At 34.5% G+C, this 72,089-nt stretch overlaps 1 protein-coding gene and 2 pseudogenes across 1 annotated transcript; all 3 read right to left on the reverse strand.

The window, feature by feature from the left end:
* Nucleotides 1-23,324: 23,324 nt before the first annotated feature.
* LOC120175777 lies at nucleotides 23,325-25,440 on the reverse strand (annotated as a pseudogene).
* A 7,824-nt stretch (nucleotides 25,441-33,264) lies between these two features.
* On the reverse strand, nucleotides 33,265-36,660 carry LOC120175792 (protein PLANT CADMIUM RESISTANCE 10). Its single transcript, XM_039182351.1, has 3 exons — nucleotides 36,342-36,660; nucleotides 35,689-35,921; nucleotides 33,265-33,644 (listed from the first exon to the last, which is right to left on the reverse strand). Exons 1-3 carry the CDS (start codon nucleotides 36,517-36,519, stop codon nucleotides 33,492-33,494), a joined length of 564 nt encoding a protein of 187 aa, XP_039038282.1. The 5' UTR covers nucleotides 36,520-36,660; the 3' UTR covers nucleotides 33,265-33,491.
* A 9,682-nt stretch (nucleotides 36,661-46,342) lies between these two features.
* On the reverse strand, nucleotides 46,343-48,132 carry LOC120175726 (annotated as a pseudogene).
* Between the last annotated feature and the right edge of the window lie 23,957 nt (nucleotides 48,133-72,089).

The raw sequence follows: 72,089 nt of genomic DNA on the forward strand, positions 1-72,089 counted from the left end.
CTTAGGTTGCATGAAATGACCTTAAATGCCAAAAATGAGTAGGTGACTTGGGCTTGAAATAAACTTTTATGCAATTGTTGACTTTTGGTGTCAAATCCTTGATTAATGTGGTTGACCTGTGTAATAAAGCATGTTATACCTTTATTTCTTTTACATGTATGAAGTGGTTAAATAGTGTCCAAGCATGTTCCTATTCCATGATTACTTTTATGTTGGTGATTAGTTGACCAAATATGCATGTTCTTGATAAATATGCAGTTTTTCAGGAAAAATATTGATCCCTTAGGAGAAAGCATCGATCCCAAAGTTTCTGTTTTGCAAAGAATTGATCCCTGTTCAAAAGGATTGATCCCCTGTGAAAAAGGATCGATCCCTTCATTGTTTTACTCAATGAAAAAAGGCAAAATTTCATTCATTAAAGGTCTAAAGTATTCTTAAATTCTAATTTGACCCCTAAATGATTATATGAGTTCAATTTAACCCAGAAATTAATTTGTTTAATTACTTAAACTCTTAAATAGTAAATTTGCTAAGATTTGAGTGATCACTTCTCAAACAAACTTAGTTATATAATGGAACCCTCAATTGTATGTTACTGGTTGGTACATAAGTTTTACATATTTATATTTAGGTCCCTAATATTGTATGATCAATTGAGTGATTGTCTGATGTCCAATTGGTATGAAATTTTACGTATTGCTTCCTTATGCTATGTTTAACATTTGGTAACCTTAGTTGGGTGATTTTACTTGTTGATATATTATATGATATGAAATGATCAAAATACCCCTAAATGTTTAAATGTAATGTTTGCATGTTTAATTGATATTTAATTGCATGTTAGTTACATTGAACGTTGTGTGTGGTAAATGTTAAGAAATTTTAATTTTTTTACTTTCGTGAAATGTGCGTAATGTGGATCATGATCCGTACAAAATGATTGGAACATAATGTACTCTCAGGTATCCGGCTCGATCTCCTAGATCGGATATGGGGCATTACATAAAGGTTCATGAATACCTTTATGATGCACTAAATCCTAAACAATCATAAAGCATCAATTTCTAAATATTTGATTAGATATTTTAGTAATTAGATCTTTTCAATATTGACCTCGTTCTTGAAATCCAATCAATTTTCATAAGTTTCATGTTTTCCAATCATGATAACTACCAAGTGCCTCTATAGAATAACTGAATTCTATAGTGTGTTCCTTATGTGTTATGTGATTATTTTATCTATTCTGAAACATGAATGTTTTATCTAGTCGATATCCTGATTTCCTGATTTATTGGTCATACATTGTGTTACTCGATACATGTTCTCTGGTTATCGGTATTTACTAAAATATATAAATATTTTTTTATTTATGGATCCTGGAACTACTGTTTATTATTTGAGTTGTTTTATTGGGGTACTATTTGGGTAGGATTATAGACTTATGAAGGTTCAACTCTAATCAAGCTGGTAATTCCTTATGGGCTTAATGTAATCCTTGGGTAGGCTCTTAGGCCCCAAGGTACTACCTTAGGTTGGCTCTTACGCCCGATGGGCCTAGGGTAAGTTCTTATGGATGCATTTTTTAGGAGCTTCATATCGGTGTTTGAATGAAGGGTATTACTATGATTTTAAAAACTATTTTATTAAAATAAACTACTATTATTGTAAAATTATTTGTACATTGTTCTACAATACTATTGGAACACACTAGATTCCCCAATGTTTTCTTCAGAATATGTCTCTCTAAATGTTTATTCTAAATTGTAGGTTTCCTAACGGTTACTTAAGGATTTAATTAGTGAAATCTTTACTCATCACTAGGACATGTATATGCATCGATAACTAAGAAAATTCCATGTCTTACTATATAGCTACTTGTCCTTTAGTATAATCTGGTAGTTTTGTATTACTGAGCTTCTCAAAGCTCACTATGTTCAATCATATGCAGTTATCAACATAAGTAATGGGAGTTCCTTCGGTGTTGCTCATGAGTTCAGTACCCGTATAATTAGGGGGCATGTATGTCACATTTGATTTTATATTGAGTTTGAAACTTTTATGATAAGATGTTTGATAAAATTCAATTTTTGATATATGAATGATTTTTCGGTCTTGTATTTATTTATAATTGTTTTATAATTTTTAAATGATTTATCAAATTCAAATTTTTAAAGGATGTGATGATGTGTCAGTTAATAAAATTCCCTAATTATATATTTGGTCCTTAATATTTACACATTCTATTAATTTAGTCATTATTTTAATTCAATTAAATAAGTTTAACCCTCTAATCTGAAGAAGCCACGTGTCACTATATGATTGAAAGATTAATTTAATTAATTTTAATATTTAAAGTAATATGTTTCAATGAATATTTAATCATGTTAAATTGTGTGGTTTTAAAAATTGAAACAAAATTTTACAAATTTTCAAATGAGTAAATGTTTCATTAAGTGATGTAAAAGAAATCTAATAATTAAATTGTATTTCATATATATTTAAATTATAGTTAATGCAAGATTTAAAAATAAAAATGATTTAAATATTTGATTTAAATTATTTTTTACAATTACTTTTAAATAAGAATATAAATTATATTAAAAATTAAATTATATTAAAAGTTATTTAGAGAATCTAAATCACAAAATAAAAATAATTTAAATTAAAAATAAAAATATTAAACTTATTTTTTATTTTTAAATCTTGTATTAACTATATTTTAAATATATATGAAATATAATTTATTTATTATATTTTTTTTAATAATTTAATATATAAATGTATGTGTGAAATAATATCAAACTCAATATATAAAATATTGTGCCATTTGAAATCAAATGGATAGGTTGGCAATGAGCCCACCTGGTTCAAATCCTCTAGGCATCATCTTGTTTATTCTAATTGTTTTCCCTTTAATCATACAATGACACATGGCACCTCCAGATTGGAGGTTAAATTTATTTAATTGAATTAAAATAGTGACTAAATTAATAGAATGTATAAATATTAAGGACCAAATATCTAATTATGTCGATTTTATTAACTGACATGTCACCACCTCCATTAAGAATTAACGATTAGTGGCTTGATTGAAGCATTTAAATAGTTGGGTGGTTTGATTGATCAAATTGAAACGAAACGTCAGTGGTCAAAATGAAAATGGGCAATAGTTTAGTGGTTACCCATGTAGTTTACCCTTAAAAGAAATATAAACTACATGGGTGACCACTAAACCATTGTCTATTTTTAATTTGACTACTGATGTTTCAATTTTATCAATCATGTCATCTAACTCTTTAAATGATTCAATTAAACCAATGACCATTAACTTTTAACAGAGAGGTGACGTGACAAATAAAAAATTTGGTATAATTACTTATTTACTCCTTAATATTTATATATTTTATCTGATATAGTCTCATCTACACTCTTCAATGGAAGTGAATAGATAGTCTTATCGTTGTCCCGATCTAGGAATGACAAGTAGTAATGCCCTTGAATTATAAGTATGGATGTAACAAAGATAATAACGAGATGGAATTAGTAATGATATAAGAAAGGATAAGTAATATAAGTAATGGAATAAAAGATATGAAAAGAGTTGGTTGCAGAATTATAAATGAAGATGTTGGTGGTCTTGATGGAAGATGGTTGATGGTATTGATGTTGTATGGAAGATGGTGATGATGGTGTATCTCAAACATGTCAAAGAAGAAGCTATGCTAGAGAGTATAACCCCGGTCTTCACAAACTTGTTTGAGGGGTGGTAATGGTGTCTTCAACCCACTAGATATGAAATCTAGGAATTTAGGAATCAAGGTGAAGGAATGACGCCACAAGTATAAGAAATATACTTGCTTAATCGATAAAGTTCTCAAAGAACTTTGAAGAGAGATTTAACTCACAAAAGTTGTTTATATTATGAAATGAGATGAGTACAAATGAAAGCAAGCCTCTCAATTTATAAGAAATGAGAGGGCTTGGTCGAATAGTCACATAGTGATTCGGCAAGTACATGACTTTAATTGAAAATACATAATGCTTTAAATGAAAGGAAAAGTCCCTTGGCATGGTGATGGTTTGGCTATACCTTCAAATAAGACATGTTGGTTCGGCTAGGATAAAGATGCATCTCCCTTGGTCTAATGGTGATATGATTGTTCATCTTGGTGCCCAAGACATCTTCCTTGGCTGAATGGTTTTGTGATGGTTCATCTTGGCGCCCAAAATCTTCATGTGCAAGGCATGTGGGTGGTGGCCGAATAGGAATGGTGCTTGTCTCATGTTTCTTCATGATTTAGGCCTCCAATGGATGTAATCTCTTCACCAACGTGCACCTTGATGAAAGGGCATCTTCATGGGCAACATCATTCATGAAAGGTCACAATTGTTGGACGGTAACCTTTCATGTTTGAGCTAGTTCTAGGGTGAATGAGCTAGAGGTGAGCTAGTCATAGGTGATAGTAACATGATGAACATTATAACAGCTCCTTGTGGAAAGGTACCTCTTGAGTTGACAACTATTCGCGAAAAGGTACGATTTCACAAAAATTGACTTAGGACATATTTGAAGTGTCCTAAGTGGTGATGATGATGGTGCAGTTCCCTAGCTGAATTGAAGTCATCTTATACCTCAAATCTTCAGCTGAGCTCACGAGTCTCCGGACAACTTTTCACCAAATTATCCTTATGCTCTCCTAAACGTTCCCATGTAAGTTTCCTTGTTGTTGCTTTTACCATTTAGCTCCAAGATAGCTCCCAAGTTGTGGCCGAATGTACCTACATTCATAACATAAAGAATAAGTTAAGTACATGAACTATATTAACATTATAGTGTAGAAAGTTAGAAAGTTTCTCTCCTTGAAAGGCTGGAGATGCCCTTGAAAGGCTGGAGATGCAAAGTTAAACATGATGTTGAATTGGATCACATCACTATCAACTTGGTTATAATTTTAATTCAATTTAATATATGTAATCTCTTAATTAATAATGACATATGTCGTCACGTGATTAAAAATTATTTTTTAATTAGTTTTTTTTTTATTTTTTTATTGAATCAAATGATGACACAAGTACTTTAAACCTAGGATCGGGGATGCATAGCAAGCGCTTGAAACCACAAGGACCAGCACCCTTTTTGTTAATATTTTGAAACATTTTTTTACTAAATGTACTATAACTTATCCACTAAACCAAAACATTCAAAATTAACGTATCATACGCATATAATTAATAAATTGAATCTTTTATAATAAAAATGAGATTATTTTTTATATTTTTAAACTAGATTTATTCCTTTATTTTTATAATTTAATATATATATATAATTATTAAATTAATTTTTTTAATTAATTAATAATTTAAATTTTTATTTAAATAAAGTGTTAAAAATTAACAATTAATTACGTTAAAAATATTTTTATAAAAAATTATTTTAAATATTCATGACCACTTAACTATTTTTAATAAAAATTAAATGAACTCTTTTTAATTTAATAAATTTTTGAGTTCAAACACTTTATTTTAATAAAAATTAAAAATCATTTGGTTTAATAATTATATATAATTATAAAAATAAAGAAATAAATCTAGTTTAAAATATAAAAAAATAATATCATTTTTATTCAGTCTGATAATTATAATTATAGTTCAACCAAATGTTTGCTCTGCTTGTTTTGGGTTCGAAACCCCTCATTAGTATTTTAGTTCTCTTTTTTCGTTCCCATTAGTTAAAGTAGATTTTGTAGAAAATATTTCATGATATTACCAAGTAAAATGTTCGGCCAGTGGTCTTAAGCTCTTGAAATACGTTCTTCTACATGGGTTTAAACCCTTGTGTTTTATGCGGGGTTTTTTTTCATTAGTGCATTTCAAAAATTAATTTCAGATCTACGGTTCAGGGTGAACTCATCACCTTGACGTGATATATTCTATGAGGGATAATTTTTATATTTTGAGCCTAATATTTTAATATATTTATCATTGTCGTCTTTCGGTTGGGCCCGAAATTGGGTTTCGACTTAAATAATTGGGTTAGAGTCACCACCGATCATTTTAAAGAATATTTGGGTAGATCAGATACCTTATTTCTTACCTGATCTGCGTCTTACCAAATATATGTCGGATCCAGGAGTCGGTTACAGTCAAGGAAGGGTTAGCACCCTTGAACTGCCCTTTCGGTACTATGTAATTTCCAGTTGTCTTTAACTATGAAAATTGTAATTTAAATTAAAAGATAAAATAACGATCCACATTACATACCCTAGATTGATTTAAATTATACCCTTAAAAAATCAAGAAATGTTTAAAAAAGTGAAAATGAATAACACAAAGAATATAGAAATAAAGAAAATAGAAATAAAGCAAAAAATAAAAAAAGTAAATAAGATAAATAAAGTAAAATAAAGAAAAAAATAAAATAAATAAATAAATGAAAATAAATATGAACAAAAAAGACAGTAACAAAGAAAACGAATAACTATATATATGTATAATAATCAAATATAGTACTTAAATAAAAATAAATAAGAGAAAAATAAATAAGAGAAAAAAATAAAAAAAGAATTAAAATATTAGAGAAAGAAAAATAAGAAATAAAATAAAACATATATATAATAAAATACTAAAAAAATATAATAAGGAAAAAAATAAAAAATAAAAAATAATAATAATGCTAAAAAAAGAATTAAATAAAATGATAAAAAGAATAATAAAAATAATAAAAGAAACAAATATACATATATATATATATATTAATAATAAAAGGATGGAATTGAAATAAAAGCTAAATTCAAGGGTTAATTTCAAAGAAAATCAAAGAATAAGTGAGAATTTAGGGGCAAACTGAAGGCTTTAAAACGATGAGGGACCAAGTGAAGAATTCCCCCCATTTCTATCCAAAATATGCGGACCCTGAACAGGGTCAGGTCAAGGCGCAGGTCGCCCAGCAAGTTCACGGGTTTACTATTTAACTCAATAATTTTTTAAAACTTCATTTTGCTCTCTTCTCATCGAAAAAAACCCTCATTTGCTTCATTCTCTCAAGTGTTCTTGAGAGATGAAGAACACGGCTGTGGATTCTAAAATCCAGCCATCGCGCCACCTCGTCAGCCGTCATTCATCGACGACAAAATTTGATTTTTTTTCCAAAAGCTTATCCCTCTCCCAACTCAAAAACAACCTTGGATTTTTAAAAAACGCCTCGGGGAAGGCTAGATCTGAGAAAGATCATTCGACTCTTCCCCTTCTGATCATCGGCGGGTTTACCCTTTTTGGGTTTTTTAGTTGAAATCGAAGAACAATATAGCATGCTAGCAACCAAGTTAAGCGAAACCAAAGGTAAAAAATATACATCTTTCTTATTTCTCTTTCGAAATGTTTTACAAGTGCTCGAATATTGTATTTTCGTGTCTTTGTGTGCCTAAGTCGAAGGTATTTTGAGTATAATCTCTTACGTATTTTCGTGTGAAAATCCTTGTGATATTGTGTGTTTCGAATACATTAATTTATAGTGAAAATACAAGAATATTTTTAGTGTTTTAATCAGAGTAAAACACTGATGTTGGTTGTTGGTGATGGCCGAGATTCTTGCGCCGGACGGTTCGGGTGGTTGACCGAGAGCTTCGGCCTTTTGGGTTCGTGTTGTGTAGGGAGTCCTTGTTGAAGGGGAAAACGACATTGGAGTGAGGCGTGCAATTAGGGTTTCTATACAAACCCTAATTTGTAATGGGTCGTAGAGCCGATTCGGGTATGATTCGCGGGTCTTGGTTTCTGCTCGGGCTGCCCATTGGGTCACTGGGTCGCACGTGTTGGACTTGCAGTGGGCTGCTAATGTATTGGGCTACTGAATGCAATATTTTATTTGGGCCTGTACAAAAACATAGTAAATTGTAAATATATATATACACACACACACATATATATATATATATATTATATAACATAATTTATAATATTATATAAATTAATTAAGGCGGATGAAATTAGGTGTCTTCAGCTGCCCCTCTTTGCTCATTATCGTGTAACTACAATAGAGCAAAGATTAAAAGACACAAATTTCGTCTGGATCGAACGTCCTCTGTCATAGAGTTGAAATCCGATATTAAGACTGGTTTATAAATTTGCATTGAAATATGAAATGACTCCCTCGTTGTGAGGTCGAGTTGAACTGGAAATTTTTGAGCACGATATCATTCATCTTAAAGTTGAAATCAAACTCAAAGCTTTTGGCACGTGGCCCCTGGAATCGTCTTCTAGATCAAGATACTTCGTCGTGAAGCTAAAACTTGATCTGAAGACTTCGGTGTTGTTGTGTTACAGATGACTCATTCGTCGTGAAGTTGGGTCAATCTTTCGGGTACGATATCCTTCGTCGTGAAGTCGAAACCATAGATGGCTCCTTTGTCGTGAAGTTGAGCTTTTGAATTGGATATCCTTCGCCGTGAAGTTGAAATCCAATGGTTGCATTGCTTCTTGTGGGCACGATATCCTTCGTCGCGAAGTTGAAATCTTGGATGACTCATTCGTTGTGAAGTTGAGCTTTGAATTGGATATCCTTCGTCGTGAAGTTGAAATCCAAGGGTTGCATTGCTTTTTGTGGGCACGATATCCTTCGTCGTGAAGTTGAAATCGTGGATAGCTCATTCGTTGTGAAGTTGAGCTTTGAATTGGATATCCTTCGTCGTGAAGTTGAAATCCAAGGGTTGCATTGCTGCTTGTGGGCACGATATCCTTCGTCGTGAAGTTGAAATCGTGGATAGCTCATTCGTTGTGAAGTTGAGCTATGAATTGGATATCCTTCGTCGTGAAGTTGAAATCCAAAGGTTGCATTGATGCTTGTGGGCACGATATCCTTCGTCGTGAAGTTGAAATCGTGGATGACTCCTTCGTTGTTAAGTTGAGCTTTAAATTGGATATTCTTCGTTGTGAAGTTGAAATCCAATCTTGTGTTGTTTCGAGTCCAATATCCTTCGTTGTGAAGTTGAAATTGACTCTGAATGAAACTGGAAAGTTGTTTGTTTGCATACGCTCATTCACTGTGAAGTTGAGCTTTGAATTGGATATCCTTCGTTGTGAAGTTGAAATCCAATCTTGTGTTGTTTTGAGTCCAATATCCTTCGCCGTGAAGTTGAAATTGACTCTGAATGAAACTTGAAAGTTGTTTGTTGACAGACGCTTCTTCACTGTAAAGTTGAGCTTTTAATTGGATATATTTCGTTATGAAGTTGAAATCCAATCTTGTGTTGTTTCGAGTCTAATATCCTTCACAGTGAAGTTGAAATTGACTCTGAATGAAACTGGAAAGTTGTTTGCTGACAGACGCTCATTCGCTGTGAAGTTGAACAACCACCATCAATTTCTGAATGTGCTTTTGAATCAAGTATCTTTTGTCTTGAAGTTGAAACTTAACTCTAAAAGCTACAAAAAATTATGCATGCTAAAAATGATAAATGTGATGCTCTTAAGTATGTCTAAGATGTATGCAATATGAATTAGTCATGGATGGAGTCTCATTTTTGTCTGTTGGTCTTGTACTCAGAATCGACCATGCCCCACTTTCTTCTCGGGTTGTAATTTTTCATATTTGAGACTGTCTTGTTTGAAAATGTTTTTCCTTTTATTTTATTTTAAAAGGGAAAAAAGATATAAGAATTCTGTAAAACATTGCTCCCTAATTCAGGCTTGCAATTGAATCAAATCATAAACATGAATTCAAAGGATATCAAAAGAATTAATAGCTCTTTCATGCTTTCAGAGTTATAGCTCTTTGATAAATGTTCAAATGGATGAGTTAGCTTTAGGTTGACCTCCTATTTTCCATGGTTTCAGCCATAAAAAATGTCATTTCTCGTTCATTGCAACATGCCCCTTTTTTGGCTTGGCATTTTAATTGGATGCAGACAAAATGACGCAACTAGCATGATCAATTACTAGACCTTCTATTTCAGTCCTCTGAAATCTTCCATTTGTTCAAGCTTTGTAGCCTCCTCTAACAAAGGCAGTGCAAAAATATCGGTCTAAAAATGAAATTCTTGAGTGCTCGTGTGAAATTGACTATAACAGGTGTTCCTTAACTCCCTTAGTCAATCATTACCGAAAATTTATTGTTTAGATAAATTTGATTTAATTTGCCGTTATCTGGCTAGTCGAATCCATAAAGTCGGGACGTTTAACCTATTACTTTAGAGGGATAACTTAATATTATAATCACTTTTATCAGGTTAACTGAAGGGTTCATCTCATCACAGAGTCTTCGGCCTGTCAATAGTAGTGGAGCAAACACCGAATTGCCAAGTTTTCGAGCAATGTCATGGTTTGAATGTGATCTATTAATAAAGTTAGGGCTTTTGAGTTTCCTCTATAACCAATTGCCTTAGTGGAATAGCTCAGTTTTACGGATTTAATTTCTTAAGATTGTCAAGAAGAACCTGTTATAGTCTAGGTGTTTGTTGAAGGTCAAAAAATTTCATCTTTAGAGTTCAATTTCCAAGCAACTAACCTAAACTAGATTCACCTACTCGACTATTCCATCTGTAAATATCATGATCATCATTGAACATCTTAAACAAAAATTATAGTAATGTCACATGCAAAAGATGTCACATGTTGTCCGCACCTATACACACCTAAATACCAAGCCTCTTTTTCATTCCCTTATGAGAAGAGAAGGTTATATCAGTTATTTACAAGAGAAGGGTACAGTGTTTGAGCCTATCTTCTTGGGTAAGGTCAAAGTCCTTGTTTTACTACTTTTAAATCATGTTACTTTTTCAAATATCCGTAGCTCTGACTCATTTACAGAGTTTTTTTTAATTAAGTTGATATTCAAAGAATTTCAAGTCTGTAAATTTGATTCATTTCTCGTCGTCTTTAAAGTAACATAAATTTATATAAATGTCCTTACAAAAACTTGAGAAAAGATGAAAAAACAAATTCAAACAAAATGCCTCAAATGATGAAATGATCTTCCTCACTTGGATGCCCCCAAGTTGTTGAAGTCGATCCAGTTCTTGTTACGCATCTTCTGTACGATTCTCTTGAATGCGTAACAGTTCTCAATAGTGTGTCCTGGGACACCCTCGTGCTATTCACAATGAGCATTCTCATCATACCACTTGGGGTATGGGTTCCACCGGATATGGTGACACTACGTGGGTGTCAAAAAGTTACCGGTAAAGCTCCTTGTAAGTCATGAGAATAGGATTGAAATGTTCTCATTTGTAATGAGACATGTGAATGTAATAAAAAAGAGAAAAATAATGTGAAATATGCAGGAATGCATGATGCATGCAATGTTCGAGGCATTGGTCCAAAAATGTGTCTGTTATTATTTATAATCCTAATTGGGGACAAAAGTGTTTTTCTTTAAGAGACAAATTTTTTTTAAAGGTATAGACCCCGAACAGCTTCTGACAGGTTGATTCATCTTCTGCCTTTTTCTGTCACCAGTTGAATGCCCTGTCGAACCGTTCCAGCTTCTCTGGCTAAACTGTGCAAGTGACGAGTTGTTTGCTCTAAAAAGTCTCGAATTACTGCATCTCCGGCTTTCACTCTCAGTTGAGCATGTTCCAAACGAAAGCGCCATTGGAGCCCTCCATCGATAGGAACTATCCAAAGTTTATCTGCTTGCATCTTGAATTTGTAAAAAATGGTCTGTTGTCTTTGAAGGGACTCTCCAAGTCAATTTTCTCGTCTTTCCCCTGCAACCTTTGCCAGCTCGAAAAGTCGACTTTTGGTGTGCACAATGTAAATCTGGTCCATCCTGAGTATTCTTTGACCATAGCTAGACTTCTGAGTTATTCATCTCTCGTATTATAACCCCTTTGTCCATTAATGCAGATTATTTACATTTAACGAACACGTTTTTGGTGGATCAACACCTCTTTTGAATGATGCAAATGATGAAAATAAAATAAAAGAGAATAAAAATGAAAAGAGTTAGTGAGGTAAAGAAAATAATCAAAACAATCATGAAAATAAAAGTCCTACCCCACATGATATCTACCCCACATGCTTATTATTCCTACCCGGACATGATCACTATCCCGCAAGTTGATTTTGAGCAAGTCCTAACCGCATAAATTTCTAGTTCACATGCTTTGAACATAAATAAAGCAGGAAATAATAGCAAAAGCATCCTAGGGTTTGAAATGAGGTTTTGGGGTGGGCTCTAATTCCTTGTAATCTCCCGGTTTAGGTTCTAAATAGGTACTCGAGTTCTCCTTGCTGGACTAAGTTAAACTCGAGATAATACATTCCCTTATGCCCATACGGAGAATAAATTCACACGAAGACATAAGGTATATGAATCCCGAAATTTACTTGCTAAGCCCATACGGAGAATAAATTCCCACAAAGATGTCGCTTTCACCCCTACTTAAAAGGATTTAGAGCTCGGGTATAGAGCCAGAGATGAATTTTTTTCAAAAATCTGAAACCATTGAAAAAAACGCCAGTACAACTATTTACTTGGAAAATAATTAGAATCGAATAAATAAATTAAAATTTAAACTTATAATTTTCGCTCAAAAAGACAACAAGAAATTAATTTCGGCCTGACTCACTTACCTGTCGTCAAGCTGTCGTTGTCGTCTTTCGGTTGGGCCTAAAATTTGACTTCGACTTAAATAATTGGGGTAGAGTCACCACCGATCATTTTAAAGAATATTTGAGTAGATCAGATACCTTATTTCTTACCTGATATGCGTCTTACCAAAGATATGTTAGATTCAGAAGTCGATTACAATCAAGAAAGGGTTAGCACCCTTGAACTGCCCCTTCAACACTATGTAATTTCCAGTTGTCTTTATCTATGAAAATTGTAATTTAAATTAAAAGATAAAATAACGATCCACATTACGCACCTTAGATTGATTTAAATTATACCATTAAAAAATCAATAAATGTTTAAAAAAGTGAAAATGAATAGAAATAAAGAAAATAGAAATAAAGCAAAAAAATAAAAAAGTAAATAAGATAAATAAAGTAAAAAAAAGAAAATAAATAAATAAATAAATGAAAATAAATATGAACAAAAAAGACAGTAACAAAGAAAACGAATAACTATATATCTGTATAATAATCAAATATAGTACTTAAATAAAAAATAAATAAGAGACAAAAATAAAAAAAATAAGAATTAAAATATTAGAGAAATAAAAATAAGAAATAAAATAAAACATATATATAATAAAATACTGGAAAAATATAATAAGGAAAAAATAAATAATAAATAAGAATAATAATGCTAAAAAAGAATTAAAGAAAATGATAAAAAGAATAATAAAAATAATAAAAGAAACAATATATATATATATATATATATATATATATATATATATATATATATATATATATATAATAATAATAAAAGGATGGAATTGAAATAAAAGCTAAATTCGAGGGTCAATTTCAAAGAAAATTGAAGAATAGGTGAGAATTCAGAGGTAAATTGGAGGCTTTAAATTAATGAGGGACCAAATGAAGAATTCCCCCATTCCTATCCAAAACGTGTGAACCCTGAACTGGGTAGGGTCAAGGCGCGAGTCGCCTAGTGGGTTCACTATTTAACTCAAATGATTTTTTTAAAACTTCATTTTGCTCTCTTCTCACCGAAAAATAACCCTCATTTACTTCATTCTCTCAAGTGTTCTTGAGAGATGAAGAACACGGCCGTGGATTCCAGAATCCGACCATCGCGTCGCGTCGTTATTCATCGGTAGCAAAATTTGATTTTTTTTCAAAAGCTTATCCCTCCCCCAACTCAAAAACAGCCTTGGATTTTTAAAAAAAGCCTCGGGGAAGGCTATATCTGAGAAATATCATTCGACCCTTTCCCTTCCAATCATCGACGAGTTTACTCTTTTTCAGTTTTTTTTAGTTGAAATCGAAGATCAATATAGCATGCAAGCAACCAAGTTAAGCGAAACCAAAGGTAAAAAATATACCTCTTTCTTATTTCTTTTTTGAAATGCTTTACAAGTGCTCGAATCTTGTATTTTCGTGTCTTTGTGTGCCTAAGTCAAAGGTATTTTGAGTATAATCTCTTGCGTATTTTCATGTGAAAATCCTTGTGATCTTGTGTGTTTTGAATACATTAATTTATAGTGAAAATACAAGCCTATTTTTAGTGTTTTAATCTGAGTAAAACACATATGTTGGTTATTGGTGATGGTCGAGATTCTTGCGCCGGACGGTTCGGGTGGTTGACTGAGAGCTTCGATTGTTTGGGATCGTGTTGCGTGGGGAGTCCTTGCTGAAGGGGAAAATGACGCTGGGGCGAGGCGTGCAGCTAGGGTTTCCACACAAACCCTAATTTGCAACAGGTCATAAAGTCAGTTCGGGTATGATTCGCGGGTCCTAGATACTGCTCGGGCTGCCCACTGGGTCACTAGGTCGCGCGTGTTGGACTTGTAGTAGGCTGCTGATGTATTGGGCTGCTAAATGCAGCATTTTATTTGGGCCTGTACAAAAACATATTAAATTGTATATATATATATTATATAAAATAATTTATAATATTATATAAATTAATTAAGGCGGATGAAATTAGGTGTCTTCAATATTAAAAAATTATTTTTTTTATATTATTATGCGCATTTATTGTTGGAAAGAAATAAATACACTGGAACTCGTCATGTCGAGGTAACAAGTTCAGTTAGCTTTTTTTGCTCTCAAAATTTTGATATATTATGTTGAAAAGAACAATAAACTATGAAAATTAGATTAGACTTTCAGAAATGCACATTGGGAAGAAATAAACTACAAACTTAATACATTAACATAAGGACGAAAATAGGACTAACCTTACGAATACCATAAACATTAAATAAAATCATTAACATAGCATTATTGATTAAGAAGTTTTAATCTTCGTAATTTGTAAACCCGTGACGAGGTAAGATTAAGTTCTTCAATTCCTCATTCTTTTTTGTTGTTTTCGTTCACGTACGAATTGGAACCATGCTTATTGGTCTCTATCATCTATATTTTTTTCTTGGTCATTTGTCTGAGTTGGTGGGATATTCGAGCTGGAAACAACATCCTCAGTGGTACGAGCAAGGTCGAGATCATCAAACTCTACAAACAAATCGACATTAGTGAAAGATTGATAGTAATATGTCTCAATCATTCTGTCAAAGTCTACATCATCGCTTAGATGAAACCTCGTGCATGATAGTGAAAATCTATAATATAAGGAAGATACTCTTCTACTGCTTCCGAGTAGAACTCTTGTATATTGAACTTCAACTCGTGTAGTTGAATGTTTTTTTTGGGAGACGCATGGTTATAGATTTACAATCGTAAAAAACAATTGCACAAATATTTGATATGTTTGGAAAAAAAACTCAAGCTTTAGAAGTGGAATATTGAAGATGTATTGGTTTTTTTGTATGCTTTAATAGTAGAGTAAAATGGCTTTCAACTCACACATATTAATAGTTGCTAAAGATGATTAAACGGGCATTGAAAAGTTGGTGACACGGGTCATTATTTGGACTATGAGAAACAACTTTTTTTATATGAAGTGATAAATGCACCACAAAAAAGTTTTCTAATTTGAGATGATATATCACTGAAAAGTTGTTGAAGATGATAAAACACCACTATTTCACCCATTATCTAAAATGTTGTTTAAATTATGCATTGAATGACCTCTGAAAAGTTGCAGAAGATGATAATGCACCACTATTTCACCCGTTTTCTAAAAAGTTGTTTAAATTATGCATTGAATGGCCTCTGAAAAGTTGCAGAAGGTGATAATGCACCACTATTTCACTCGTTTTCTGAAAAGTTTTTTAAATTATGCATTGAATGACCTCTGAAAAGTTGTAGAAGATGATAATGCACCACTATTTCACCCGTTTTTGAAAAGTTATTTAAATTATTCATTGAATGACCTCTGAAAAGTTACAGAAGATGATAATGAACCCCTATTTCACCCATTTGTTGAAAAATTATATTTAAATTATGCATTGAATGACCTCCGAAAAGTTGTAGAAGATGATAATGCACCACTATTTCACCCATTTTCTAAAAAATTGCTTAAATTATACATTGAAAGACCTCTGAAAGTTGTAGAAGATGATAATAAACCACTATTTCACCCATTTTCTGAAACTTTGTTTAAATTATGCATTGAATGACCTCTGAAAAAAGTTAGAGAAGATGATAATGCACCACTATTTTTGGGCCTACTGAGATGACATTTCATTGGAGAGTTGTTGAATGGTAATTAATGATTGGTCATATTTGTTTTAAATTGGCTCACTTCAAATTAATCTTCACAAGACTTGTTATTTTTAAAATTGTATTGGACAAGCAAAAACCAAACTCTCTCTTAAGCTATGACAAATAAGTTTTCCACAGTCGTCCACCTAAATGAAAAAGTTGTCGAAACTGAAGATGGCATTTAGTTTATGTCACAGAGGCTCGTGATCATGATATTCCCGGTAGATGTATCTCATTGGTAAATGAAGATTAATATCGAAAAAAATTAGAGGTTATATTTCAAGTTTGAGAATCGACACATCATTTCAGAGATTCTGCTCAAATATGGAACAATCGTGATCGATGATGATTATTATGTAGCTGTTATGGTTGATCTTCATCAATTTTCCAATAATCAAATGATTGAGATTATTATCGAAACTGCAGATATTGCTACTTCATCGAATGTTGCACCGGTGACTTTAGAAGTAGGACCATCAAAAGTTATAGATAACCTCATCGGGCGATTCGGTGAAATCCTTGGTGATTTTAGTGAGGACGATGAAACTTTTTTTCCACTTATGATGGACGATGACACACCAATAATCGATGAATCTAATATCACCGAGGCTACTTCAGATGGATAAGCCTTTGATATAGAGAGTGATGTCTGTGAGGTAACCGTTTCTCGTGGCCAAGCAATGCAAAATGCTCCGCCAGTTTGGACACATCCACTACCAGCCATGCAAGCAGAAAGTTCGCACCCCCATATGCCTCAATATCGTCATACAGTTGCAATACATGAGATAAACTATGATGCCATGAGGAATCCTGAGATTCATGGTATGCCCGATATATGCGCAACCCACTAGGGGACCTCAAATAAAGGATCAACAGAGTTTGGAGTTGGGTCACAATTTGAGAGTAAGAATGATGTGCAACTAGATATGAAGGAGTTTTGTATCAAAGCTGATTGGAATTCACTATCGTGGAGTTTGCCCAAAAGACATTTTGTCTGATATATTAACAACAATATCGACTGTAAGTGGAGGATACAAGTCTTATACCTATAGCAAAAGATGTTATGGGAAGTGATAAGGTTTCACAACCATCACAGTTGCATGTTTAGCTCCTTCACACAAGACCACAAACACTTAGACTCCGACGTCATTTGTGCATACGTGAAGCTGCTGGTGGAGAAAAATCCAAGGATCCCAGTATCAATGATTGTGGCATCAATACAAAATACATGTGAGCATATTTCATCTTATTACAGGTCTTGGATGGCCAAACAAAAAACTATGACACAACTATACGATAATTGGGATTAGTCGTACAATGAGCTGCCACATCTGTTGCACGTAATGAAATATTTCATCCCAGGGACCATTGTTCGCTCCTACACTTATCCTGCAACCACATTTGATGGACAAGTTATCCCTGGGAAGAGAGTTTTCAGAGGCTTGTTATGGGCTTTCAAGTCACAAATTGAAGTCTTTCGTTATTGCAAACAGATTGTTTAAGTGGATGATACTTTTCTGTATGACTTATACGAACACGTCCTTATGATAGATGTTGCACAATATGGTGACAAAAACATCTTCCCCATTTCCTTCGCCATTGTTAAAACTGAGTTTGAGGAAACGTGGAATTTCTTTTTGTCAAACTTGCGCTCTCATGTTGTCACTCAAGATGGGGTTTATATGATCTTAGACTATTCACATGGGTTGTTAGCCATGATTGACAATCTGGGAAGTCGATGGTCACCTCCGTATATATCTTATGCGTATTGCATACATCATATTACTTTAAATTCTATGACAAGGTTCAATAATAAAAAGATAAAGAAAACGATTATCAGCATGGGTTACTTATATAGTTTTACCCTTCTTTTTTTGGTCTTGGTCTTCGATTAAAATTGTTATACTTACAGGTAACTATTTTTCAGGCTACGCATTACTACAACCGAGTTTTCGTTCAAAACTGGAAAATTTGAGAAAGTATGGAGAATAGGTGTATAATTTTGCAGCTGAGATACCACAAGAAAGATGGGCACAGACATATGACGATCAAGGGTCAACGTTACGGTTATATGACAACCAATCTTGTTGAGAGTGTCAATTTAGTGCTAAAAGGGACTAGAAATCTTCTGGTGGCAAGTATTGTTCGGGAGACATACTTCAGATTAGGTAAAGTTTAGGCATACAAAGTGCCCAGGTAGAGGCAATACTCAACGAAGGTACAAATTGGGCTCCAGATCTGGATAAAGCAATAACCAAAAATCAAACTCATGCAACATCAATGTATGTTCGTATTTTCACCAGATTGGAATCTGATTATATTGTCCAAGCACTTGTTCGACCACATGAGGGTGGGACTTTTGCCACCTATACTGGTAATCTGAATAGAAGATGGTGTGATTGTGGTCGATTTTAAGCCTTCATATACCCATGCGCTCATACATTTGTTGTATGTATACATGTGAATGTAGACCCATACATTTGTGTTGATGATTGTTATAGCTTCCATACTATGCGCAACATATATAGTTACGAGTTTAAGTATCTCTCGAATGATGCATATTGACCACCTACTGTCTCTGAAAAATGGTTGCCCAATCCATAATTTCGAAAGAAGTTGAGGAGTCATCCTGAATCTAGTCGAATTCATACTAATATGGATAACCCTCAAAGAGAGCAAGGTCTGCCAAAGTTATGTGGACACTGTAGAGGTGAAGGCCACAATAGAAAGCACTGTCCACATCTTCAAAGATATTGACTAGGCCGATAAATCCTTTGTAATCGTATTCCCATGTTGTACCGATTTTACAAATATTAATGACAATTTAACAAATATTTTTCCCACAAGTGCATGTTTTGGCTCTCCTATAAATCTATCAACTAACACAACTCCTATTTATAGTTAAAATTTGAAGAAATGAGAGTTAAAACTTGTCACATGTCTAATATAATGTTCATTGTTTATTGTTCTTTTCAACATATCTACCACATTTTGGAGGGCAAAAAAAATCTAACTGAACTAATCACCTCGACGTTACGAGTTCCAGTGTATTTTTTTCTTTCCAACAATAAATTTGAATAATAATCTAAAAAATAATAATTTTTAATAGTGATGAGTTCCACGGAAAATATTAAAATATTGGGATCGAAATATAAAAATTATATCTCATAGAACTCGTCACGTCGAGCTGCGAGTTCGCCCTAGACTCTATAAAATATCGTAGATCCCAAATTAAATTTTAAGGTACCTTAATGGGCCAAATAATTTAAGTGTGTGCCCTATTGGGCCAAAAAAAACATGTTTTATGCTTTAGTCTTCTATAATTTATCTTACTTTCTACCTAATCAAATGGTGACAATAGGGACTGACAAATATATAAATTAAAAAAATAATCTTTAATTATTAAGAGATTAAATATATTAAATGTAATTAAAATTATGACTAAATTAATATGATGTATAAATATTGAAGATCAAATAAGTAATTATACCATGCTTTTTATCTGCCATGTCATTTCCTCTATTAAAAGTTAATGATCAGTGACATAAATGAAGCATTTAAATAGTCAGATGATCTAATTGATTAAATTGAAATATCATTGGTGAAAATGAAAAGGGGAAAATAGTTTAATGGTCACTCGTGTAGTTTACCCTAAAAGAAAGTATGCAAATGATTAAAATAAGTATATTATTTTATGAGTATTTTTATATTTAATATTTCACTTAATATAAAAAAATTCCAAACTATATTGTTTTTCACAAAATGATGCCTAATTTTTTTTCAATCCATCCAAGTGTCTAATGTTACAAACGTTACCATTTTAAATGTTCGGATCGTAATCATTGTTAAAAACATGTTACGTTTATAAAATTATAAAATTTTATTTTTTTTATTTTGAAAAATAAAAATATTATAAATCATTAAAAAAAATTACCGGAATCCCACTTTACCCCACCCCCCATCTCCCTTCTCCCCTCCTTCCCCCTACCCTCGCACGGTTGCATAGTTACTTGAAGAGAATCAAACCATCGATTGACTACCACTATCTAAACGGTAGTTTAGAAATAACGTTTGTAATGTTAGACATCTTAATGGATTGCAAAAATATTAGAAAAAATAATATAACTTAACACATATTTTTATAAATAATTGGGTTGTATGACCATTATAAGAAGTCGAAAATACTGGAAAGCTTGCTGAAAAGAATAAATAAAAGAAAAAATACACATTTAATATTTAAATTATTATTATTATTTTATTTTAATATACAAATTTTGAAATTATATTTAATATTATTTTAATATGCAAATTTTAAAATTTTAAAGTTACATTTAATATTTAATTTAGGTTTCAATCATTAAAATTTTAATGGCACCGGTGATGTGAAATTATTCTTTTACTGAAATTCCACATATATTTCCATTATCCACGTCATCATTACACGTTTCTTCTTTATGTTCTCCAGCTTCGGCTATGTTACATATAAGGATGACAAGCGGGTACAATTCCGTAGATTTCGCATCGCATCCGCTTCAATTGGGGGCGGGGATGAGTATAATTTTAGTGGGTAGTGGATGGGTGTGGATTTAGAAAGTGGTACCCATCGCGGGTAGTGGACGGGTCATGGGTTTGAGACCTTACCCGCTCCGCATCCACCCTCCCAGCATCCGCCCGCCCAACTAAATATCCATTAAATTTTGGACCATTATGAATTTAGGTATAATTTTAAGAGACTAATTTCCTAATATTGTATAAGATATAACTTGTAATTTAATCAAATATTAGGGATAAGTTTATGCATAAATTTTTTTCTTCCAAACCTCTCGTTACTGTGCCGATCTTTCAAACCTCTGGTCTCCACTCTCCAGCTTATTCAGGTACATTTCTTTCCTTTTTACTTGAAATTTAATTTTTGTAAGAGTCATTTCCGTAGTCATTTCGTTTTAAGCTCCTCTGCATTTCGTTTTAAGAGTTTAATTTTTATTTTCTCGTACTGATTTTTAATTATTTTTTAGATTCATCTCAATATTTGTTTTAAGCTTAATTTCTTAATGTTATATAAATCAGTATCTTGTGACTGAGCACCCACGTTTTAGGCCAACAGAGTCAGATCGTTGCTTCTCAAATCTCTATTTTTAACGCCACTGAATAGAATTAAGTGTTTTACTCGTGCTTCTCAAACCTCCATTTTTAATGCCATTGAAACTGACTTTTTCAAATTCAAATTTCAACCGAGTATTTTGCAATACTAGTGTTTTATTATGGTGTTTTATGAGAATGATGATTGTAATACTAGAGTATCAGATGTCACATGCTTGAAATTTTAGAATGTTGTGCCAAAGAATAAAAACATTATGTTTTTGTCATTTATGTTTCTAGACTTTAATTATGTCTTTTATTATGATGTTTTATGTACTTTAAGATCTATATTAACACTTAACTCAGATAATCCTTGGTTTATTTTATTATGTTTCTTAATAGATGTGTTTGTTTTATGTTTGTTGCTTATGTATAACTTAAGTTTGTTGTACGACGGGTCTAGCCGGGCACGTCTCCAGTGGGTAGTGAGTGTGGGGATAGATTTGAGAATATACCCGCGTGGGCTGGTGTGGATTTGAAAATTTTTACCCATCATGGGTGATGGACGGATGGTAGATTGAAAAATATTAAGTGGGTATGAGGATGGGGGAATATCCGCACCCGACCCACCCGTTTGCCATCCCTAGTTACTTACTAAGTTATTACATACTAAGTTATTACTCTCACCACTCTCTTTTTCGTTTTCCACTTTCATTCTCCCTTCTTCCTTGAATCAACGTGGCTAAGGCAACCCAACAAGCAGAAACACCATGGGATTATGTGTAGATTCAAAAGCTTATTGATACCCATTTTCTTGTTTTTAGATCATGGACATGAAAACCATAAAACCTTTTTTCATAGATTCACAAAATGTGGAAATTGCAGAGAGAATAAAAGAGATTGTATAACAAAATGGAGATGGAGATGGAGAGAAGAAGGCGTGAGACAGGTGATGGGTATTTTCACGACAATATCCTACATTTCCAGGTGTAAGGATGACGTGGATGATGGAAATATGCGCGTGAAATTGAAACTTGAACTAAATATTAAGTATGAATTTTAGAAAATAAAATTCAGGTACGGAACAAAAGTAAGTGTAATTTACCCAAGAGAAAATTAGAGCAACGCCGAACTTTTTGGTGACAGGAAACTAGAAAGTAGAAATTGCTTCCACGTGTGTGAATACTTGTGTAAATAGGATTGTCCAACAGAAACTCAAAAATCTGTTAAGAATTCCCAGAAAAGATACTTACAAACACGGAAACTCCATCTTCAAATACAAAGAGGGTTTCATCTGGAGCATCTCACCTGCTACTTGTAAATTATGGCCTCCAACACCTTCACCAAGAACAGGGACAGGGACATCACTGGCAAAAACTTCCGGTGGAATCTCTTCTGCTGGCACAATGCCAACAATGTCCGAAACCTCAGTCAGCACAATCCGTGATAAACTATTAACAGGATTGAATGAGAGGGGCAATAAAATTTGATTAAAAGCGGCAAAAAAAACAGGTAAAGCAAATCTATAGCAAGCTTTGCACCTGCTGAATCGGCTAGTTTGCGTGAATGAAACCCTCTGTCACAAATGCTGCAAGAATAAAGTAGTGAAGATGATACTACTGGATAAGAAATGCTGAAAGCCTTCATGCAATGATCTACAGAAAGGATGCACCCAAGGGATTGAAGAGGCTGTTGAAGCATTCTTGGAAGAGTAAGGGGGATGCAAATATAACTGGTTGATCAAGCAAAGAACTACGACCAACAAAAAACATTGCCTCCTTAACAAAACCATCTTCACCTTCTCACTTAACAGCTCTCACTTTGTCTCTATTGTGATTCTCAATGAATTAATATAATCACAAATATCAAGTAAGCTAGTATTTGTAGCCAAAGATACGGAAATATTCACACATGTTCAATTCAATAAGCATTAATATCAAAGCTGTAATTTCAGTCAAATCAAACCTTTTGCCAGAATTACGATTATTACCGAATGAGAGACAAGTGCAGTTCTAATACATTTTTTTGGCATAGAGTTCCCAATAAAGAAGTTAAACATGACATAAAGCCATGTATCAAACTTTCAAATATATGTGTGAGATATCCTCAAGTACAAGAATAGCTAAACCACAATAAAAATAGATGGAGGAAAGAGATGAGTGATGAGTTTCAGAGTGAAACTGAATGAAACCTTGCATTCACCCCCTGCATCAATATCTAAGTCGATCCCATCACCATGCGTGCTGTCTTGGTATTTGAGAAGGTCCTGAGTATTGCTGTCTTCCTCCCATCTGTGGAGAACCTGATGACTGCCATCCACCCATCTCAGCAGGTCCAGAGGGTGACTGTGGAGACTGTCCAAAAGATTGAGGTTAACGCCCAGTAAATCTCCACTTATTTTCATTTAAAACTCTATCAACATCTTCAATCCTCCCAACTTTCCCAAAAGCTACACGCACAAACTCCTGCAATGCAGGGGTAACACCAATGGAATACTTCATCATCTGGTCCAGTATATCTAGGCTTTTGTCTAGCTCATCAGCATCGCAAAGCCCTCTGACTACAACATCATAAATAGAGGCATCCGGTTTAGGATCTTTCTCTCCCATTTTCATCAAAAGTGCAGCAGATTCCATGATCTTACATTTTTTTAGAAATTCACTGAAAACCCTGGTTCCAAAACTGGCAACCACCCTCAGACCGGTCTCGACCATCTTGGTAAAAGACCGTTGAGCATCATCAACCCGTTCTGCTTTCAAGTATGCATCAATCATGCTTCTATACATTGGAACATCTGGTGTCAAAGACTTCCCACACAGTTCTTGAAAAAACTTATCCGTTTCAGATAGCATTCCACGCTCACAAAACCTGGCGATGATATTGTTATAAGTATAACCAGCAGTGTCCATAGCAAAAGGTTTGGATCCCGGCTTCATTCCTACCTTCTTAAAAGTTTTAATGGCCTCCTCAAAGTTCCCCAACTTAAAACACTCGTTCACTATGATATTAAAAGTATCCGAATTCACCGCCTGCGTGTTGGGAGGGGTATGATTATCCAACATATTCTCAAACAAGGCCCAAGCTTCTTTGGTCTTCCCATGTCTGAGTAAAACCTCCAAAAGGGTATTACAAGTGGGAGGAGGCATCTTAAATTTCCTATCCAACAACGACTTATACGACTCCATGGCCTCCTTCTCCTTCCCCTGTTTAAACCACCACTCCATAAAAGTAGCATTGACAACTCCATCATAAACCAAGCAACGCTCTTTAAGTTCATTAAACAACTCATTGGCCTTGTCCGAATTTCCCCAATTCAGAAACCCGGATATGAGGTTGTTGAAAACCAAAGAATCGGCACCGTGCCCTTTATTCAACATCTCCCTTAACAGATCCACTCCCCAATCCTCCCAGCATCGATCAAGCCCTTGGTCAAGTGCCTATACGTCACAGGAGAGGGGCTAAAGGGTGCCCTCTCCAAAATCTCGTGGTAAACTTGGATAGCAGCATCGACTTCACCCCTATCGCAATGGGTATTAATCAAATTGTTGTAAGAAACAACATTCGGAACAATATCAGATTGCTTGAAGAAGAAATGAAAAAGAGCGATTGTCTCGTTCAAGCGTTTGTTGCGGTACATGGCGGCGATGATGGCGTTACAAGTGAAAACGGTTGGACGAGTAGAGGAGAAAACGGAGGAACGAGCAAGGAGAGAGGCAGCGTCTAGGTCAGACGCGCGGATAAGGGACTGAACACGGTTATGAAGGTTAAGGCGATGGCCAACGAGGGCAGAGGTGCTGTCTGGAAGTCTTGGGGCATTAGGGTCACGAGTGGGAGGGGAAGAGGGGGCAGAGGCACGGAGGGCATGTATTGGGGGCTCAATCCGCAAACGACGCTTGCGGTGGCGGCGCTCTGCGGCAGCTTCTTCTGCTGAAGTGAAGGCGTAGGAGCGTTGGGGAGGAGTAGGAGGATTCTGGATTGGATTTTCAGAGGTAGGGTTAAGCGCTACATTGTGAAGGAAGTGGGGCACTGGGTTTCGAAGGGTGGAGGCTGAGGGAGCGTAGGAGGAGGAGGCGGAAGAGGGACATCGTCGGAGTGTAAACGGCGAGAAACAAAAATTGGCGAAAACCCTAGACACAAACAACAGCTGCTAAAACCTTGAACTCAGTGCACTCTTCCGCCTCTCATACATATACAAAAAAAATGTTAACCATCCACAACGTCTAAAAGTTTATAATATATAGTATGGGACATATTTGAAAGTTATTCAGTTCGACACCTTTAATATACCGTAAAAAAAGAGTGTTATCAGTTTTATTATTATTTAAATAATAAAATTGATAAAAAATTATTTAAAATATTATTATTTTTATCTAAAATATTAAAGTATTTTAATATTTCTGGTAAAGTGTCCAACAATAATAAAATCGATAGAAAAATAACAAAAATTGTAGCATTTTACCAGATATATTATCAAACTCGATAAAGCGCCCAATAATAACAAAACCGGTAGAAATAATAATATTTCCGGTAATTTTTTACCGATTTTATTATTTAAATAATATCAAAACCAATAGAATTTTTTTAACCGTATATTAAAATTACCGTACGTGAACATTTGCCGACGCATTTTTAAGATATAAGTAAATATTTTGTATTAGAGAAATGAACTAGAATAACGTGCGGCAGCAGCAATGTCACCAACTATGGCCGGTAATAATAGGAAAAATAAACGAAACTAAACATATCATGAATTATTTTATGTTAATTTGATTAAAGTTTGATTAATATTTGATTAAATAGATTGATTCGAATTTGATTTTTAACGAGTTGAAATGAATTTTTTGATATGCAATTCGAAAAACTCACGAGTAATTTGAAGAAAAAAAATAATATATTAAAAATTTTAAATTAAATTACTAATAATAATAATATTTTAGGATAAATTATGCATTTAGTACTTAAATTATCAGTTTTAATCCATTTTAGTGTCTAAACTTTTAATTTTTTCAAAATCATACCTAAGGTTTAGCTTTTGTTTTATTTTAGTATCTCGTCGTTAAAAACTTAAGATGGTTAGTGCCTAAACTATCAGTTTTGATCCGTTTTAATACATAAACTTTCAAACTTTTTCAAATCTTAACCTTAAATTTTGAACGGGATACTAAAATGAAATCAAAAACTAAACTTTAGGCATGGTTTTGAAAAAATTGAAAATTTATGTACTAAAACGGATCAAAACTAATAGTTTAGATACTAAATGTGTAATTTACCCTAACATTTATGTATCATTTTTAAAATATATAAATAATATAAGACTCTTATGTACTTAAGGTTCAAGTTCGAGAATAAGTTTGAGCTTGAATTGAACTCGAATTTGAACTTCAATCAAGCTAAGTTTAAAAATATTTCTTGTTCAAGTTTTTTCGAGCTCGATTCGAGCTTCAATTTTTTATTTCAAGTTTGAGTCAATCTTGAAAACTTTAAATTCGTGAGCTTTCGAGTCGAGCTTCAATTTTTTATTTCGAGTTTGAGTCGAGATTGATAATTTTAAGCTTATGAGTTTCCAAGTAGAATCAAGCTCAATTTTAAACTTTCAAATCGAGTCGAGCTCAACAATACTCAAACTCTTCTCAACTCATTTATAACCCTAGTAACGAAGCTTTGGAATTAAAAAATTAGGATTTTTTTTATCATTTTAGAGAAATTTAGGATTTATTTCAAATATATATATATATATATATATATATATATATAAGTTTTTTAAGATAAATTTTTTAAAAAATTTATAAAAATGATGTATCAAATAACTATTATTTTAACAACCACATCGACATAGTAGGGTGTATGTTGAACTATATTTTGATATAACAATTAAGGTAAAATGTTTTTGGACTTGAATTGAATTTATTCAAAGTTTTGAAAAATAATTCAAAGTCCTTAAAGCTTGGAATTGATACCTCATGAACAATACCGATATTGTTCTTATAGTACTAATTTTAAGCTTGGAATTTATTCAATGTTTTTGGTCAAGTAGTACCGATAATGTTCTTATAGTATCGATACCTCATGAACAGTACAGATAATGTTCATATGGTATCGATACCAAGGTAAGGGAAGTATCGATACTCACTAGGTAGTATCGATACTACCAGTAATGCTCAAATTCCATAATACAAAAATGGTATCGATACTCAAAGGGGTACCGATACTAATTTGTATAGTAGTATCGATACCATCAGGCCCCAACGATTAGTAACAGCTAGTTGATTTAAAAATAAAAAAGGTAGTACCAGTACTTCCTTTAGGAGTATCGATACCCTCTGTTCTGGGCAGCTTTATTTTGCACGAAAATTGATCTCCAACGGCTCCAAAACACCTCAAAAGGCTAGAAACAGCTACAACAACATTCCAACACATAAATATAAGTTGAGGACACTTAAAGAAAGGTTAGAACACCTATCCAAGCAATCAAACACAAGAGAAGAGTTTTTCATTCTTATTTTTCATTTCTCTTGTAAATATTATGTTTGTTTAAGCTAAATTTTGTAAACACATACCTTTGAGATGTTTATTTGTTTACTTCTTTTTATCCTTTTATAAAGGGGTTTGGTTATATCTTAGCCAATCAAAAAGACAGAGAGTTGTAAATGTTATCTCTTTGTCCTTGAAAAAGAAAGAACAAATTAGTGAATTTGTTAGAAAATCCTTAGTGAGGAGCGAAGGCAGTGGAGGTAAACTTGGTTGATAAGTCAAACCACTATAAATCATTGCGTCATATTTTTCTATCTTTTGCTCTCCTTACTCCTTAAACACATTTTTATCAATTCATCCCCTTTGTGCAATTTTCGGTTGTTCAATTGAGCCTCTTCAAATCCTAACAATTGGTATCAGAGCTTGGCTCATTAGAAGGTTTAACCACCTTGAGACATTCCTCGAAGAAGCTCTACCTTTTCCCGACTCAACATACAAAGAGATGGCTTCAACCTCCGGTGCCTATTATATTGAAGATTCACAACCGGTCAACAAACCACCCTACTTCAATGGAGCAAATTATGCCTATTGGAAGAATATGATGATGCTTTTCATTCAAATGATCTAGGAGTTTAGAGCTCTATCATGAAAGGCTACATCATCCCAACCAGTGAGATGGATGATTGGAGTGATGGAGAGAATAAGAAGCTCCAACTCAATGCTAAGGCTATGCACATTCTCTTTTGTGCATTAGGTCCGGATGAATATGGAAGAGTCTCCTCTTGTTCCAATGCCAATGAGATATGGGATAAGCTCCAAGTCACTCATGAAGGAACCGATGAAGTGAGGGAAATCAAGATAAGTTTTCTCATTCATAGCTACGAGAATTTCCAGATGAAACCCGATGAAGATATAAAAGCTATGACGAATAGATTTTCCGTGATTGTCAACGGTCTCAAGGGATTTGGAGAAGTAATACCTAATGAGAAGCTTGTGAGGAAGATGATTTACTCTCTTCCAAAGTCTTGACATTCGAAGAAGACGACGATTATCGAAGCTAGAGACCTAAAGTCTCTTACTCTCGACGAGTTAATTGGTTATCTTCTCACTCATGAGTTGATGGTGAAGGAAGAGGAAGAAGATGAAGAGAAACAAAACAAGAAGAAGAAAAATGTAGGTATTGCCTTTAAGTCCACCAATGAGAACTATCAAAATTCAAGTGAAGAGGTGGATGAAGATGATGATGATGAAGAAGAGATGGCCAAGCTCTTCAAAAAGTTCAAGAGATTCATGTCTTCCAAGGAAGTGAAGCATGAATCAACTAAGAAGAAGCTGGTGTCTTCAATTTTCAAAGAATGGGGCATGTCAAGTATGAATGTCCCCTCCTAAAAAAGAAGAGTTCATCCAAGAAAAAGACATTTGTGGCAGCTTGGAGTGATGAAGATGACTCAAATGATGAAGATGAAGTAGTCAATTTATGCCTTATGGTCATAGAATGAGATTCAATGGTATTTTCTAACTCAAATGATTTAAATTCACATTCTTTTGATAAGTTACAAGATGCTTATAATGAGTTGTATTTGGAATTTGAGACCACGAATTCCAAATGTAAGAAATTAATTTCAAAATTCAAAGTTGAAAATGATTTGGTTTTGAAAGAAAAAATTGATTTTGAAAATCAAAATAAAATTTTGAAAAATGATTTAGAAATTTCAAAAATCAAAACCAATGATTTAGAAAAAGAAAATTTTGATTTGAAAGTTAAGCTTGAGAGCTTAATAAAAGAAAAAGAATTAATTTCTCAAAACAACTCATTATGTTTAAAAATTGCAAAATGCTCACATTACAATTTCCATGGTCATATGGAACATGTTCTTCCCATAAAGAAAAGAAAATCTTTTAAAATTAGACAAGTATGGGTTCCTAAGGAAACAAGGGGCATTGAAACTAACATCCAAGGATCCAAAGCAATTTGGATACCAAAATCTACTTAAATGTCTATTGTAGGTGTGTGGGAGCAATGGTGATGAAAATGAAGAAATCAAGATGCTCTAGCCACACTCTAAAAGGAATGGGTAACCTCTAAGTTTTAAAACTTTTTATTTTTACATAATTGGTTGCTCATTTGATTTATGCATGCATGAGTTTTTTTAAATTAAATGATTTTTTACTGTTTTTAATCTCATGTATGTTGAAATGTACTCTATGATGAACATTTTAAAGTTTTAATGATTTTTCTTAATTCTTAGTTCATCATAATGAATTTTGGTCAAAATTGATTTTCAATGCAAATGATATCTCTCTAACAATTGTTATCAACTTTTCAAATGCTTTGATTTTACAAATTCTAAATTTTTTGACCTAAATTTAAATGTTTATGCATGTGTTTTAAATGTTAAACATATCTCTCTAACAATTGATATCAAATTCTTCAAATGCATAACATTTTTGAAAACTTTATGCACATGTACTTAATTTCAACATTTGGTATTGCATAAAGTATTTAGACTTGGATATATTGAATTTCATGTGTTACTAACATGTTTATTACTCTTTGTTGAAATTCAATTTTAATTAATTGTCAAGATTTTAAAGTCAAATTTTGTTTGGAGATCACCTTTTGAGGGGGAGCTTTGATTTTTCAAATGATTTTAATGTCAAATTTACCACTTACTCTCCAAAGTTATTTTAGAACTTTAAAGTTGAATTATTTTTTATATAACAAAAAGGGGGAAAACTTTGGTTTGAAAAATTCAATTTCTTAATGAAAAATGGGGGAGCTGAACATTTTCATACATTTTCCAACGATTGATATCTTTTTCATTAAATATTTTATTAAGGGGAGTTTTTGCCAAAAACAAATTTTCAATGTTTTGTTATATCAAAAAGGGGGAGATTGTTGAACTATATTTTGATATAACAATTAAGGCAAAATGTTATTGGACTTGAAATGAATTTATTCAAACTTTTTCAAACTTTTCAAAAATAATTCAAAGTCCTTAAAGCTTGGAATTGAGCACAAAACAATTTTCTGGTCAAGTAGTACCGATATTGTTCTTACAGTATCGGTACCTCATGAACAATATCGATATTGTTCATATGGTACCGATACCAAGGTAAGGGAAGTATCGATACTCACTAGGTAGTATCAATACTACCAGTAATGCTCAAATTCCAGAATGCAAAAATGGTATCGATACCCAAAGGGGTACATATACTACTTTGTATAGTAGTATCGATACCATTGACATAGTATCGATACCATCAGGCCCAAACGGCTAGTAACGGCTAGCTGATTTAAAAATAACAAAGGTAGTACTGATACTCCCTTTAGGAGTACCGATACCCTCTATTCTTGACAGCTTTATTTTGCACGAAAATTGATCCCCAATGGCTCCAAAACACCTCCAACGGCTAGAAACGACCACAACAACATTCTAACACATAAATACAAGTTGATGACACTTGAAGAAGGGATAGAACACCTATCCAAGTAATCAAACACAAGAGAAGAGTTTTTCATTCTTATTTTTCATTTCTCTTGTAAATATTGTGTTTGTGTGAGCTAAATTTTGTAAATACCTACCTTTGAGAGGTTTATTTGTTTACTTCTTTTTATCCTTTTATAAAGGGGTTTGGTTATATCTTAGCCAATCGAAAAGATAGGGAGTTGTAAAGATTATCTCTTTGTCCTTAAAAAGAAAGAACAAATTAGTGAATTTGTTAGAAAATCCTTAGTGAGGAGCTAAGGTATTGGAGGTAGACTTGGTTGATAAGTCGAACCACTATAAATCATTGTGTCATATTTTTCTATCTTTTGCTCTACTTACTCCCTAAACACATTTTTATCAATTAACCCCCTTTATACAATTTTCTGTTGTTCAATTGAGACTCTTCAAATCCTAATAGTGTCTTCGGTTCAGTTCAGTTCGATTTTCACTAAAATAAGAACCGAACTGCCCTTTGTCGGTTTTTTTAAAATGGAAACCGAAACCAAAATCGAATGATATAAAAAAGACGATTTTGGTTCGGTTCGGATCGGCTTTTTTGACTGTTCACTATTTTTCAAACTCAACCTCTAAAAATACAAATTTAAAGCTTAAATCGAGTGTAAATATATAAATTTAATAATTATAAAAAATATTACTAGTTTTAATAATTTATTTATTTAAATTTATCTTATAATAAATTCAAAATAAATGTGTTTTGGATACTTATTTTCTTTTATTTTTTTTAATTCGGTTCAAATAGTTTTCATTTGAAAAAACCGAAATCAAATTGAATTGGATATTTATTTATTTTTAAACCAAACAGAAATCGAACCGCAAATTGAAAATTTTGAACCGAACCGAATAGTCTGGTTCAGATCGGTTTTTCAATTTCGTTGCTTAGCCCTACGACATAGACATTTAAAAGAGTAGAATCAAAAATATTAAACACATACTTTTAGCAAAAAAAAAACTTTAAACATATAAAACAAACAAATGGTATAATTTGTGTCCTTATTTTTTCATTAAACCTTTTTATTTTAGGGTAAATTACATATTTAATACCTAGATTATTAATTTTATTTCATTTAATACCTAAATTTTCATTTGTTTTAAAATCACACCTAACATTTACTTTTGTTTTGTTTTGATACATCCCCATTAAGAATATAATGAAATTACGTGACACCTTTGTTATGGGTGAATTACATCATTCATCACCCAACTATATTCTCACTTCTATTTTAATCATGGAAGTTTTTTTTTTTAAATTTCATTACTTAACTTTCAAATTACTCCTTATTTAATCTCTCTATCTTTCAAATATTCAATTTTTTATTTTAATAATAATAAATGTTGTATCACAAAAATGATTAATAAAATAAATTAATTTTTATTTTAATGATAATAAATGTCATATCACAAAAATCATTAATAAAATAAATTAAAGTGATTAAAATAAAAACAATTTGAAAGTTTAGTAGTTAAATTGAAAAATTTTAAACTTTAGTGACTAAAATAGACGTGAGAAAATAGTTGAGTAATGACTGCTGTAATTTACCAATAAAAAATGTAGTATGGTTAAGTTTTTATTGGTAGAAGAATTAAAATGAAACAAAAAGTAAATATTAGGCATGATTTTGAAACAAATGAAAGTTTAGATACTAAAACAAAACAAAGCTGATAATTTAGGTACTAAACATGTAGTTTACCCTTCATTTTATTATGAAAACAAGCAAAATGACAATAAGATCAGGAACGGGCAGAAAATTCCCGTATAAAAGCAGCTTTAGCAATCCAATGAACAAAAGGCAAATGTCTGTAACGTAATGCATCTATTGCTAAAAGCTACAACACTACATAAACAAAATAATTATTTTCAATCCAAGGCAAGTAGTAACAGCGGACCGCAGATGAGGATCTCATTGTTGTTTTCAGGCAACCTTTCATAATTAATATGCTATAATTAGGGTCTTTTTTTTCATAAATACACTAATGCAGCTCAAAACAAGAAATATCAAACAAGTGGTGTGACCATACAATAAAAAATCAGATTAAAGACCTTCTTCTCTAAGGGTAGTCCTAAAACAAAAACGTTAAAAGATATCCTGGTGCTGGGAGGAGCTTTGATAAAACATATGAAACGAGTACAACCCTGAAGTGAAACAGGTGCGACCACTACATAAACAAAACTACCAATTAATAATACTAGAGACCTGATGATTACATCGTCTGGACGTCCGGCGCAGTTATCACAGCCAGATTAAGATCAGGGGGTTTGGGCTCCCCCGCCCTCTCACGAATCTCCCTGTACTCTTGACAAATTGCACATAGATGGCAGAAAAAGTGAGTTGCAAAGTCCCCACAAGGTGCTTCCTGCATCAGACATAAAGATATAATAATTAGCAAATGAAAAATCCAATAGGAGTGTATGCGGGTTGATAGAAATCTTATTATGCTGCATAACATAGAAAAAGAAAGTTGGTGTCACCCGATGTGATTCATTCTGACAAAATCCTGTTAATAATGGTTGAACAACTTGCCTGTATATGGAAGACATTTAAGATTGTTTAAAGGTCAAACCTTAAAATTGTTGATAATCATAGGGTTCATTAATTTTGGGTGCGAGGGAAGAATTCATTTCTCAAATCAGTTCTCAATTCTCACCAAAAGTAAATAAGGTGAATATAAAAAGCGCTTATGTGCGAAAATACTATCATTTCCCATCTTGAAACCTCATAGTTAGTAGGACTTCCAAGTTTATTTACCATATTGCATCCAGACAATACTACTAAAAGGAATGAGGTACAAGCACTTCAAATCGAATGAAAAAGAACTAAAAAAAATCCCCTAGTAATTGTACAATCCCTATAATATGACACAAGTTACTTATAGAGGTTTCCATATAAGCAGATTTCAAGTCAAATATACTCATACTTGGTGCAAGTACTGAGGGGAGTGTTATTTTCCCTTTTTGATAAAGGATCGGAGAATGACTTCTTGTCCTATTGTGTATATCCATAATCCATAATCCATAATCCAACGAAGGGTTTGCTAATGAAGTCATATGGTTGTTACATAGAGTTGAGGCAACTTCATGGAAACTTACCTCCTGGAAGACCACTTCATGGGAAGTCACTTTCTTAATAGGATTTTAATGATTTGGAAACCAGCCTATCAAAAACCAGAAGGCCCTCCTTTTAGGTCTATCATTATTACATATCTATTTCCACAGAAACTAAAAATTAAAATCTCGACAGAAAAAGTGATTTTAAAAGAAGAGCCTTAAAACCAATTTATTAATAGTAACAAAAAAAAACAATGAAAGGGTGATGGTAGTTCAGTTTTCAAAATGGTTCCCATGGTCCCATGGCATATTAATAAGAAATTGATAATGGAACATGATTAATGTGTTCCGAGGATGATTCTCCATGTAAAAATTATCAGTAGTTAGGTACCAAAACATGAAAGCAGTTAATGCAGAGAGCAAAGCAGCTAGTTAAAGGATTAACTGGAAATTACTTGGAACTTTGCCCAAGGATAACTATCAAAGAATCCAAAAAGCTAACTTTTGCTAAATATAAGAATTTCAGCACTAGCTGCCTGAGTTTCAGGCTCTTTACATCTGATCTCAATTAGAAAAGACGAAAAAGAAGTCCAGGTTCCAACCTTACCACAAACTAAAAAATACATTTTACTCCTAATTCTATATACCAAGGATACCCAAAAAGACAAATCATCCACCCTTAACTTGAACACATGTTAAAAGCCTGGAAATCTCCTACTAAAATTTGAACTTGATATAAAAGTCCGTGGTGAAGAATCAGTCCTCTAAACCCAAAGAAGAACTATTCCTAAACAACCCTCACAAATTTGAGAATAATATTGTCCAATAAATTAAAAATATTGATTTGCTCCAGAAAGTAAGACCTAAGTGGGAGCGTGGGACCAATTTAGCAATAACTTCATACAGAACAACATGCTACTACTTGGGGAAATATGCTATATTGAAATCATTTAGTTGAAATCTTATGCATTCATATATATTAGGTAGCATCCATAAATTAATCTTGCTTAAAATTAGAATCTACACAGCTTTACAGATTAGCTTCTGGCATGGTCACTTTCTTTCTTTCCTTACAATAGAGAGGCAACTAACTATAGATATGACTATATGAGTGCAATGTTTAATACTGATCAATAAAAGTATAGAACTCAAGTACCACAAACATAGTCCATCTCAATTCTCAAGCAAGTAGCATTCAACGAAATTATAAACAAAATCAATCATTTAGACAGGAGAAAAACTGGACAGGGTGGCAGCATCGTGCAAACAATCTAAGCAGTAAACATCAAATTCTAAAATCTTAAAAGTATAAACAAAAATAAGCATGAAACCAGAAATAGAAATGCAAAACACCTGCAAATTGTATCTGGAGCGAAGTGTCCTTCGATATCCACAAGCATAACAAGAGATAAAGCATCCCAATCCAGGTAAGGCCAAATAGAAGCCTTGAGTTAAGACACAGCAAAGAGTGTTGGCAAAAGCCCAAAGAATGAAATGGGTGATGCAGGATCCTACTAGAGTACCAGAACCAAGAAATTCTGCATTCTTTCCAAACAAATAGCAGGGGAAAAGAAGACCTATACAACCTGCGCATGGCAATGGCATTCAAGTATTATTCACCAAATCAGTCAGTGGCAGTCTCAGACTCAATTGAGCACATGATCAGTGATGAACCGAAGGGGCGGCAGAGGCAGTTGTCCCTCTAAAAAATTTAAATTATCATATATTTTAGATATTTTATTTGTATTTTCTATCAATAATCTGTTCTCCCCGTTAGAACTTTATAATTTCGCTCCCCTCTAAAATTTTAGAAATCCACACTCTAAGGTACAATCCTGCGTCCATCCCTGCATATTACCATGTATTATTCGCACAATCACCAATTTTTTTTCACATCTGTGACAATATAAGTCTAAGACTCTAGTGAATAACAATTCCCAAATTACTTCAATGAAATAAAACTCATATAGAGGCACCTGAAAAAACCAAAAGTCAAAGTAGCGTACAGCTCTGCATGTCATCGCAACAAGCGCAGATTCCAGAAGACCACTGAACGGACTGAGACTGCGGCGGTGACGGCCTTGATTCGCCATCAATCTCCCCAACAGGACGAGAAGGGTTTTCTTCGTCCGACTGAGCCAAGGGTATGTAAGGCGGTGGGACATAGCTGCTTCGGTTTTCCATGCCGAGTTGATTCTGATCGGAAACAGTACTTGTCTTCGGTAGTGGCGATGAAATCGATTTGGAGCCTCAGATCTGAATCTGATGTCGTCAATACGGGCATTTTTCCCCTTCTATTTAGACTGTTGGTAAGATTAGAAAGCATTTTACTCTTCCGGGTAACTGTATTGTTAAAGTAAATTTGATACATTTTGTTAGGATTTTTTGAAAAATAACTACTTAATTAAAAGTATGTATTACATAATTTTTTCCAGGCAAAAAGCATACGAAGCTCTTGTAGTTTCTTTTAAAAAAATTAATGTGGCCTGAAATTATTTTTGTATTCGATATGATTTTTTTAATTCAAAAAATAAATTTAATATATTCCTTTGTTAATATTTTTCATCGTTGATTGCTTTGCTATTGAAATAGTAATTTATATTGCTAATATAGTAATTCATAGTATTAATGCAATAAATTACGGTATTGATGTAATAGTTTATTATAATTGATGATGTGATAAATGGTATAATAAATAAATTAAATTGATTTTTTTATCTTAAATATATATTAAAAATACTTAAAAAACTATTAGAAATTAGAAAACTTAAATATATATTGTATGTTGAAAAATTGTTAAAAATTAAAAATATATTATACATAATATATAATCATATCATCAACACATGTATAAAATACACCGATTGAGTTGGTTGAAATATACAATTTTGTATCTAAATATAACTAAAAAAACATCGAAAATTACTCACATCAATACACATATCTAATCTTATTTCAAATAATTTTAAATGTCTCTTGATATACTAACTTATTATATGATGTGCAAGAGTTTATGAAAAGTCCTAAAAAGTATTCAAAGTATATTAAATGTGTTATTGAATAAAAAAACTTATTATATTTAAATATAAAACTTATAAGTCTCGAACAATTCAATAAAAATACTTAATACAATATTAATGATAGGTCTATATAACATGTTATATGTATATATTATGTACTATATATATTTTTCAAATTTTTAACTTTTTAATAATTTATAATTTATCATTTTATAGTTTATAATATATATTATATATTTCTTTAATATTATTTTAATATATCTTTAAAGTTTCAGTAATTTAATTTTTATTTTAAGTATATTTGTATTTAATTTATTAAATATTTTTATATTTTAAATTTAGAATCTTTTAAGAAAAATAAATAAACTTTTGAACCTAAAAAATCAATTTAACCCTCGAACAAGATCAAAAAGTTAATTTAGTTTACCTGTCATGTCACCTGCCACATCATTTGTCACTATAGATTATCATGTAACACCGTAACAATCACCGACAGAAAAAGTTGATCAAAGGGTCATATTGAATTTACTTTTTTAGCATAAGGGTCACATTAAATACAAAAATAATTCGAGTCTCATATTAATTTTTTTAAATACAAGGGCCTCATATGCATTTTTACCTTTTTTTTTAAAGTTTTGTCTAAATGTGATTCTTTTATTTGATATAAAAAAATAAAAAAAGATTTAAAGATTTTAAAAAATAAAGATCGGATAAACTATTGAATTGAACACTTTTTCTATCGACTTATTAAAAATTTTAGTCACTTACATGATTAATTATTGTATTTTGATCTTTAAGTCGTTAACATATGTTAGTTTGATAACATGATACTTTTGTCAAAAAGGGTTAATTTTTATTTGACCATTGAACTTTAGATATAATATTTTTTTTAAGCCTGAACTTTAGATGGAATATCGTTTTGATCATTAAACTTCAAATAAAATATCATTTAATCTATGAATTTGAACAAAGTCTCCTATCACCAGCTACCACTCACCACCATCACCGCCACTCATCACCATCGCCGCTGATCACATTGTTCTTTAAGGGAAAAATATGCCGATGAAACCGCCCCCATTAGAGTTAATGGTGAAACCCTACTACTTGAGCCCAATAACTTGCAAGGCCCAAGCTTATAAAACATTTGTGTTCCAGCCCAAGGGGTTAACCCAAGATTAGACCCAACGGCCTTTAACTCAATTTCTTGGTGAACTTGATCCAAATTCCAGCCAGAAAACCATACCCAAAACTCAGATCCAGTGCAATCTAGCCTGAGCTTTTCTTGTCAAATCAGTGTCATCAATAATACTTTACCAAGTTAGCTTTATATATTTTTGAAGAGAAATGCAATGCAAACAACCCTATCGCAAGAAAACCCTAACGCAAGAAAAGTTCAACACAGCATCGAAGAGAAAGGCAAAACCTTGGACCACCGGAGGTCCTCTCTCTTGCCACTAGCGGAACCCCTAAATGCCGAATCCAACGATCGTATGGCAGAAGACCCCACAGGGGAGACGCTTGGAACTATGGAAGGAATAGAAGATCCCTTAGAAAACAACATTAAAACGAGGCTAGCAGGCAACGAAGACGAGATATCTCAGGAGAATATTATAGAAACAGACTCTGATTGGATAATGAATGAAGGAAACGAACAAACTAAGGAAATAGAAAGCATACAAATTGGAAATATGTAAAGAACATCGGGTAGTATGTCCTACGCTAACATGGTAGTAGGAAGTTCAAAGCAGATTGAAGAAACTCCTTCGTGTCATGACGATGTCACGCTAGGCGAAGAGGAGGTCAAAATCGATACAAGCGGACTGATTCCGATAGTGGACTTTACTGAGGAAGTCCACAAACATATTGACTATAGTATGAGATGGTCGGTTATAGTTAGTCTACTGGGACGTAAAATAGGGTATAAAGCCTTATTATCAAGAATCCAAGTTCTGTGGAAACGGCAAGGAAAATTTCAGGTAGTAGACCTCGACAACGACTACTACATAATAATGTTTGAAAAAGAAGGTGATTATGTCCTTGTATTGACGGAAGGACCCTGGACAGTTTACGGTAGCTATCTTACCGTCCAACCATGGAGTCGAACGTTCTCTACAACCGAAATTTTCTAACGCAGGTAATTGTTTGGGTAAGGATACCCAAACTCCCATATTCGAAAGCTTTATTCAAACACATTGCGGCAGTAATTGGGAGAGTAATTAAAATCGACTATAATATATCGCTGGTGAAAGAGGAAGTTCGCAAGATTAGCAGTAGTGGTTAACCTAAACAAACCGCTAATCCAAAGTATTCGCGTTGACAGGGTTCTGTAACACTTAGAGTATGAAGGGCTGCAGCAGATTTGATACAAGTGTGGTAAATACTACCATGTAATAGACGTAGAACTGATAGAAGTTAACTATCAAGGTCTAGACTTTACGTGGAAACGGGGTAGATTGTGGAAACGTTTGGACCGATGTTTATTCAACGTGGCACTCGCCAACACAGCTCACTTATCATTTGTGGCCCACTTGGACCGTATAGGGTCGGATCATTGCCTAATTATGTACCATGAAGCTGAGAGGAATAACAACAAAGAGAAGAGATCATTTCGATTTCTCACTGCATGATAGAATCACCCCGCATTCCCGGAGCTGATACGAGACAGCTGGAAAGATGATCAAGGTACACTAGAAAACATAGAAGCCTTCAAGAAAAAGGTTGGTGATTGGAACTAATCCGTATTTGGCCGTATAGGCACACAAAAAAAGGAATTGATAGCACGATTGAGAGGGATAGATAGAGCCCTCTGCAGAGACTATTCAAAACGATCGATACAATTAGAATATGAACTGCGGATCAAATTAGATAAGGAATTGGAACAAGAAGAGAGTTTTTGGATTCAAAAATAAAGACAACAATGGATAACTTAAGAATAGTAAGTTCTTTCATAATTGTACGATGCAACGAAGACGCACTAATTTCATTCAAAGCCTTAAATCATATGACGACAATTGGTGCTCAAACCAGAAACAACTAAAAGTAATGGCAACTGAATTCTATAAAGATCTCTTCAAAAGCTCTGGAGCTAATGGATACAATTACAGTATTCAAGGTAACTTTCCCCTATTCCAGTAGCCACAAATTAAGGAGGAATTAAGTAGACCAGTATCGAATATAGAAGTAAAACAAGCTGAGTTTGAAATGAGTCCACTGAAGGCACCCGGGGTGGACGGTTTACATGCTATATTTTATCAGCAAAATTGGTCGACAATAGGAAAAAATGTCTGCAACTTTGTGAAGGAGATATTTTCTGGTAAAGAATTTGAGGACTCCCTTAACCGAACCCTTATCGTTCTCATACCTAAAGTTTGAAGTCCGGAAACAATTACCCAATTCAGACCAATTAGTCTTTGCTCAATACTCTACAAAATAATAATGAAGCTCATCGTTAACCGTGTGAAACCTCTTCTCCCTATTTGGTTATCCCTTAACCAAACAAGCTACGTACTGGGTAGATCGAGAACGAAAAATATAATCATAGCACAGGAAGTAATGCACTCGATGAAGGCAAAAAGGAAAAAAAAAAGACTCATGGCAATCAAAATCGATCTAGAGAAAGCCTACGATTGGCTAGAATGGTCTTTCATAATCGATACACTCTAAGATATTGGTATGCCAAAAAAATTATGGGAATTAATCATGCGATGCATCTCGACTGTGTCAACACAAATACTGTGGAATGATTCAGTTGCGGAGACGTTTAAACCTACACGGGGAATTCACCAAGGAGACCCCCTATTCCCATATTTATTCGTATTGTGTATGGAGCGTTTAGCACAAGCAATTCAAAAAAGTGTTGGGGAACATTCTTGAAAACCAGCTCGTTTAGCTCGCAACGGACCAGAAATCTCGCACCTATTCTTTGCATATGACATGATGCTCTTCTCAGAAGCAACAAAAGACCAAATTACTGTTGGTAATGCTCAATCCCACATAGTGTTGGAAACACTATTGGGAATGGTATTTAAGGCTTGACATTCCACTTCCTTGTTGAGTGATAGAGAACAAGGGGGGCTCTCGCGCACCGCCGCCGCCGTCCGTCTCGTCTCGTCTCGTCTCGTCTCGTCTCGGCTCGGCTCGGCTCGTGGTCGTGGTCGTGGTAATGGTAATGGTCGTGGTAATACGTGTCTTCGACACGTCCGCGCGGATACTATCTTTTTAGAGAGCTATATTCAGCTTCTCAACTCACTCCAATTCACTTCTGATCGGAAGTGCACCACTCCGGTGTACGGAATTCGGAGCGACCGTGCAGCGATTACACACATCGAGGCGAATTCGAGAAACGTCACGTGAAGATTCAAGATAGGAAGATGATAAGTGCTATGTGTGAATTCACGGCCAAATCATGCTAGCTAAAGCGATACTTTCTTCTGTCCCTTGCTACTCAATGCAAACATCTATGATCCCAAAAGGAACCTGCCGAGAAGTAGAGAGATTAATTAGGAATTTTATATGGGGTAAATCAGAGACGAAACATGGAGTTAACTTAGTCAATTGGAAGGAAGTCTGCAAACCCATTGAGAATGGTACTCTCGGCTTCAAATACCTCAAACAAAACGACGCATTCCTAATGAAAATTGCTTTCAACTTGGTGCTTCATCCAAACCAGTTGTGGGCTCAAATTCTTCGCTCAAAATACAAATAGGAAGAGAAAGTACCAAGAGAGCTTACAAGAAAGCACTGCTCAAGACTTTGGAAAGGTCTTAGCCTAGTTTGGGGGGATGTTCGAGATAGTTAGAGATGGAACCTCTATAGACTTCTGGAAAGATCCTTGGTTAAGCGATATTGGTCCATTAAAATACCATATAATAGATCCCAAAACAACATCAATTATAGGTTCAGTAACGGTGGCGGAGATGGTAAATGATCAAGGAAGATGGAAGTGGTAGATAATTTCTCCGTTGTTTCCACGATATATTCTGCATATGCTAATGGCAATGATGACTCCAACACAAATACAAGCCGCTAATGGTCCGCGTTGGAAGTGGAATACATCTTGTGTTACGGAATATGGCTATCGAATAGAGCAATATCGTAACTGATAATTTGATAAAATAAAAATGAAGATAAAGAATACACAAATTTTACGTGGAAAACCTCTAAATAATATCGGGTAAAAACTACGGGCAACGATATAAGAATTTCACTATGAGAAAAATAGGAATTACAACTTCTCTCGATTTAAGAAGGAGAAAACAATGGCAATTCTCTCATGAAAAAAAGGAGAAAACAACTCTCAAGAAAACTCTCTAAATTCTCTAGTATTAGGAGAAAGCTAGAATGATTTGGGATGATTTTGAAGCTAAATGGGTTATGATATTTATAGTTGAAGGTTAAACTATAATCTTGTAAATACCCTAAAGTACAATGACTAAAATTGAGATTTTACCATTGTCAAGAAATCAACAAAATCAAGCCAACTTTTGACTTCACCATTGTGCAACTTTCGGTGGAATTAATTAAATCCCAACTTTCCACCGAAAGTTGGTTTTAATTTTTAACATCTCGGACCTTCACTGTCCGATCAACTTATAATATTTAAGCGGATTACGAGCAGGAGCCAACTGAAAAAATTTGGAAGGTAATAGCTAAATACCGAGTACTACTGCAGATAGTTAAAATTCTTTTATGGTTGATTACTGGTTATAAACTCCTCACAAATAAGGAACGTGTGAGAAGGCATATGGATAAACGATCGAACTACGGGGTATGTGATTCAAAAGAGGAAAATCTGGAACACTTGCTCCGGGAATGCTTGTCGGCAAAAGAAGCTTGGAAACAATTGATTTGCATGAAAAACGTACTGAATTCCTCATGATAAACCCAAAAGATTGGATATTGATAAATCTCGAGAAGCCAAATTACTTTGCAAGAAATGAGGAGAACTGGGACCTGTTGTATGGTGCAATAACATGGTCGATTTGGAAACATCGAAACCAATATATTTTTGAACCAGACAAGTTAGGACAGAAAACCATCCTTGCACAAGGCAAAATGATACAAATGGAAGGAATCTGAGCATTTGAGGCAGCAATCAAAGCAAGTGTAATAAGATCTAATGATGGGGAATGGATAATTGGTTTTGCTAAAAAAATAGGGATCTTCTCGGTGTTTGAAGCGGACTTTGGGGAATTTTCGAGGGATTAATACATTCATGGAAACTAGGTGTTAAAAATATATTACTGGAAACCGACAATGCAGAAGCTTTTAAACTATGCTCAGAAAACATACGAGTGGTGTCGACACCGATCATCCTGCAATATATAAGAGAATTGACTAAGGGAAATTGGACAATAACATTCACATAAATCTGACAAGAAGCGAATAGAGTAGCTGATGCATTGGCAAGAATAGTAGAAAAAATGATTTTGAGTGAGCAACTTTCCTCGAGCCTACAGGACTGGCAGCCCTAAAGCTCCAAGACGACATTAGGAATATAAGACAACATTGTTTAAGTTAATCTAGTTTCACTCTCCTTCATTTACAAAAAAAAATACTTTACCAAAATTATTTGGTTTAGTGGCATCATGTTGTGAAAGAAAGTGAAAGAAAGCAACTAATCTATACCTTTCAGTAAAGATTTTTTTTGTCGTTCTTGGATTCCAATATTCAGATATTACTCTATCCAATTTTATACCTTTCTAATATATTCTTTTATTTTATTTTGTACATTATATAATTGATACCACATAGATAATATAAAATAAATAACTAGTTATGTTTAAATAATTATATCACACAATATGAATAACAAAATTTATGCTTAATATGTATGTGTCAAAGATGATATAAACTCTTTTGTGCTGCGTGAATTTACGGTTTAGGAAGTTACAACTGCGGTAAGATCTATTTCCCCTTTGAAAGCTGTAGGTGAAGATGATTGGTGCCTTGTTTTATCAAGGCTTCTAGCACGGGATTAGCCTCGGGATTATTTTTGCAAGAACGATTTGACATGCAGATAGTTAATTATACACATATAGTCCTCGTATCGAAGGTGGGGCGATCCAACGAGATTAATTCACTTTCGACCAATAAGCTTGTGTAATATTTTGTTCAAGATTGTGTTGAAGATACTAGTACATCAAATGTAGTCCCATATACATATTTACAAGCACAAAGTGCGTTTGTCCCAGGCCGATTAATTACGAATAATATTATTACAATCTATGAGTTGATTCATTCCTTTTAAAAGAAGAGAGAGGGGCATACATATTATTTTACCTTGAAGCTGGATATGAGCAAAGTATATGATCATGTGGAGTGAAATATTATTTTATTTGGATCGAAATCATCTAGAGGTGCATGGGCATGATGTCTTATTCAGTTGTCATTATTGGAGTTGCGAGGACTTCTTTTGAATCTCTGTTGGATCTTATGCAGGGTGATCCGCTTAGCCCTTACTTGTTTCTCATACGTAGTGAAGGATTGTCATCCTTGTTTCAATGAGCACCATTATTGGAATGAGTTTAAGGGATTTCGAATAAATAGATATGCCTTTTTGATTTCTCACTTGATGGTCATTGACAATTGCCTCATTTCCAGGGACGCAAATGCTCCAGTAGCAGTTCAAATCAATACTATTCTGACTCTTGATGGTACGTAATAGCTCGAGGCAGCTTATAAATTTTGAAAAATCAGGCATCCTTTTTAATTTGAATGTCATAGAAGAGAATATGAGAGGTGTTAGACGTATTGTTACTGTTACAATTGAAACAAATCTAGAGTAATATCTGGGTCTCCCAGCCATTGTAGGTAGGAATAAACGAGGAGCTTTTACGTACATGACTGATAAATTTTGCAGTTGCATCTAGAATTGGTGTGTCTGTGCACTTTCCCAGGGAGGCAAGGAGGTCTTTATCAAATCGGTCCTTCAAGCACTTCCTCTGTACGCATTGAATTGTTTTTTACTCCCTAAAAGCCTTTATATGGAGTTTGAAGGTATAATGGACTGATTTTGGTGGCAAAAAGCGGAAAACAAGCTAGGCATTCACTGGTGTTCATGGCACCTTTGTGTCTTTTGAAAGAAAATGGTGGACTTGGTTTTAGATACATGAGGAAGTTTAATATTGCACTCCTAACTAAACAAGGGTGGAGACTACTTAGTAATCCATCTTCGTTTGTTGTTCGGCTGCTATAATTTTCACAATTAACTCATGTCAACTCTCATATATAACTTTGGATTCCTATTTCAAAAAGGTAATCGCACCAGTAGTATCAAAGTAAAAGCAACATATTTTTTAAGTACACAAATGGTCCATGATTATAGGGTGTTACTTTGTGGATAGGGTGTTACTTTATGGAGTATACGACTATTAAAAAGTTATAAAATGATTATTTGATTATTTATATGTTCCAAATTCTTTTTTTATCTGATAGTATAATCTTTTGAGTTGCATTTTGTGGATGTACTCTCCGTTTATATTATGTCATCGAACCATTGCTTGAAATATTATGTCGCCTACCTAGTGCTTGAAAGCAACGACAATGTCAATAGACATAATTGAATATCATTTAATCACATGTTAACATCCAACTCAGACGATTGTTAATTTTTTAACGAAAAAAGAAAAGTTCAAGGTATATGAATATTTAGATGACTATTTTATAAATTTTAATAGTTAGAGGACTAAACAAAAATAATGTCCTATAGTTGGTGGACCATTTGTGTATTTTACTCTATTTTTAAAAAAATTAATTTAGTTTTTTTTTTAAATCAAGTGATTATAAAATAGTATTTGTTTAAAATCGTTCTTAATCACTAACATCGAACACATACCCTATAAACGCAATTGTTCGAGCGTAAAAATTCTAAAGAGAATAATACTTCATTTTACCACTAAAGTTGCTTGATAAATTTAAAGTAGCATTTTATTTGATAATCAATTGGAGGAAATAGAAACGAACTTGAACAAGTTACAAGTTTATTATCAAGGATAGACCTCAATGAGGGATCTCAAACCTAGAATAGGAATAATGTTATAACCACTAAAACCGGCTGAAGAAAACAGGTTAGCCCATTCTTCCTCGTATCTCTCTTTTCCGGTCACAAACGCCATCATCTCCATATCAATGAAGAGCTGCGTTTCCAACCCATCATCATTCGCTTTCTTATTCTTCATTACGACCGTGTCTATTATTATCACTTTGCCTCCATTGGAAATTGCCTCTTTACATCGCTTCAGGATCTTCACACATTCTTCGTCACTCCAATCGTGCAATATCCCCTGTTTAATCAATTCAAGAGTGTGAATTATTATTTAAGAGAAAACAAAAGTATGAATGATTCGTTTAGCCAAAATATATATAAAAAATGGGTAAACTACATGTCTAGTATCTCAACTATCACTTTTGTTATGTTTTGATCACCCAACTATTTTTTATTTCAAAATCACACTTAATGTTAAATTTTGGTTTCATTTTAGTCACCCACCGTTACAAAATTAACAATGATGCTGGCGTATCACCATAAGGTAATGCCACATCATTATTTAGAAAATTTTAAAAAAAATCCACGTCATTAATTTTGTTAATTTTTCAATGGTGGGAAACTAAAATGAAACAAAAGTATCATTAGGTATGCTTTTGAAAAAAAAATTGGATGACCGAAATAGAACAAAAGTGATAATTGGGTACCAAATGTGTAGTTTACCCTAAAAAAGAGATGATAAAAGAATGGGTAAATTATGTATTTAGTCACCCAACTATTCTCAAAATCATTCCTAAAATTATATTTTGGTCTCTTATCATTAAAAAAACTAACGATAATTCTAATGTGTCATCATAAGACAATGTCATGTCACTATTGAAAAAATAAAAAATTATCATGTCAGTAATTCTATTTTTTTACGATGAGTGACCAAAATATCACTTTATGTATGGTTTTAAAAACAATACTTGCGTGGGATGACTAAATACGTAGTAAAAAAAAACCTTTAGTAAAACTGCATCTGCAGCCGGAACATGCTCAAACATGTCACCACCAACAAACTTCAGGTTCCCACAATCATGTAGGCCAGCAACAACACGAGGAAGATCAAACACGGTGCACTCCAAATGTGGATATGCGTCAGCAATGGTCTTGCCCAGTGTTCCTGTCCCCCCTCCAACATCCACCAACGTATTCAATCCCTCAAATACCCCCTTATACTTTTTAATCAAAATCCTACCAACCACTGCAGCATCACTAGCCATGCCTTGATTTAATAAATTGTTCACGTGGATCATGGCTACAATAGTCCCACAACATCTCCCCATGAGCTGTAACAAATGGGGTCCGGTCATCGTTTTGGAACCAGGCCCCTACAAAATGCCAAGGCTGCATTAAGATTGGATCTAGCAGGAATTTCAATAGTGGGGCTGCGTTCAAGGGATTGTCCTTGAGCAGGAGACGAGAAGCATCGGTAAGAACATAACCGTCATAGTCGTCGAGCTTTTGTTTTGCGAAGAAGCCCGAGTGGACTAAAATCCGCATGAGCCGAGAGATGTGGCATGCCTTGGTAGGGTTGAGCTTCGGTAGTGCGGCAACCAGCTCGGTGATAGTCATGGGCTTGCCATGGTTTTGAATGATATCTGGGATGCCTAAATCAATAGCGCATTTTAGAGACATGGAATTTATGAAGCTGAAAATGTGGTTCCAAACGTGAGCTTGAGCTTCAAGTAGCTCACTGACATTCTCTCCCTTGGCACTCACCTTATCCATCTTTGCTAAGTTCTTTGTGTTTTGGCTATGAAACCAATATGCCAATGAATGTGTTATTTATAGGCCATAAAGGGAAGGCTACCATATATACAGCAACTGGCGTATATATACAGCAACTGGCGTATTACAATGAAGTTTCCCTCAATTAATTAATATGTTTTTATGCACGTTATTATCTTAATTTTAATGAAAATGTTTCATATTGAACATTTACTTTCTCATCTTAGTTAGGGGTGCTCATTCGGTTAAAACGGTGGCCGACTGAACCGAATTACCATTAACCTAATTAACCGAACTTTTTTTCTTTAACCGTTAGCTGAACTAAACTTTTTTTTTTAAATATTAACTGAACCGAATAAATTTCAATTAATTCAGTTAATTTTCGAATTAACCGAAATTTTTAATTTTTTTTAAAATATATAAAAATTGAATATTTTTTAATTAAAAAAACAATTTACAATTAATTTAAATAATATATAATTATAAAATAAAAATTTATATGGATTTTTTAATTAATTAATATCGATTTAGGTTTAAAAGTTATTGCATCCTAAATTATTAATTGGGTTTTAAATAGTTTGGGTTGAGCCCATATGTTATATATAATATATTTAAAATTTAAAATTTAATTTCGGTTAATTCGGTTAATTAACCGATTTCGAACCGAATTAACCGTTAACCGAATTCTAAAAAAATTATTAACCGTTCCCCGACCGAACTGCATAGGTTTAAAAAATTATTTGTTAACCAATAAAACAAATATCAGCAAGGCTGTTAAAATGGTTATAACTGCATAGGTGAGCTGGCATAACAAATAGATTCTTCTAGTATGGAGGTTGTAAAAATGATAAATACAGGCTTGTGAAATGAAAAATAGTAGAGCATTTCTGAATGTTTTAACAGAAAAGTTTTATAGTAATCTAACATGGTATCGAGAGTCTTGGGGTCTGTGGGTATCTACCTTCCTTAGTTTTTCTTGCTTTGTTTTGCTGGTAGTGAGATTGGTGATACAGACGTATCATCGGCAACACTGCAAAAGATATTCACCAACAAACGACTCAGTGTCGTTTTGGATGAACACAACTTTCTCTTATGGAAACAACAAGTGCTTCTGGCGGTTCGTAGTCATCGCCTGGAAAAACTTCTCACTGGCGCAGTCACTCCTCCTCCGGCATTGGTGGTTCTGGGAAATGGTACGGTTGGTGAAAATGAAGAATATGAAATATTTGTTGCACAAGACAGTGCACTTGCTTCATGGCTTCTGTCCACCATAAGCCCATCAATCCTTCCCCAATTGGTCAGAGCTGATACGGCTGCGCAGGTATGGGCTACGGTCACTAAGTATTTTGCCAGCAAATCGACAACGACGATAATGAATCTTCATTATCATTTGAAAGCAGTTTGTAAAGGTGAAATGAGCATGCGAACGTTCATATCTCAGGTCAAGGAGCTTTGTGATGCTCTTGCCATGTGTGGTTCTCCGGTGACCGAGTATGAGCAAGTGGCGACCATTTTGAACGGTCTTCCATCGGAGTACATATCGTTTATTGCTGTTATCACTGCTAGAAGAGAACCTTTCACGTTGGATGGTGTTACGTCTATGTTGCTTGATGTAGAATTACAACAGAAGGGTTTTGATGAGGCTGATAGCTTGACAATCAGCGCAAATCTTGCGAACCTTCAGGTTTCTGACGTGCCGGTAAATGGGGTTGTTCCTTCAACTGGATCGTCTCTTAGTTTTTCTGCTTATCGCCAGGGTGGTCGAGGTCGTGGTAAGCCTCGGATTCAATGTCAACTTTGTGGGAAAATTGGTCACTTAGTGAACCGTTGCTGGTATAGGTTTGACCAAAATTTTCAAGGGGTCTCCGCGGGCCGTTCTTCTTTGACTGTCAATCCAGCTGCTCATTCTTGTGTTTTTTCCTCATCACCTGCGTGTGGCTGTCAAGGAGTGTGGGATGCCAATGCTACAGTAGCTGCGACTGAATGTGCTCCTAAGTCTAATATGGGTAGTTGTGGTGTTGCTCGATCATATGGGAAATGGATTTTCGATTCAGGTGCCACCCATCTTGTGACGTCGGATGCAGATAATGTTGTTGGTCGAGAGGAGTATACCGGACAGGGTAAGCTTGTGGTTGGTAATGGTAATGACTTATCTATTTCCAGTATTGGTCATTCTTGTTTATATGGTTGTGATCGTTCTTTAACGTTAAATAATTTACTTCATGTTCCTTATATATCGAAGAACTTAGTATCGGTTTCTAAGCTTGCCAAAGATAACCACATATTTCTTGAATTCCATGCTCATAGATGTGTAGTTTGGGATGAAGCTACAAGAGCGGTGCTACTTGAAGGATGTGAGAAAAGATGGTCTCTATGAGTTTGACTCTATTTTACTAAGGAATAATGATCATGCCGAGTGTAATGTAGCTCATGGGGTTGTTTATTTTCGCTTATGGCACAACCGATTAGGACATCCTTCTCGGGATACATTACTCAAAGTGTGTAGAGAATGTAATGTTGATACAACTTTGGTTAATGATGAATTTGTTTGCGTTGCTTGTCACTCTGGCAAAAGTCATTCTCTACCTTTTTCTCCGTCTGTTAATACTTATACCGAGCCATTTCACTTAGTATTTTTGGATCTATGGGGGCTTCTCACGTTGTGTCCAATGGATATCGATACTATATGTCGTGTGTTGATGCATGTACCAGGTATAATTAGGTTTATCTGTTAAAAGAAAAGTCCCAAGCTTTGTATGCCTTCAAACTGTTCCAAAGATTAATTCGTGTACAGTTTAATAAGGAAATAAAGGAAGTTCAGAGTGATTGGGGTGGAGAGTTCCGTCCTTTCACTAAAGCTCTTCAAGAACTCGGGATACGTTATCGACTCACTTGCCCTCATACGTCTCAACAAAATGGAATTGTTGAGCGCAAATATCGTCACATTGTTGAAATGGCTCTTACGCTTCTTGCTCAGGCCTCATTACCACTAAAGTATTGGTTATATACTGTTGTTACGGCAATTTATTTGATCGACAGATTGCCTACAAAAGTTCTTCACGGCTCGACTCTGTTCAGCAAGTTTTTTGGTAAAAATCCGAGTTATGAACACCTACGTGTCTTTGGATGTCATTGTTCCCCATATCTTCGACCGTTTTAGTCACACAAGCTTGCTTTTCGATCACAGGCTTGCACTTTTTTGGGTTATAGCGTGCAACACAAGGGTTATTTATGCATGGCACCGGATGGACGAATATTTATTTCTCGACATGTTAAGTTTGACGAGGGCAATTTTCCTTTTCCAGGACAGGTTATAGAGTCGATTCTTGCTTCCACTACGATGTCCTTGATGCCATACACCAAGATTGTTCATGTCCCAGGCACTCAACAACTAAATCGTATTCTTGCTCCAGCTACGTTGCATGACAATCTTGGTTCTGGTTCAAGTGGAACTTCGGTATCTTCTCTCCTGGTTGCAAATGCATATGATAATATGGGACAAGCAAATATGATGCCCACAAATTCAATTGTTCAAACTCACTCGTCTGATGACTTACAAACAATACATACGACAGAAAATTCAGCAGCTAGTTATAGTAATTCACTTCAAGGGTCATCAACTTTTGTTCCACCTTAAGCTGCTGCTACGGGTACAGTATATGAACCTCTTCCTTCCACGTCTAATATCCATCCTATGGTTACCAGGAGTAAAGTTGACACTTTTAAACCCAAAGCTTTCTCTGTGCATTCTATGATCGATGGCCATGAACCATTGTCAATTCAACAAGCTTTGCTCTCACCCATATGAAAGGAGGTTGTTATGACTGAATACAATGTGATGGTTCAAAATGGTACTTGGCAATTAGTTTCGTTACCTCATGGTCGGACGGCTATCGGATGTAAATGGCTGCTTCGAATTAAAAAGAATGTTGATGGGTCAGTTGCACGACATGAAGCCATACTTGTAGCAAAAGGCTTTGCTCAAGTTCCTGGTCAGGACTTTCACGACACCTTTAGTCCTGTCATCAAACCGTCCACAATTAAGATAGTTTTATCATTAGCCGTGATGCATGGGTGGAAGTTGCGACAAGTCGACGTCAACAACGCTTTTCTCAATGGGGAACTCAATGAAGAAGTGTACATGATGCATCCACCGGGATTTGAAAAATCTACAGTCGATGGCTCTCAATTGGTATGCAAGTTGGAGAAAGCGTTGTAAGGTCTCAAACAGGCTCCTCGCAGCTGGTATGCAAAGTTACAAACCTTCTTAATTCGGATTGGTTTCAATGGTACTCAGGCTGATGCTTCATTGTTTATTCGTCGACTTGGTGACAAGATGGTATATGTTCTTATATACGTTGATGACATTATCATCACGAGTCATGATGATGAGGATGTTCCACAAGTGGTGATGCTCTTAGGTAATGAATTCTCTCTAAAAGATTTAGGGGAATTGAATTTCTTTTTGGGATTGGAAGTTACACAAAATGATCAAAAGTTAGTTCTACGACAAAAAAAGTTCATTCTTGAGTTGCTTGACAAAGCTGGAATGCGTGGTGCTCATCCGGTGCCAACACTAATGGTTTTATTACCAAAATTAAGTAAGAATGGTGGAAGTCTATTACCAGATGCTCAAATGTATAGAAGTGTCGTGGGGGCTCTATTATATCTCAATCATACACATCCAGACATTGCGTTTAGTGTAAATCGCGTGGCTCAATATATGCCTGCCCCATGTGAACAACATTGGATAGCCGTGAAGCGTATCTTTCGTTATCTCAGTGGCACTTTGGATTATGGATTGATATTCCATAAAAATAACACTGGAATTCAACTTGAAGCATTTGCCGATGCTGACTGGCAGACAACATTGATGATTGTCGTTCCATTTCTGGATTTTATGTGTTCCTTGGCGGAAATCTGGTATCTTGGTTGTCTAAACGACAACGCACAGTCTCAAGGTCCATCACTGAAGCAGAGTATCGTGGGATTGCAGAAGCTGTTACTGATGTTGTGTGGCTTACATCTTTGCTCAAAGATATGGGCATAGTGTGCTCTAGTCAGCCTGTCATTTGGAGCGACAATACAAGTGCTATTGTAACCCCCTAGACCCGGCCTATGCGTTTCGACTAAGTCTAGTGGATCACATTATGATTATTAAAGACATTTTTCGCAACCGTTATTCCATCAATATAAAATCACATTATAAATAACATGAAATTATAAACAAATTATACTATCAAAATCCAACTTGTAAATATAGTACCAATAAATAATAATTTAATTTAAAACATGTCTTCAAATTCAAAATCACAATAAACCGAGCAGTATTAGCAAAAGAGTTATCATTATAAAATCCGATATTTTAAAATAAGGTCCATGTCACCAAAATAAAGTCAACTTGCCAGATAAAAACATTACAATCTGATTTACTTCAAGAGATATGTTGATCCTCCAAGTGCTCGAACCAAGGTATCTAACCAACAGTATCTGAAAGGGGGAAAACATTTTCAAAAGGTGAGCTAGGCTCAGTGTGTCCCAACATTTCCATAAAATCACAATAGGTACAAATCATAGTCCAGTAATCTCACAAATTCGTAAAAGAGTTTAACTTTTTGAAAATCATAGTTTAAACCCTTTTCTAGTACTCCATCAGTAGTTCCCAAAATTATTTTCCATATAGCTTACTTTATGCACATAGCAAAAAGAAAGCCGACTTAAGTATAGGCTCTGAAGCTTGTATCCTTAAGCCCAAGTCAATAAGTCCATATAGCTTACTCTAAGCACACAACAAAGGAAAGCCGACCTAATGAAACATCTTGGGGCCCTCAAGAGTCACATTAGGCCCAGTTAGCTTGATCAGAGCTATTCCATCGTAATTCAATTCCAAAATTCAATTGCACCGTGACATAAATTCCATAAATCCAAAAACATGGTAATCATATACCATTTCAAAACAAAAATTAGATAGCAGCCATATTCCATAAATTGTCACATTAAATTGGTGCATCAATAAAACAATAACCAATGAATTCGGTGTACCACATATTAAAACCAATAAAACAATTCAGTAATAAGTAGGGAACACACCTCGACAATAGATTCAAATAACAAATCTACTGATTGCTGGTTTCACCACGCTCTGCTACAGTTTTCGAACGGGTGAATACTGGCACACGTGGTTTAACTGATCTAGAAGAGCTGGGTCGAGCTGTCGAACGATCCAGAGAGTCTCTTGTACCTTCAAACAATAATATTTATCAGTCTCAAATCCTATTTAATTGTTCAAAGCTAAACTTCTTAAGTATATACGCATTTTTCGGGTTTGACTATCAATTTGAGGTATTTCGAGTCTGAATTTGGCCAAACGGATTGCTGAATCGGAATCAGGGCGTCGAAAAACATAAAGTAAGACTTTTCAAAAATTCAAATTCTTGGTCAAAGTCAAAGTCAACCACTTTGACCATAGATTTGGAGACCTTCGTATTCGAATTTGACGAAACGGACCACAGAAACGGATTCGACACGTCGAAAACTATCAGGATAGGTATACTCGAAAAAGATTAACGGTCGTTTAATGCTCGGTCAAAGCCATTTTAAGTTTTGGTCAAAGAAAGTCAACGGTCAACAGTCAACAGTCGGGTCGGGTCGGGTCAACGGTCGGGTTGGGTCAAACCGGTCAAACCGGTCAAACCGGTCAAACCGGTTGAAACCGGTTAGAACCGGTTGAAAACCGGTTAAACCGGTTTCCAACAGCCACTCGCCCTGCGGCGGCGCGTGTGGCACGTGAGGCGTCCTCCGAGGCCCTAAAAATCCCGGAAAAATTTCTAAAAATTATTTTGAGCGATTTTGAGATACTTACAACGATTGGTTCAAATTTTTGAACGGCGGAGAGCTCGATTTCAAATCGGCCGAATCTTTGACTGCACCACCTCCTCACGCGCCGCCGTCTACGGCGGACATGGTTGACACCGGTGAACTCGGAACGGCACAAGGAACACGATGGTGCGGGAGGTGTCGTAAACGGAGCAACGATCAGCGGTGAATTTAAGATTTCCTCGGCGATAGAGCTAACAAAACCGTCGCTACTTTGACTGGAAATTCCCGACGTTTGGCCGCGTTTCGCTTCAATTAATTTGAAGGGTTTGTTCCTCGCTCGATGATGAACACAACGGTGGTTTCAAAACAACGATCGAAATTCAGACGACGTTTGGATCGGACTTGAAAGTGGAGGTGTGAGAGGAAGAAAATTGAAGGAATAGCATTTGTGATTTCTGATTGTAAATCAGAAATCACGCTTAAATCATCAAGCCTACCGACAGTTTTAGGGGAAATTCAGGGCTTGGTCCCTGAATTTCCTTTACTTCAAAAATGGCATACAAGTTTCCATAAATTTTAATTTAGTCACTTAATTTCACCCATTTTCACAATTTACCTCCAATTTCAATTAATATTATTTTGTAAATATTCGGGTTGTTACAATTCTCCCCCTCTACAAGAAATTTCGTCCTCGAAATTTACCTTACGAGAATAGTTGAGGAAACTGAGCCTCCATTGACTCCAATGTCTCCCAAGTAGCTTCTGAGGGGCCTCGATTACTCCACTGAACTTTGACCATTGGAATTCATCTATTCCGAAGAGCTCGTTCATCTCTCTCTAAGATCTGAATGGGCTCCTCTTCATATGACAAATCAGGTCTCAGCTCTACTTCTTCAACCTGAATAATGTGACCTGGATCTGGACGGTATCTCCTCAACATTGATACATGAAAGACATCATGAATACGACTTAGCTCAGAAGGCAACTCAAGCTGATATGCAACAGGTCCTACCCTCTTCAAGATACGAAATGGTCCAATAAATCTTGGACTCAATTTACCCTTACGCCCGAATCTCAATACTTTCTTCCAGGGTGAAACTTTCAAAAAGACCCGATCTCCCACTTCAAACTGTATATCCTTCATTCTTTGATCTGCATAAGATTTCTGCCTATCAAATGCCTCTTTCAGACGGTCACGGATTAATCTGACTGTGTCCTCCGTCTCTCGCACTAACTCAGGTCCCAACGTTTTCCTATCACGCAACTTAGTCCAACAGATTGGAGTGCGACATTTACGCCCATAGAGCGCTTCATAGGGTGCCATACGAATGCTGGTCTGATAACTGTTATTGTAAGCAAATTCAGCCAACGGCAAAAAGTTCTCCCAACTACCATGAAAATTGATTATGCAACCCCGCAACATATCCTCCAGAATCTGAATTACTCACTCAGATTGACCATCAGTTTGTGGATGAAAGGATGTACTATAATCCAATCTTGTTCCCAAAGCCGTATGTAACGCCTTCCAAAATCTCGAAGTAAATCTCGGATCTCGATCAGAAATAATAGACAATGGAACACCATGCAATCTGACAATCTCTGAAATATACAATCTTGCCAGCTTATCCAAAGTATAATTTACTCGCACAGGAATGAAGTGAGATGACTTTGTAAGTTTGTCAACAATCACCCAAACTGAATCTTTTTTCGAAGGAGTCATCGGCAAGCCAGTAACAAAATCCATAGTAATACGCTCCCATTTCCATTCAGGAATCTTGATAGGCTGTAACAAACCTGATGGATGTTGATGTTCTGCCTTAACTTGCTGACAAGTCAAACACCTAGCCACAAAGTCAGATATGTCTTTCTTCATACCAATCCAATAATACCTCTCTCTCAAATTCCGGTACATCTTATCTCCTCCGGGGTGCATAACATATGGACTACTATGAGCCTCAGTAAGGATAGTCTGCCTCAACTCAGCATCATCAGGCACACAATATCTACCTTTAAAGCATAAAAATTCATCCTGATCAATTGCGTAATCTGAGTTTGTCCCCTGCTCTACTTGCTCAAAGATGGAAAGCAAGGAGCTATCAAGGGGCTGCTTAGCTTTGATCTCATCAACCAAGGTCGGCTTAACTTGCAATTCTGCTAACAAAGTGCCATCATCATATAAATTCATCTTGGCCATTAAAGACCTCAACTCTGATACCGTCTTTCGACTCAAAGCATCTGCTACAATGTTAGCTTTACCAGGGTGGTAATCAATCACGCAATCATAATCCTTTAGAAGCTCTAACCAGCGACGCTGTCTCAAATTAAGTTCCTTCTGGGTCAGAAGATACTTTAAGCTCTTATGATCTGTGAAAATGTAACACTTCTCTCCATAAAGATAGTGTCTCCAAATCTTCAAGGCAAAAATTACTGCTGCCAACTCTAAATCGTGAGTAGGATAGTTACTCTCATGCGGCCGCAGCTGACGGGATGCATAAGCCACCACCTTACTTTCCTGCATTAAAACACAACCAAGTCCTAAATGTGAAGCATCACTATACACTGTAAAATCCTTCCCGGACTCTGGTTGAATCAACACCGGTGCTTGAGTCAAAACCGCCTTTAATTTCTCAAAGCTCTCCTGTTGTGCCTCGCCCCAGTCAAACATCACATTCTTCCTTAACAACTTTGTCAAAGGAGAAGCAATGATCGAGAAGCCCTCAACAAAACGTCGATAATAACCAGCCAAGCCCAAGAAACTGCAGATTTCAGATACGTTCTTAGGTCGTTTCCAATTCATAATAGCCTCTATCTTGCTGGGATCAACCTGAACACCTCGCGCAGAAATAATATGCCCCAGAAATGACACTTCTTGAAGCCAAAACTCACACTTGCTTAGTTTGGCATATAGACGATGCTCTCTCAAAGTCCGCAGAATGATCTTCAAATGCTCGTCATGCTCTGCCTCAGTACGAGAATAGATCAGAATATCGTCAATGAAGACCACCACAAATTGATCCAAATATGGTCGGAACACCCGATTCATCAAATCCATAAAAGCTGCAGGAGCGTTCGTCAAACCAAAAGGCATCACTAAAAATTCATAATGACCATATCTAATGCGAATGGTCGTTTTTGCAACATCAGATCCTTTAACTTTCAATTGATAATACCCCGAACGAAGATCAATCTTAGAGAATACAGTAGCTCCTCGCAATTGATCAAATAAGTCATCAATCCTGGGTAATGGGTATTTATTCTTGACCGTCATCTTGTTCAATTTCCGATAGTCAATACATAATCTTAGCGACCCATCATTCTTTTTCACGAATAGAACTGGAGCTCCCCATGGTGAAGTACTATGTCGGATAAATCCTCGATCGAATAATTCTTGCAATTGGACTTTCAACTCCTTAAGTTCCTTTGGAGCCATACGATAAGGTTCCATAGAAATAGGTGAAGATCCCGGATAAGTCTCAATCTCGAACTCTACCTCTCTATCAGGAGGTAACCCAGGCAACTTCTCTGGAAAAACATCAGGAAACTCGCTAACTGTACGAATCTCCTCGATCGTGGACAATGCACCTTTGGTGTTCAAAATACAAGCAATGAAGGTCTCATATCCCTTCCGGATCATATGATCAATTTCCATCGCTGAAACTATATTGGAGAGATAACCACGCCGTTCACCAATTAACACAACAGTCCGACCATCTGAAGTCTTCAGAGTAGCCCGCTTGTATTCGCAATCCAGCTTTACCTTGTGTTTATTCAACCAATCCATTCCAAGAATTAGATCGAAATCCCCTAAAGGAAGTTCCATAAGATCAGCGAGAAAAATTTCCCCCTGAACCTCGAGAGGACAACGCCGAAATACTTTATTCACTAATACCGCATGTCCTACTGGACTTGTAACTGTAAGAGTATTTTCAGTGTTCTCGATCGGAATCTGAAGGTTTTGAGATACTGAGCTCGATACATAGGAGTGAGTGGAGCCATTGTCCAATAATGCAAAGTATGGGGTAGAATAAATAGTAAATGTACCTGCAATAACCTCAGGCTCATCTCTGTCATCACGACGTCTAGTTGCATAAACTAAAGCTGGTTGTCTAGCCTCAGAAGCTGTTGGCCCTCTATTTTGCTGAGGTCGGGCTCTACTGTCTGTCCTGGACACTGATCCTCGAGTCTTTCCTTGACTACGATCTCTAATTGGGGTCTGTACTATAGTCTGCGAACGTACAGGAGTTTGGGTAGTGGTCTGCTCAAACGAAACTAACTGAGGACAATCCCTCCGATAATGACCACTAGATCCACACTGATAGCAAAGACCCATCTTCTTACGACACTATCCTGAGTGCTGTTTACCACAATACTCACAAAGGGGCCCATTATAATACGACGAGGAACCGCCTCGACTGACAGCTAAAGGTGAGGATGCTGCAGGCATGAAACGTGTATTGTTTCTCTGAGGGGCTGAAGTACGAGTCCTCTTCCCGGACTGTGCTGATGACTCCATCGGGCCTGAAAATTTCTTAGATCGATCTTGATCAACACGCTCTCTACCAGAAGCTAAAACCTCCACCTCTTCCGCATCTTTGGCTCTGCCCACTAGCACATCAAATATCTCATCCTGATGGGTTACAACTTGCCTACGCAGCTCGTATCTGAGTCCAAGGGCAAATTTACGACATCGATCTCTTTCCGTAGGTACCATACTGAATCCATACTTCAGCAACTTCAGGAACTCGATCTCATATTTAGAAACAGTCATGTCTCCCTGAACCAAGTCTTGAAACTATTGTCGTCTCTGAGCTAAGTAGCGCTCTCCCAGAAAACGGCTCCGAAAGCGATCCTTAAAGAAATTCCAGGTCAAACGATCGGTAGGAACACTACTGGTCACTGACTCCCACCAAGTGTAGGCATTGCCATCTAACATCGCCACAGCACCCTGATATCTCTTAGTTGAGTCCAAACCCAACTGATCCATGCGTCTCTCTGTATCCTGGAGCCAATCCTCAGCTTCAGTAGGAGCTCCACCTATCTGTCCCCTAAAAGTTCTAACTCCATTGGAAATCAAAGTCTGTGAAATAGGAACCTCAGATACAACACCAGTAGCTCTGACTGCTCCCTGTATTAACTGCAGAAATTGTCTACCAAAATTCTCATCCAAAGCAACTCCGGTAGACTCTGACTCAATATCGGTCGCTCCTATTATCGGTGTAGTCATGCCAATACCAGCGGCAGGAGGCAGATCCGTTGGGGTCGTAGGAGCATGATCACCTATCGGAGGTGGGGGATTTACCCGTATCTAATCGATCGGATCTGCGAATCTAGCCACTCGACCTCGTCCACGGCTAGTTCGACGACTACGTCTAGCACTCATTTTGATGGATCTCAAGTTTACTACAGAAGATAAAACTTAGGGTTAGATAAGCACTTGGAGTCTCAAACATAGTTAAAATCTTAATAACTTTGTGACATAGCCTTAGTAACTCGTTTTGTAAAATATTTCAAAACCGTATTTTCAATGTGGACTCATACACAGTCCGAGGGTTAAAAACCAAAAGCTCTGATACCAATAAATGTAACCCCCTAGACCCGGCCTATGCGTTTCGACTAAGTCTAGTGGATCACATTATGATTATTAAAGACATTTTTCGCAACCGTTATTCCATCAATATAAAATCACATTATAAATAACATGAAATTATAAACAAATTATACTATCAAAATCCAACTCGTAAATATAGTACCAATAAATAATAATTTAATTTAAAACATGTCTTCAAATTCAAAATCACAATAAACCGAGCAGTATTAGCAAAAGAGTTATCATTATAAAATCCGATATTTTAAAATAAGGTTCATGTCACCAAAATAAAGTCAACTTGCCATATAAAAACATTACAATCTGATTTACTTCAAGAGATATGTTGATCCTCCAAGTGCTCGAACCAAGGTATCTAACCAACAGTATCTGAAAGGGGGAAAACATTTTCAAAAGGTGAGCTAGGCTCAATGTGTCCCAACATTTCCATAAAATCACAATAGGTACAAATCATAGTCCAGTAATCTCACAAATTCGTAAAAGAGTTTAACTTTTTGAAAATCATAGTTTAAATCCTTTTCTGGTACACCATCAGTAGTTCCCAAAATTATTTTCCATATAGCTTACTTTATGCACATAGAAAAAGAAAGCCGACTTAAGGATAGGCTCTGAAGCTTGTATCCTTAAGCCCAAGTCAATAAGTCCATATAGCTTACCCTAAGCACACAGCAAAGGAAAGCCGACCTAATGAAACATCTTGGGGCCCTCAAGAGTCACATTAGGCCCAGTTAGCTTGATCAGAGCTATTCCATCGTAATTCAATTCCAAAATTCAATTGCACCGTGACATAAATTCCATAAATCCAAAAACATGGTAATCGTATACCATTTCAAAACAAAAATTAGATAGCAGCCATATTCCATAAATTGTCACATTAAATTGGTGCATCAATAAAACAATAACCAATGAATTCGGTGTACCACATATTAAAACCAATAAAATAGTTCAGTAATAAGTAGGGAACACACCTCGACAATAGATTCAAATAACAAATCTACTGATTGTTGGTTTCACCACGCTCTGCTACAGTTTTCGAACGGGTGAATACTGGCACATGTGGTTTAACTGATCTAGAAGAGCTGGGTCGAGCTGTCGAACGATCCGGAGAGTCTCTTGTACCTTCAAACAATAATATTTATCAGTCTCAAATCCTATTTAATTGTTCAAAGCTAAACTTCTTAAGTATATACGCATTTTTCGGGTTTGACTATCAATTTGAGGTATTTCGAGTCTAAATTTAGCCAAACGGATTACGGAATCGGAATCAGGGCGTCGAAAAACATAAAGTATGACTTTTCGAAAATTCAAATTCTTGGTCAAAGTCAAAGTCAACCACTTTGACCGTAGATTTGGAGACCTTCGGATTTGAATTTGACAAAATGGACCACGGAAACGGATTCGGCACGTCGAAAACTATCAGGATAGGTATACTCGAAAAAGATTAACGGTCGTTTAATGCTCGGTCAAAGCCATTTTAAGCTTTGGTCAAAGAAAGTCAACAATCAACGGTCAACGGTCAACTGTCAACGGTCAACGGTCGGGTCGGGTCAGACCGGTCAAACCGGTTCGGACCGGTCAAACCGGTTCGAACCGGTTGAAACCGGTCAAACCGGTCAGAACCGGTTGGAAACCGGTTAAACCGGTTTCCAGCAGCCACTCGCCCTACGGCGGCGCGTGTGGCGCGTGAGACGTCCTCCGGGGCCCTAAAAATCCCGGAAAAATTTCTAAAAATTATTTTGAGCGATTTCGAGATACTTACAACGATCGGTTCAAATTTTTGAACGGCGGAGAGCTCGATTTCAAATCGGCCGAATCTTTGACTGCACCACCTCCTCACGCGCCGTCGTCTACGGCGGACAAGGTTGACATCGGTGAACTTGGAACGGCACAAGGAACACGATGGTACGGGAGGTGTCGTAAACGGAGCAACGATTAGCGGTGAATTTAAGATTTCCTCGGCGATAGAGCTAACAAAACCGTCGCTACTTTGACTGGAAATTCCCTACGTTTGGCCGCGTTTCGCTTCAATTAATTTGAAGGGTTTGTTCCTCGCTCGATGATGAACACAACGGTGGTTTCAAAACAACGATCGGATTCGGACGGCGTTTGGATCGGACTTGAAAGTGGAGGTGTGAGAGGAAGAAAATTGAAGGAATAGCATTTGTTATTTCTGATTGTAAATCAGAAATCACGCTTAAATCATCAAGCCTACCGACAGTTTTAGGGGAAATTCAGGGCTTGGTCCCTGAATTTCCTTTACTTCAAAAATGGCATACAAGTTTCCATAAATTTTAATTTAGTCACTTAATTTCACCAATTTTCACAATTTACCTCCAATTTCAATTAATATTATTTTATAAATATTCGGGTTGTTACAGCTATTGCCATGAGCGCAAACCCAATGTTTCACTCACGTTCGAAACATGTTGAGTTGCATTTACATTTCATTCGGAAAAAGGTTGTTGTTGGTGATGTTGCAGTTAATTATATTCCTGCCTCACATCAATGTGCAAATGGTTTAACCAAACCCTTGTCGAGGGCCTATTTTTCTATGTTTCGCGAGAGGATGCATATCTATGGAGGTGATGTTGAAGCCTTAGAAACTAGGGAGAATGTTAACCAATAAAACAAATATCATCAAGGCTGTTAAAATGGTTATAACTGCATAGGTGAGCTGGCATAACAAATAGATTCTTCTAGTATGGAGGTTGTAAAAATGATAAATACAGGCTTGTGAAATGAAAAATAGTAGAACATTTCTGAATGTTTTAACAGAAAAGTTTTACAATAAGCTAACAAGCTGAAAATGTGGTTTCAAACGTGAGCTTGAGCTTCAAGTAGCTCACTGACATTCTCTCCATTGACACTCACCTTATCCATCTTTGCTAATTTCTGTGTTTTGGCTATGAAACCAATATGCCAATGAATGTGTTATTTATAGGCCATAAAGGGAAGGCTACCATATATACAGAAACTGGCGTATTACAATGAAGTTTCCCTCAATTAATTAATATGTTTTTATGCACGTTATTATCTTAATTTTAATGAAAATGTTTTAGTAAAATCAGATGTCTTCATATTGAACATTTACTTTCTCATCTTAGTTAGGGGTGTTCATTCGATTAAAACGGTGGCCGACCGAACCGAATTACTATTAACCTAATTAACCAAACATTTTTTCTTTAACCGTTAGTCGAACCGAACTTTTTTTTTTAAATATTAACTGAACCGAATAAATTTCGGTTAATTTTCGAATTAATCAAAAATTTTTAAAATTTTCTAAATTATATAAAAATTGAATATTTTTTAATTAAAAAACAATTTACAATTAATTTAAATAATATATAATTATAAAATAAAAATTTATATGGATTTTTTAATTAATTAATATCGATTTATGTTTAAAAGTTATTGGGTCCTAAATTATTAATTGGGTTTTAAATAGTTTGGGTTGAGCCCATATGTTATATATAATATATTTAATATTTAAAATTTAATTTCGGTTAATTTGGTTAATTCGGTTAATTAAACTATTTCGAACCGAATTAACCGATAACCGAATTCTAAAAAACTTATTAATCATTTCCTGACCGAACTAATTCGGTGGCCAACCGAATTAATCTAACTAATTCGGTTCGGTTGATTAATTCGGTTAAAACCGAAAAATGAACACCCCTAATCTTAGTTACCTTACCAGTACCTTAAAAAATATATACCTTACCAGTCCACTCAAAAGAAAAATCTACCTTACCGTTATTATAGCCCTTAAATTTTTTCGTAAACAAAAGTTTAAAATATATAAATTATATAAAAATTTACGAAGAGTACGCTCATTACTCCTCTACCCATCCTTATTAGTAAGGGTAACCCTTAATGAGAGACCTCAAACCTAGTAAAGGAGTAAAATTATAATCGCCAAAACCAGCAGCAAAAAACAGCTTGGCCCAGTTTTTTTCTTGCACTCCAAGTGTGGAAATACATCAGAGCAATGGCCTTGGCCATGGTTCCTCTGCCACCTCCAACATCCACTAGCGACTCTAATTCCTCAAAAGACTCAATCCCTCAAGTCTCACTCAATGGAGTGTCATTAGCCATGCTTTCGCTAAACCAATTAAATAGTTATGGTTCATGGCTACCGTACTCCCAATATGTCTCTCCATGTGCCGAATCAAATGCAGTATGATCTTTCATTTTTATTATTCAACCTTTTTTAAATAGTTTAAAATGATTATAAAATAATACATATTCATAATTTTTTTAATCCATTGACAACATTCACACCTCCTATATTTTTTTATTAAGCTAAGATGATTATAAAGTAATATTTGTTCGAAATATTCTTAATCATTTGACAATGAACGTTCAATCACCATGTTACAACTACTGGTGCTCAAATTTGTGACCTCTAAAAATAACAACAATTCCCTTAACCACTAAGGTAAGTTGGTTCGTACTCTATTATTATATATATTTTTTTATATCTACAATAATAAATGAATGTTTATTATAAGACTATCGATTTATAATAAAAAAAGAGAGACAAATAATAATATAAAAGAGAAAAAAAAACTTTTTAACTATTTATATTTATGAATTTTGTGGACTATATTATAAGGATAAAATTATATACATGACATATAAGAAAAAAATCAAGAATATAAAAAAAATATTGTTTTATTTACTATATTTCAAAGTACAAGATATACCATTTATTCTATTAGGAAAAAAATTACTACCAATCACTAGATATATACATGCATTTATGTTAGTATATTAAGAAACTTTTTTATACATATTATTTTATTAATCTAAGGTGATTATAAGTGGTAGTATATATTCTCAATCATTTGATAATGAACACTCAAATACTTTATACTCCCTAATGCTTGAACCCGAAACCTCTAAAGATAACAATAATTTCTTTGATCAATCGTGCCTTTTTCATACATATCTTCTTCTTTTTTATTAATCTAAGGTGATTATAAGTGATAATATATATTCTAAAAACTTTCAATCATTTAACAATTAACGCTTAAATAACTTGCACTCCTTAATGGTTGAACCGAAAACTCTAAAGTAACAACAATTTCTTTGATCAATCATGTATTTTTTATACATATCTTTATCAATAAGACATTTTTCAGTAAAATTGTTACACGAATAAAAAGATGATCTAAAAATATTTTTAAGTTATAAACGTGATGCAAATGACTTTATAATAGTTTATATATGTATATATTTCAAAATTGTGAAAAGCAAGGGAGCAGGTAAATTATTAATGCTTAATTGAAAGGTGTTAATCACTTTTTATTTTTTAAATCAAATTCGATTCACTAAATCTTATCATTTCTACAACACATGTTAAATTTCAATAATTTTGCAATATTGGAACTAAAGGTGGGAGTGGTTAAGTGATCAATTATATATATATATATATAAGAAAAATTATTGAACTTTTAAGTAGATCTAATCTCACGCACTCTTATATAATATACTACCAATAATGCCAACCAAATTAAACCATATTAAAAATATAAATTTAGCATCTTTATGTTATCCAAATTTTTATTGTGAAAGTTTATTTTGTAATATATCAAATTAGATTCACTAAATCTTTTTATTTTATTAAAAATATAAATATCTTATATTTATATGTAATTTTAATTTGTTGTTACAATTATAGTTTAACTTAATGGTACACAACAAACCACAAGTAATTGATAACTTGTGCATATTTTTTAAAAGGATGTTTAAATTATTTATAATTCATCTACCCTTAAATTAGAGATAAGTGTGTTTAAGTATATTTGAATCAGTAGTCTCTTGGATGTTACAATAATAACGGTACCAACCAAATTAATACTCAATTAACTTGTGTATATGTTTTGAGCCTCTTGGAAATTGTAATGAATATATATATTGAAGCCTTTAGGTCAGAGTAAGTATATAGGAAAGGTAGACGAGTATAATTTCATGTTTTGTATCGCATCCGTTCCAATTGGGGCAAGGATGGGTATGTGTTTAGTGGGCAGTGAGCGGGTGTGGATGTAAAAAGTCATATCCGTCGTAGGTAGTGGATAGGTGATGGGTTTGAGATCTTACTTGGCTCGCATCTGCCTGCCTTGCATCCGCTCACCCTATATCCGCCCGCCCACCATATAAGTTTTGGACCATTATGAATTTAAGTATAATTTTAGAGAATATTCTATAAATCTCAAGAGTTTATAGGACATTACTTGTAATTTAACCAAATGTTAGGTATAATCATTTTTATGTTAGTTTTTGTCATTTATGTTTCTAGACTTTGATCATTTTTTTATTATGGTATTTAATGTATTAAGACCTTGGTTTATTTTAAAATCTATGTTAATCCTTAACTTAGGTTAATCATTGTTTTATTTTATTATGCATTTCAATGGACATGCTTGTTTTATGTTTTGTTGCTTATGTAAGGACATGACTTGTAATTTAACCAAATGTTAGGGTATAAACATTTTTATGATGATGTTTCTCATTTATGTTTCTAGACTTTAATAATGTTTTTTTATTATCGTGTTTTATGTATTAAGACCTTAGTTTATTTTAGAATCTATGTTAATCATTAACTCAATTAACCATTGGTTTAATTTATTATACTTTTTAATGGACATGTTTGTTTTATGTTTCGTTACTTATGTAATATGTGAGGTTGCTGCTAGACGGGTATAATTGGGTACATGCATGCACAATATGGGTGATGGTATCCAATTGAGTAATGGGTGTGGGAGTAGATTTGAGAATATACCCGCGTGGGTGGGTGTGGATTTAAAAGTTTTACCTAATGCGAGCACGACCATGATCAAGTCTGTTGGATTTGAAGCTCAAAGAAATCGATCAAAATTGTTGGCAAGATGAGGTGAATTGGCTTTTTGAAAAATTTGAAATTAAGGAGAAAAAATAAGAAAATTTGCATAATGATTTATAGTGGTTTAACTTTCTCAATGAAGTCTATATCGATTACCTTAGCTCCTCACTAATTAGCTCCTCAATAGTAACCTTTACAAATTCTCTATCTTACAATGGCTAAGATAGAACCAAAACCCTTTTTACAAAAGGATAAAGAAATATAAATAAGAAAACCTCCAAAAGGTAGGCGTTTACAAATTAAGCTCACAAAAACACTCTATATACAAGAGATAAGGAAAAAAAGATTGAAAGAGCCTTTTCTTGACGTGGATTGCTTGGATATGTGTTGTAACCTTCTTCAAGTGTCATCAACTTGATTTTTTATGTTGGAATGATTTACTATCTGTTTCTACCCGTTCAACATGTTTTGAAGCCATTGGAAGCCTTAATTTTAAGTATTAAATGCTCACCTGTAACTTTGATATCGATACCGGGAAGTTGTTATTGAGACCGAGCATGAAAAAATTCAAAATTATAGCCGTTGAAACCTCAGTATCAATACTATTTAAAGGAGTATCGATACCACACCATGATACCGATACTAGAAAAGCCTTCTACTATTTTGATCTCGAGACTGCCATGATGGTCTCGAGATTGGCAAGGTTTTTTGTTGGCAGATTTCAAAAGCTTTCAGTTTTAGAACAATGTTTAAAAGTTTGACATAGTTTAGAAAACATCTAGGACAAAATTTTCAAATTAACTTGGACTTTGAATTATTTTTGAATCATTTGAGAAAATTTAATTTAGTCCAAAAACATTTTGCCCTTATTTTTTATATCAATATACAGGTTGAACAATCTCCCCCTTTTCGATATAACAAAAACTTTGAAAAATTGTTTTTGACAAAAGCTATCCCTTATTAAAACAAGGGTTGAATAGGATAAATAATTTGGAAAAATATTTAAGATCCCTTATTTCATTCTTGAAATTGAATTTTTCAAAGTGGATATCCCTTCGATAGGGCTACGACCTGGTAGTTTCACCAAGGCTAACCATGTATAAGGTCTAGTGACAGGGTAAAATAAGCTTGTTCTCATTTCAAGCATTTTATTGTTTTCTAGGTAGGTACTAGGTAGTATGGATAAGTTATATTATCCCCAGTTCGGGCGTTTCAACGTCTACCCATGGTATTTCTGTTATTTTTGTTTTCGCATATATACAGGGGTGGACAGTCAACACAGTTTAGACTGATCCACAAGTAAAGGCATGTGTGTAGACACTCATTGATGGATGCCTCTATGACCTAAACGATGGTGTGGGGTAAGTGTGTGTAACACCCTCAGACCGATGTGGGTGACCCGATCCAATCTGAGGTGTCACATAAGGCCCACCGGAGCGACCCATTGTAAAAATCCAAGAAAAATTAAAATTTTCGTTAAAACGTGTAAAATCATAAAATAATTATAAATAAAATACACATTAAAAAAACCATTCACATATTACAAACGGAATTAAAATCATACAAGCTCTAGACTCAGCACATAAAAAAATCATATGTGTCGTACATGCCCCCTAATTACACATTATACTCTGCTCTATAAGCAAAGTCAAAGGAACTCCCAATACTGAAGTTGATAGCTGCACAAAAGATTCACCTTGACCTGAAAAGGGTGACAAAAGAGGGAAAATAAAAAGTAAATAGGCTCGTGTTAAGAACTGAGTGAACAAAGGAAAGTGTAAGGCTCAAATTAGTTTACTAAGGGAAAAAATAAAGAAAAGGGTAGGCTATTTTTGTGAAGAGAAATTGGTTTAATCCTAATGCCCCTATCATATTAAAGCATCATAATCAATTGAAGCATTACACTACAAGTTCTAGAATATAATTAACTACTTCGGCACACTCAATTGAAACAAAGAGAAAGAATAAAAGATATGCTCGTTAGGCTCAAACACTCAAAAGAAATGTTCAATTACTAAGTCATGCAATCAATTCAATTAAAGAATTCATGGAAGTACCAAGAAAAATTTACATAAACTAGTCATAATATGCTATCATGTAATCTAAATTCAACAAGAACAAGAATCAATTCCTAAAGAAATACAAGAAAATTAGATCAAACAAAAGATAGACAACCGAGATTATCGACAATTCAAATCAATAACAAGCTAAATTTTAATCACAAAGAATAAGCAAGAGTTAATTTGGTTTCTAATTTCAACCCCACTTAAATCATATTGTCCCAATATGAACAAAAGACTAAAATACAAAAGAGAAAGGGTGAGAATACTCCCCTGTTAATGACGACCGCAGCTACGGTCGCGTCAACGTCGAGAGGGTCACGGGAAAAGATAGGATAGAATCTCGGAAAGGCTGGTTTCGATGGAAACCAAGCGACCGTGCACTTTATGGATTTCGATGCACACATTAGATTGAGGGTGCTCTTCTGGTGCCGCGGGTTGTGGAGCCCTTCGAAAAAATACGCGCGCGTTACGAGGGTAATCGTGCAGGGAGGAACAATGTGCGACACATCGGGAGTCATGGCGGGGAGTCCCATCGAGTCCAAACACCTAGCATCCAACAAGTCCATTGCAAAAGCATATGTAAATTGGTTAGTATCAAATGTCAATAGAAATAAACTAGATGCTAAGTGAGTAATATAAGGGCAAAAAATGAACAAATCCAAAATTATTTGATTTTTTATTTAAATTTAATTATAAATATTTATAATGTGACAATACTAATTAATTATAATTTAAATGACTTTTTATACTCATATAAGATTTACATATAATTTTTTTCTCATAATTTTCAGATTTTATATGAATATATCATACGAAATTAAGATATTTTATTCAAACTAAAAAATTAATTTATTAATTATTAAAAAATGAAAGTATTTATATTATATTTTATAATTCAAACTTTATTTATTTTTTTTAAAATCACATATTTGAATCTATGAAATTATAAATTAAATAAAATAAAAATTGATTTTTATAATCAAATCAATTTTTACTTGCCTCAACCCAACCTCTATCTCTAGCACCGTGATAAAGAAAATATTGTTATAAAATAAGCAACAAGGATCTTTGTGGGGGCAGCTCTTGTCTCATCAATGAACCCTTTTCCCCATAAAATCTCGAAAGCAATGTTCTTAATTTCTTATATTTATGTGTGATGTAAGAGAGATGGAGGGATGGGCCAGAAAGATTCTTTCTTTCTCTTCATCGGCTAAGAAGATGAAACATAGTATATATAATGGCATTAGCATGAACACAAACTGCATGCCTTGGAAATTGATGCTATCGTCATTGTTTCTTTTACAGGCTCCATTAAGGGCACGCCACATCTCCACAAACATGAAATATCGCAATATCAGGCTATTTGACATAATTGACACTGTTTTTTTTTAATTTTCTCTTTCTGACACCGTTTGATCAATATTTTCAGAAGTAGCACCATTTCTGTTGAATTGGCAAAGGCGCGTCCCCGGGGACGCGCTTTACCCGTGTTTTCGCTGAGTTGGATGCCACGTGTGGAAGGCGCATCCCCGGGGACGCGCCTTTGTCAACTCAGCAGACACGTATTTTGTTTAATAATAAATAGTTTATTTTTATTATTATTATAAATTAATAATATATTATGTAAAATGTTTCGATTATAATGTAAGAATTATCAAATGTATTTTGTTAATATGTGTTAAAGGTGGAGTGAATTATCTACATTAATATGATATAACAATATATGAAAACCAGTTTTGACTTTATTGTAGTTATAGGAAAAATGTATGAAATTATAATATTACACATATGGTTATATTATTATTTTTGATTTTGATTATCGATCTATTAATTTTATCAGTTAATTATTTAAATGTTATCAATCTAGTCATCTCATATCAATATTTAACGAAAATATTGATGCATAAGTTAATAAATTAGTATAATTACATATTTAATCTTCAAGACTTACATATTTTATAAAATTAGTCTTATTGAAAATTTAATTTAATAAATTTAATCCTCCAATCAGAACATGAAATGTGTCATCGTATACATAAATTTTTTAATAACTTTTAATTTGTTTAATTTAATATTTTCTCTACTTAGAAGGTGGAATTATTATTATATTTAAAAAAATTATAACTAATAATATTAATTATTATATTAAATAATATATTAAATATATTTATGTATTTAAAAGTTAAAAAAAATTATTTAGGTGTACATACATTGACAAATTATATAAATGCAATAACATTAAATTATTAGAAACAAAAACATTCATTTAAATACAATATTAATTACATAAGAGTTAACGGTTATATAATGATAACAGAGCTGGACATTTTTTTCTATTGTGCCCGATGTTTCTACAATGCCCACATCATTTTTGTTCTGTTGACTTCTCCCGAATATCCATATCACAATGTATTCTAGTAGATTTTGGACGACATGAGTCCCTCAATAGCAATGAATCTGGTACAATTGTAAGCCAAGTTTGAATCTCATTTGGGTCTCTTTCGTTTCCTATGGGCGGAAACTCAAATTCATATACCTTGAATACTTGTGAAAGTTGGTATACGGGATCAACATAATTTTTGTAGTCCAAATGCGAATGTGAGCAAGCAGCAATGACATGAGAGCATGGATATTTGAGTGCTTG

This window comes from Hibiscus syriacus, unplaced genomic scaffold (genome assembly GCF_006381635.1).
Source record: "Hibiscus syriacus cultivar Baekdansim isolate YM2019G1 unplaced genomic scaffold, ASM638163v2 tig00112215_pilon, whole genome shotgun sequence".
Taxonomy (NCBI): Eukaryota; Viridiplantae; Streptophyta; class Magnoliopsida; order Malvales; family Malvaceae; genus Hibiscus; species Hibiscus syriacus.

What these genes read in the sequence shown, in the direction of transcription:
- LOC120175792 (XM_039182351.1), bottom strand. Translation starts at nt 36,519, where the DNA reads ATGGAAAACCGAAGCAGCTATGTCCCACCGCCTTACATACCCTTGGCT. An exon ending in TTGCGATGACATGCAGAGCT is followed by an intron (nt 35,922 to 36,341) that starts GTACGCTACTTT and finishes TGCCATGCGCAG; the next exon opens with GTTGTATAGGTCTTCTTTTC. An exon ending in GCTCCAGATACAATTTGCAG is followed by an intron (nt 33,645 to 35,688) that starts GTGTTTTGCATT and finishes TGTCTGATGCAG; the next exon opens with GAAGCACCTTGTGGGGACTT.